The sequence below is a fragment of the Bos indicus genome, chromosome 16 (assembly GCF_029378745.1).
Source record: "Bos indicus isolate NIAB-ARS_2022 breed Sahiwal x Tharparkar chromosome 16, NIAB-ARS_B.indTharparkar_mat_pri_1.0, whole genome shotgun sequence".
NCBI lineage: Eukaryota > Metazoa > Chordata > Mammalia > Artiodactyla > Bovidae > Bos > Bos indicus.
In genome coordinates this window covers 22,410,840-22,482,928 of record NC_091775.1, presented here as the reverse complement: position 1 = coordinate 22,482,928, position 72,089 = coordinate 22,410,840, and positions in this window count along the sequence as shown.

Below are 72,089 nucleotides of genomic sequence, written 5' to 3'. Positions count from 1 at the left end.
GAGTTGGTGATGGACAGGGAGGCCTGGCGTGCTGCAATTTATGGGGTCGCAAAGAGCTGGACATGACTGGAAGACTGAACTGAACTGAAATGCAAATAAAAAAATCAAACAACCAAAATAGGAAAACTACTTATTATAAATATAACTGAGTATAACAGAAGGAAGTAATATCTTTAAAATCTACAAAATTGCTACAAATACATTTTAAAAAACCTATTAATTTCACTTAGAAAATGAGGGAGGGATATAAATTGATAACCTGTAGAAGCAGAAGTACAGCAGTCAATAAGTGTTTTGAAATTCAATTTTATTTGTAATCAAGTACATTCCACTTAAAACAAGAAAATACAATTATTTGTAATAACATTTCATAACTAGATGCTTAACAGAGTGATAATGCTTAAATAAATGATAATACATTGAAGTTGTGAGGCAGGGAAAATGCTATAAATAAAAAACAGGCTTGTAAATTATATATATTATATAATCCAAACATACATAAAATATGTATACATAGATTCTCATTGGAATAAAATTTGAACAATACAAGCAATATTATTGAGTGCAAGTTCTTAGCTGTGAGATTACAAAAGATTTTTATTTATAATCTTCTAGTTTGCATATTTATGACACTGAGTTTGTACTACTTTTGTTATACAAAAATTATTTAAGAATTACATATAAAAAGTTTTCAATCTAATTGACAATTAAAGAAATATAAATCACAAGAGTCAAGTCACCATTTTTTCCCTATCAAATCAGCATTATTTATTCAAAATCCATGAATATGCAGTTAATGAATGTGGGCACGGTGAGACAAATTCTGGCAGAGATGTAGTGACTTTGGCTTAAGAGATATCAATACAATGTGGCTACTTTCAGGAATTCATCTTAAGGACTCAACCTGAAATTGAACTTTTTGTTAGCAAAGATTCATCATACCAAGGCATTCCTTAGATAAAATTATAGTATGAAGCACAAGCTGGAATAAAGATTGTGGGGAGAAATATCAATAACCTCAGATATGCAGATGACACCACCCTTATGGCAGAAAGTGAAGAGGAACTGAAGAGCCTCTTGATGAAGGTGAAAGAGGAGAGTGAAAAAGCTGGTTTAAAGCTCAACATTCAGAAAACTAAGATCATGGCATCCGGTCCCATCACTTCATGACAAATACATGGGGGAACAATGGAAACAGTGACAGACTTTATTTTCTTGGGCTCCCAAATCACTGTGGATGGTGACTGCACCCATGTAATTAAAAGACACTCGATCCTTGGAAGAAAAGCTATGACAAACCTAGACAGTGCATTAAGAAGCAGAAACATTACTTTGCCAACAAAAGTCCATCTAGTCAAAGCTATGGTTTTTCCAGTAGTCATGTGGATGGGAGAGTTGGACCATGAAGGCTGAGCACTAAAGAATTGATGCTTTTGAACTGTTGTGTTGGAGAAGACTCTTGAGAGTCCCTTGGACAGCAAGAGGATCCAAACAGTTGATCCTAAAGGAAATCAGTCCTAAACATTCATTGCAAGGACTGATGCTGACGCTGAAACTCCAGCACTTTGGCTACCTGATGCAAAGAGCCAACTCATTAGAAAAGACCCTGAGGCAGGGAAAGATTGAAGGTGGGAGGAGAAGGGGACGACAGAGGATGAGCTGGTTGGATGGCATCACTGACTCAATGGATATGATTTTGAGCAAGCTTCAGGAGATGGTGAAGGACAGGGAATAGTGGCGTGCTGCAGTCCATTGGGTTGGAAAGAGGCAGACATGACTGAGCAACTGGACAACAATTGAAACACCCAACACAGGTTGTTCTTGTTGTTCGGTTGCTCAGTCGTGTCCAACTCTTTGCGACCCAATGAACTGCAACACAGGTGAAATAGGTAAATAAGATTCATCTATACAATGGTCTATTAAGTCATTATTTAAAAAGTATTTTGAAAATGCCTTTAATGTCACGGAGAACAATCTTGTCATTACATAAAGAACAAAAATTAGAATGTAAAACTGGCCATGTTATATAATCCCATTATACCAAATGCTATATTTTATACTGAGAAAAGACTGGAAGGAATCATGGTAAAAGGCTAACAATATTGCAATAGTATGGTAAATAAAAATGTTTTCCATTGTGGTCACTTTTAATTTTTGTCTTTACTATTTTCTGTGTTATCCAAGTTTTAAAAATCGGGAAAACTATTTTAAAATAGTTAAGACCATAAAAAGCTGCTTTTCATGGTGTGTTCTCTACGATGCTCTGAGATATTGTACTTAGCTGTCCAGAGTCTGAGGAATCCATAAGCTGTTCAAGGCAACAAAACACTTATTTCTGGTAGGAGCTGTGATCAAGTTGATCACAGATGCCAGTGTAGTTCAGTTCAGTTCAGTCGCTCAGTCATGTCTGACTCTTTGCGACCCCTTGAATCACAGCACACCAGGCCTCCCTGTCCATCACCAACTCCTGGAGTTCACTCAGACTCACGTTCATCGAGTCAGTGATGCCATCCAGCCATCTCATCCTCTGGCGTCCCCTTCTCCTCCTGCCCCCAATCCCTCCCAGCATCAGAGTCTTTTCCAATGAGTCAACTCTTCGCATGAGGTGGCCAAAGTACTGGAGTTTCAGCTTTAGCATCATTCCTTCCAAAGAAATCCCAGGGCTGATCTCCTTCAGAATGGACTGGTTGGATCTCCTTATAGTCCAAGGTGTAGTAGAGAAGAACAAATTTGACTCTGTATTAGATTTGTTTCCTTAATCTTTGTTTTCTACTTCTGTTACAAAATAAGAATGTTGCCTTTAGACTGAGATGTACAGGAGACTCCATTCTTAAGGCTCTGACCTTTTAAAGATAAACACTTTCCCGTTCATATATAGAGGAAAAAGTTGCCAAATAGAGAATAACCTGTCTTACTGGAGGTTTACAGGACCAGATCTATTTGGACAGCTGCAATGACAAAGGTTTCCAACACCAAGAAGTTTGCAACAACTAATCACACAGCCTCCCCTTTCAGTATAAAAGAAGCCTGAATTTGAACTTGGGTAAGATGAACTTTGAACTTTGGGACACTGGATAAGATGAATTTGAACTTTGGGACACTAGTCCACCATCTTTGGTCTGCTGGCTTTCTGAATAAAGCTGCTATTCCTTGTCCTAACACCTCATCTTTCTATTTATTGTCCTGTGGTGCAGTGAGCAGTACAAGCTTGGACTCAGTAACCCCAGGAAGAGAAGCATTTGCTGCTAGAAAGGAAGCCTTGGCCAGAGCCACAGCCTCCAGGAGCAGCTTTTGGAAGACTTCCTTATCAGCAAAATGCCTGCTGTGGGATCAATACATGAAGTTTTTATGCAGGAAGACATCGAACGTCGCTGTCCTCGTGAGTAGAATCATTACAATGAAGAGAATCAGCTTTCTTTTTTCTACTCGTCATCTTAGGGCAGAGTGAAGACCAAAGACTTTTCATTATAATCCTCTCTGAGGAGAGAAAAAGTATTTTTCTTCTGGAAATCTAGTAATACTTGAAGTGCACTCTGGGTGGAACCTGACTGACCATAAGTAAAACTAATGCTCAGATTCTCAAACAGAATTGTGTTGCCAGGGGAAAGAGGTTAAACAGGAAAACTTTGCATATTTTAAATGCTTGTTAATTTTAAATTTTATTTCATGAACACTAGATGATATAGACCAGTCAGTGATCCTTAAAATGTTTTTGGCTCAGATGCTGTCAACAAAAAAATATTGGGTACCCTCATTTGTAAAAATTTTTACTCAAAAATTATGTAATACTGTGAAATACTAATAGTATGTTTATTATAAAGACCATACACATGTGCATGCATGTATAACTGACAAAAATAGATTTTAAGAAGGGTTAAGAATGAAATAAAAAATATCAAAAATATTTTAAATTTATTATTTATGATATGAAAAGCATCATGTAATGTGAAATCTGGTTGAACATGCTTCATTAGTTCTGAAAATTTTCAGTTAATGCTTTATAATTTAGTGATTTGAAGGTCTGGTTTTAAGGTCTTAATTTTAGCACAAAATTTTAAGGCATGTCATTGCTTGGAAAGAGGTGTTTTACAAAGAAAGATAGATCCAAATGGAAGAAGTTCATTCTTGGCTCATCTTATTAGATCATGATACTCATTTTTCAATCCCAAGCTCCAGTTATGCAAAGGTATTTATTATTGGCAGTGCTGTTGGGAAACAGACACTCTCAAACATTGCTGGTGGGAGTATAAATTGGTACAACGTTTATGAAGTTAAACTGGAAGTATCTTTCAAAATTACAAAGCACACACTTTTTGATTCAGATATTCAACCTCTTAAAAATGTATCTGACACCCATCCAAGCATGTGTCTAAAGTGACACAGAGGAAGGTTATCCAGCGCTGTGTTGTTTGCAACAACAAAGGGCTGGAAGTGATATAAAGGTCAATTGCTTGGGGACTGTCGCATCAACCATGGTAGAGCTATAAAAAGGGAAAGGAATACTGGGCAGCCATGAAAAAGAGCGTGGAAACTCTTTATGGACTGATGTGAAATTATTTTCATGATATTACAGGTGAAAAAAGCTAAGAGGCAAAGTGTGTATGGATTCCACTATTTCTGTTGTAAAAGAGAGGGGATGGGAAAGCGAACACGGAAATATGCCAGCTTGCTGTATATGCACAATGTGTCTCTGAAAGGATTCATGAGAGCTTCATACTTCTGATCCTGTTCAAAATGAGCAATGATGTTTACAAACAAGAGTGGTTGGATGAATTTTCATACTTTCAAGCATTTTGGATTTTGTACAATATGAAAGTGTTAGCTGTTTTAAAAAAATTTAAGTTACTAAAATGACATTTTTATAAAATAAACCACACTGATAACATCCTATTGTATGTAAGCTGTAACGTACTACAGCTGAAAAATAAAGATGTAAGGGATATACTGGGCTTCCCCGGTGGTTCAGTGGTAAAGAATCTGCCTGCCAGTGCAGGAAACTTAGGTTCAATCCCTGTGTTGGGAAGATCTCTTGAAGAAGGAAATAGTAACCCACTCCAGTTTTCTTGTCTGGGAAATCCCATGGACAGAGAAGCCTGGAGGGCTCCACTCCATGAGGTCGCAAGTGAGTTGGAAATGGATGAGCAACTAAGCAACTACAACAAGGGTTATGCTATCAAATCCTCCACTTTATAGCTCTTATTGTCTCCTTTCAGGATACATTCAGTTCAGTTTAGTTCAGTTCAGTTCAGTCACTCAGTTGTGTCTGACTCTTTGCGACCCCATGAACTGCAGCACACCAGGCCTCCCTGTCCATCACCAACTCCTGGAATTTACCCAAACTCATGTCCATTGAGTTGGTGATGCTATCCAACCATCTCATCCTCTGTAATCTCCTTCTCCTCCCTGTATATGTCACATAAGGACCAAAGGTGTAGACAGTCTAAATCCCTGTATTAAAGATCAATAAAGCTTCATTTCTTTTTTTATACTTTAGACAGAAAGTAAACAAAAATACAAGTTGTACTGTTGTACTACTATTATTTGCTCTGCTTAAAGGATTTTCACAAATCCTCTGGATGTAGGTACCCTGCTTTGGAAGCTGCTAGTCACAGAGATGTCAAAAGTCATGTTACCAAGATAAAACAGCCCCATCATTAGAATAAACTAAGATAAGAATGTATAAATGTGTCCTACATGTTAATAATGGCCATCTTTCCCCAACAACATAAATTCTATACAGCAAAGCTATATACCAAGTCAGTAGAAGGGTAAATTACACTTCAGAAGTCTTTGCCCTGTTCTATTTCTACAATGCATACACTAACCATGAGCTACATTCAGGTCACTTTCAACAGAATAACAACTTCTGATTAATCGTTTGAACATTGGAAATACTTTCCTTTAAAATAAAGAGACATTTATACAAAGGACAACAAAGGAGGTACCCTGAAGCAAGATAAAGAAACGGAAAAATTCAGTTTGTGTTGTTGCTTTTTTCTGTCCAGATTCCAACGTTCCACACTGAGGAATCTTGTGTTATGAATCCAGGGCTGGTTGTCAGTTCTAATTGAGGTAGATGTGGACAGCTTCCCACAGCAGCTTGCTGGCCTGAAGCCGTCTATCTGGCTTCTAGACACCCCTGTGTCATCAGCATGTCCTTGAACATTTCAGGTACAGATCGAGTTAGTGGTTCATACCAGAGAAGAGATTCTGGAGACAGCAACACCAAGCAAGAGAAGCCATGTGATGACAATATAATAGATATTAGAACATCCTGGCAGTCTTTTTATCAGAAGGTCAATTAGTTCAAGGACCCAGATGGAACAGAGACAAATAGTTCTCCCCTGAACATCTAGTAAATAAGGTGCAAGGGTCTATTTTTAAAAAGCCTTAACATTTTCTAAGAGGAAGAAATACCACAAAGCGTGAGAGAGTAAAATGAAGAAAAGTTTTCAAGAAGGCATCACGAGACAGATGCCCTGTTTTCCATATTTTTATTTGCAGACTTTGACCTGAAAACCAGATTAGTTTTCCTTATTTGTCCGTTTAGCCAACACCTAGTCATCCTCCAAGAGTCATCTGGAATATAGCCTTACCCAGATTTGTCAATCCTCACTTCAGTTCCTAGGAACACAGAGTTGATTGCCCCCTCTACGTTTCAATACCAAGTAGTGGGCAATGTCTTTTCCTGCCTTTCCCTCTTGTGTTCTGGGAATGCAGGTCCCAGAACAAGTGTTCTTTGTCCACACATCTGGCTCCCCTACTGGAATGACCTTCTCAGGCAATGATCATGCCTTAAATCACATTTGATGTACTTTTGATCATTCAGCGCCTAGTGTCACGCCTGACACTTTCAGATCTGTCATACAAGTTGATTTCAGATTGAATGAATAAATACAATTTGATTGGATTATGTGCCTATAGAAATTTTTCCTCTCAAAATCTTCTCATTACTTTGATTTCTCTAGTGACCCCTTGAGCAACATTGTTGTGTTAATTTCTGCAGCCTTCTGTAATTATTGTGGTTGTAAGCCTCCTTCATGCAACCATAAAACTTTGGGTATATTTTGGCCTATACTTGAGTTTTAAAAAAGGCTTGTCTATGAAAATCAATGGCAAGAAAAGAGGAGGAATTTTGATTTAAGAACCAGTTTCGCTAGGTTATTAAATAATTTTCATCAAGAAAACTTTCTTCCACTCTCAGGATTCATGGTAAATAAAACTTGCATTTACCAAGAACAACCAGGACAAAAATTAAGTTGGCAGAGTATTTTTCTTCTAGTCTCTCAATTTTCCTTTACCTGCTTCTCATCATCCACTTCCAAACTGTATCCTTTTAATTTCTTTTTTTTTAATTGCCTATCATGTGTTTCATATCCACAAGATATTTTGATTTTTATTTCTGTTTTGTTTTTGTTTGGGTCTGGAAATTATAAATCTCTGGATACAACCTAGTCAGAATTTAAAGTCTATGAGTATTTATATTTGAAAAGGAAAATCTTTGCTTACATATCTTAATGTAATGATTTTTAAAGATGAAGATATCTTTGAGGATACAAAGTGTTTTTATTGAAAGAATGAGATGGTGTGGTAGTGTTAAAAAATTAGACTGGAAATAGGGAGATTTGGATCTATCCCTGATTAGTTAGTTATTTCATAGATTCTAAAATATATATTTGGTCATCTTTTAATATCTATGAAATCAGGATGCACCTGGCTGTCTGTGATATATATATAGTTTAACTGACAGTGTTTTTCTTTATCAGTAGTGAATAAAATAATGGTACATCTTACAATACATGGTATTTTAGTCATTAAAACATGGTGAGTGTGATGCTTGACAATTCATACAGTCACACACTCATTCATTCTGCTCTGCAATAAGTTTTTATCCAGCACCTACTAGGATCCATTGCAGTTGGGCTTGGGAACTGAGGAATGTTCCTCACTTTTTTATAGTCATGTAAAGAGTGAATCTGCACATCTGTCTTCTCACCACTGAAACAAGAAGGTTGAAATAGGTGATTTCTGACAAGGAGCTTAACAATCTATGGTCTTTCACAATGAACTTGTATGAAGAGCTTTTGGAACATTTTTTCTAGGAAGTTTGTTTGCTTGTTTACCACATTGGAAGGGCTTTCCTGGCGGCTCACTGGTAAAGAATTTGCCTGACAATGCAGGAGATGTGGTTTGATCCCTGGGTGGGGAAGATCCCCTGGAGAAGGAAATGTCAACCCACTCCAATATTCTTGCCTGGGAAACTCAATGGACAGGGAAGGCTGGAGGGCTGCAGACCTTGGGGTTGCAAAAGAGAGGATATGACAGCAACGAAACAATAACCACCATATTGGATGGTGGGGAGGAGCATTAGGACAGTAAAATCATATATCAGGCACCGTAATAGCTGCTTTACATACATTTACTTAACTCGTACACTCCTATTGGGTGGATATCATCCCCATTTTGCAGGTTACAAAGTAGATGCTATGAGATTGTGAACTTATTCAAGTTTACACAGCTAGTACATTTTAGAGTTACAATTTCAATCTAGGCCTGTAGCATTCCAAAATTCATTAACTTTGACCCAGCTCACCAAATGAAGAGGCTGCCATTCCTGGCTTGCAAGTTTTAGTTGAGTCCCATTGGAGGTAATATTCAACATGAAGTCTCTTTTTATAGTGTTGTAGGACTTAATCCTAGTTTCAGCATATGAAACTGCAAAATGTTTCATAATTTTAATGTTTAAAATAAAGTTTAGAAGAGTTGTAAATGTCCCAGGTTCATATAATGGTGGGGGTAGCTTTTATTATACTCATTTTCTTACTGATAACAATAATTAATTCTGATACACACACACACACGTGTATGTATACACAGGCACTGAGAGATCAAAAGCAGGCAGAAAGTATTAGATTTGATCCTTGGTGAAGGAATCCCATTTGTCGAGGTTCACATTTATCGGTTTCCTCCTGAGGGTGTTTACAGAGCCATAAATGGACTGTTAAGCTTCTTGAACATGGAAATTAGCATTTATCATCAAATTTGGTGTATTCTCAGCCATTATTTTCTTAATTTTTTATGTCTCCTTTTCTCTCTCTTCTGACACTTCGGTTTATGTATGGGTTTGTGTACTTAATGTGTGCACGCGCCTGTGCTCAGTCACTCAGTCACGTCCGACTCTTTGTGACCCCATGGACTGTAGCCGGCCAGGCTCCTCTGTCCATGGGATTCCCCAGGCATGAATACTGGAATGGGTTGCCATTTTCTTCTCCAAGGGATCTTCCCGACCCAGGAATCAAACCAGCATCTGTGTTATCTCCTGCATTAGCAGGCAGGTTCTTTACCATTAGTGCCAGCTGGGAAGCCTAATGGTGTACTACAGTTCTGTGAAGGTCTGTTCATTTCTCTTCATTCTTTCTTGTTTCTTTTTTTCAGATTGTATAATCTTGATTGATCTACAGACTCACTGATTCTTCGACCAACTCAAATCTACTGTTGAACCCCTCTAGGGAATTTTTCACTTTGATTATTATACTTTTCAAATGTATAATTCCATTTGTTTTGTTTTCTTTCATTCACTTCATTTTAGAACATGTAAGATTTACAGACAAATTGCAAAGACAATGAGTTCCTACACTGTTTCCTCTCTTTTTAACACCTGACATTGGTAAGGTGCATTTGTCACTATCGATAAACCAAAGTTGATATGAAGCATGTTTTCTGTTTCTTTGCATGTCTTTTATTTATTTTTTTGCTGAAACTGAGCATTTTATTTAATATATTGTAACAACTCCATATATTGATTCTATCCTAGGGCCGGTTATTGTTAGTTGGCTGTTTGTTTATTTGCTTAGTGATCGGTTGAACTACTTCTATGAAGTCCATTTTCCCTACACAGTCCAGCCTATGATATTCTTACTCAGACTTTTTCCTTGCTCTATCTTTTAAATTTATAGAGGTCACCTTAGGTCAACAGAAGTCATTTGCTGGTCAAAGTTTATGCTTAAGCTCCCTCAGCCAGTTGTATTTTCACTCTTTGGATGCCTGTGTCATGGACACTGCGTTCATAGTTCAAGGCGTTCATGCCTGTGCCTTTTGTTTATCCATAAGCTCAGAGGGGTTGTCTCTGGTCATTTCTGAGATACTACAGCCTTGGTCATCCATCCAGTCTTCCCGGCTATTAAGAATGAGTGTGATTTATTTTTAAGCCTGGATTTCTAGTGTTCCTGGATCAGAGGAGCCTCTTGTGGCTCCTGAGTTAAAGTTGCTCATTGTCAGCAGTTCTACTGAAGCCTCTTGAACCAGTTCGGCTTCCATCCGTTGCAGATCTGCGTGTGGTTTTGAAAATGCTTTCAAGTCTGTCCGTGTTCTTCTTTGACTGGTCCTACATGGGAACAGCCTAGTGTATGCACATAGCTTCCCGACCAGAATTGACTGTGATCTCAGGAGAGTTCTTTCTGGCTATTTCTCTTCTAAATTTCTGGCTGCACTGTGATTTTTCTTGTTTTACAGAACAAGAAGTCTCCTTTCAGTCACTCTTCATCAAGTTCTCCATTGCCTTAGACATGAAGTTCTCTGCATTGTGTTCCAAATAAAGTCAGTCCCCCCAGGTAGAGCTTACCAACTTTACAGTTTCTCTCTCCTCCCTGGGCAGGACCTTGGGGTCACTGCACCACAGCTGGGACTAGGGACAGTAACCATTTTCTCCTGGAGTGATATCTCTACAGAAACTGGAGAGAGGCATACTAGCTTCTGGTCTTCAAAACTTGTCTAACTGGCATGGACTCTGTGCTACAAGAATGCTGGGATCAGGCATATGGAGCAAGGAGCCACCAGGCCCCAGTAACTTACTGGCATGCTGAATAGAGCATACTCTAAGAATTAGGGAAGTAAAAAGAACGCAGTTCTCTAGGCTATGCCAACCCAGAATGTAATTTCTGCAACACAGAGCTGGGAAGTGGGAGGAAGGGATAAAAAAACTGGTGCCCTGCTTCTCTAAGGGTCAGAGACCTATTCTCCAGAGGTTTTCTTAAACCAGAGATTGAATCCAGGGCTCCTGCATTGCAGGCAGGTTCTTTGCCTCCTTAGCCACCTGGTAAGCTGATGTTTAGTTCTTAGTGAAGCAATTTTGTTATAGTCCCCCCAGCTGGAAAGATTTTTTAAAATATAGAGTATTATTTCTAAAATCATTTAAATATATAACTTTTGTATTCAGAAATATAATAATAAATTGTATTTTTAAAAAATTACAGACAGATTTTATCAATATTATGTCATTTGAAAACCCAAGCAACAATTTGTCATTTTGCTCCATTTCAACAAATGGATTTGAAGGGCGGTTCTAAGAGGCCATGTTCCATGATTGGGCTGTTTTACCACTGCCCTTGAGAATACCTTGAGACCACAACTTTCAGGTCTGCCTAATCCCTCGAATTATTTGTGGGGTACAAGTTTATTTCTCTGTTGTTATAAGGTTTCTAGAAGCCTCCCTAGAGGTGAAGATGCGGAGGGTTGTGTAAAAATGATCCCAGTCTAAGAAAAGATGGAGAGAACATGTGTGCAATTTATTCTAAATTGCTTCTTTTGTAGGCACTTCTATTCAGGAAAAACGAAGAAGAGAATCACTATAAATTTTCATGCAAAATGTGCCTGAAAGTTCCAAATGCTCCTGTCTAAATGATGATGCTAACATGGTATTGAACTTGGATATCTGTAAATTGACTTGGTTACCTAACACACTTTGAGTGAGGAGATACCACCTGAGAAGAATTAACTGAGGAGGGGATCCTATAGATACCTAACAGCTGCTCCTTCCAAGACTGGGAAACGGCATCATTAAGGATGATAAATGACAAAGTTGAAGGACAAGAGGTGAAATTGGCAGGTTATCCTGGAATATGGTAATGAAATGTTGTAATAGCACTTGGACTGGCTTCAGTAATTCCTCGTGCAGAAATGTCTGACGCATCTGGTGTCAAATTATTGAGTTCCATCTCCAAGAAGAGGTGATATTGGAAATTTCCCTGACTATTGGCAGGGTACTTAAGATGAACCAGTAAATAAACTTGTGAAATTTTTCCTAATACCACCATTATTTGGGATCTTTCTAAAACCTTTAATAAAAGCTCTATTTTTCCACAAACAAATTTCTGTCATAGACTTCTTATACATAGTAATTGAATTTTTCTTCCATTATTCCAGTCTACTGAGCTCTGTTGAAAGCCTACCTTTATGATCCAATAGATAACTCCTTATTTCAGCTTTATGTCATTTCGAGATATGATCAGAATGTCATTAGGCACACTGTGACCCAGTTTCTTTATCTATAAAATGGGGATTATAATAATATCTAATCCAAAGGGTTCTTCTGAGTCTTGAGTAAATTAATGCATGAAGAGTTTACAGTAAACTCTCAACATTTCAGGGCTTCCCTGTTTCAAACAGTAAAGAATCTACCCGCAGTGCAGGAGACCTGGGTTCAGTCCCTGGGTTGGGAAGGTCCCCTGGAGAAGGAAATGGCAACCCACTCCAGTATTCTTGCCTGGTGAATTTTGTGAACAGAAGAGCCTGGTGGGCTACAGTCCACGGGGTCACAAAGAAGACTGGTGGACTATAGTCCATGGGGTCACAAAGAGTCAGACACAACTGAGTGACTAAATTTCACTCTTTCTCAACATATAAAATATTATTATTGTTATTATTATTTAATACAAAATTTAAGATAATAGCAAACTCAAAAAAAAGAGCAAGCTCGCACACCACTCCACATGCTACTACAAATCCCTTTCCAGGAAACACTAATCTAATAATCAAAATTATTTGAGCTTGCTTGTTTTGCCAGTGACAAATCCATTTGGGTGAACTAGCTCACAGTTCATCTCCTTCTCAAGAATAAATGAGTTCTTGTCACATGTGTTGCCCAAATAAAGAGAACATGTCTTCTTCTGATATAACTAAACGTTGGAGAAGACTCTTGAGAGTCCCTTGGACTGCAAGGAGATCCAACCAGTCCATTCTGAAGGAGATCAGCCCTGGGATTTCTTTGGAAGGAATGATGCTGAAGCTGAAATTCCAGTACTTTGGCCACCTCATGCAAAGAGTTGACTCATTGGAAAAGACTCTGATGCTGGGAGGGATTGGGGGCAGGAGGAGAAGGGGATGACAGAGGATGAGATGGCTGGATGGCATCACTGACTCGATGGACGTGAGTCTGGGTCAACTCCGGGAGTTGGTGATGGACAGGAGGCCTGGCATGCTGTGATTCATGGGGTCGCAAAGAGTTGGACACGACTGAGCGACTGAACTGAACTGAACTGAAACAACTCCAATCCAAACACAAGACAAATTTCCACCGTATATGACTTCTCCTCTGTGAATGACTGACATGCTAGAGACCATCACTGTCTTTCATACATGTTTTGATACTCTTCAGGAATTGATTCTTTCCTTCTTTTGGTTTAATGAGTACTTTCTATGAGCTGGGTAATGTCCTGTATATTAGAGTTAAAGAAATAGATGCAAGTTATCATTTTGGTTTCTTACAGCCTAAGGAAATATAGGTTATCATCACAGTTTTATGGGGAAATTGTGACAAGGCAATGAATGGACCAAAGGTGGGTTTTATACAGTATCTCTTTAGAGATGTGACACTTGAGATAAGTCTTGAAGACGAAGGAAGGTGAGGTCATTCTAAGAAGAACTGTGTATGAAAGGATAAGAGATGTGTAGAAGAGGCAGCTGTTGTGATGAGGGAAATAAGGTGACCTGTAGGGTTGTAGGTAAATAGTAGGGAATGATGTTGGAGAGGCAGGCATGACTGATGGATATAAATTAATGAGAGAAAAATAGAGTACATTATTTAGTGATGGATTAATTGATGTTAAAAAAGTTACAGGCAAGAGACAGCTCAGGGATGAGAAAGGTTATGTAAGAGGCTGGCTGGGATATGACTGTGCTCCAAGAACTGTGACTCTTAACCTCTAAAGATGCCCCCTCCCTGGAGAAAGGTCATAAAGAGGCCTCCATGGTCCAAAATCAGTGCTGGCCATGAGGACCATGGCAGCCCCAGGGATCAAAAGCTCTCACCCGACACCCTCACAGGCAGTGGGACAGTGACTTCCCTGTCCTTCCGGGAAGCCTTTAGTGAAGACAGTCTGGTGTGAAGATAGCTCACTCCTTTTTCTGCAAAGGAAAAGTCTAGAAGTAGCTTCCGTATTTGAAATGACTTTCTCACACATGTGAGTTCTATTGTTCTCCACACAATGGGAAAGAGGAAAAACTTGTCCAAAGAATAACCGGCACTAGAGTTGTTATCCAATTTCAACCTATTCTTCGTGCCTCTGTTCTGGCTCACAAAAATTTGTTTGAACCTCAGAGTCTTTTGAAGCTATCAGAATAATGGAAATAAAATTTTTGTGATGTCTATAAAAATTTTAGCTCAATAAATTCCCTAGTGCCAAACCATTACAGGATCCTGGAGTGGGCACCTAAGACTTCAGTGGATACCAATATAAGGGTCAAATATTGTCAGCAGTCACTCTGACCAGTTCTTGCTGACTTAATCCCAAACTGATTAAAGAACCTCAGAAAGTGTCTTACTTCATCAGATTGTTGTCACAAAAATCTTAATGGTCCTTTCAAATGAAAATGTACCTCGCAGGCCTAGTAACTGACCTATTTGATTCCAACATAGATCATAATAATTTGACAGTGTCACTTATTTTAGAGTCTGATTGCCTTCTTTGCCTCCGGGTGCTGGAGAAAAAGGGATTTTGTGACTGAAAGGGTTAAGTGGATTTTATTATAATGTGCTCCTATTTCATTCCCTCCCTCCAGCTCCTTCACAAAATGTTAATCTAATTGTGATACTATCACTTTGATGACAATATGACAAGACAGACAAATTTGATTTTATTCTCCACAGAGCAAAGCATATGCTGCTTGGGAGGCTTTGACAGAGAGAAGGACATAAAACAAATGGAGTTCATGAATATACAATTTTTATTGTACACAGTAGTGACATCCAAACTTCAGAGACTAGGTGGGTGAGACTGAGGCCTTCCTATTGAGATTAATGGGTATGTAAAAAGGTACCAATGGAGAGTACTACAGTTTATGTTAAAAATGGCGATGTGGATAAGAATAATTTTCTTCTCAAGATGAATGATACACTTAATGGTTGTGAGACATTCGCGCCCAGTAGCAGTTCCTCCAAAGTAATTTTTTGTTGTTATTGTAAATTATATAATCTTAACTGCAATTATAGTCCTTTTTAGGTAAAGGTCAACTTAGTGCTGGGGATGGTTATAAAGCAAAAAGGAAATTGGTATATGGATTCCCTTGTTGATAGCTTATGAGTGATTTCAAGTGATATGATTTTTTTAGTAACTCTATTTCTCGTTTAATGTAATATAGCGAGTAGAGACAGCACACATTAACAAAACACAAATTAGATTTCTCTAAGTAAACATGTATCTTCTAAAGGAGTTAGGGCTGTTGGAGAAAGGACAGTTTGAAGGTTAAAGACACCAGCCAAACAGGGGAGGCTTATTTTGAAGAAAAGCAGAAGAGTGAGAAGTATGGTGAAATTCTCATTGTTGGGCTTATATCTCTATTTTTAAAATTTGGTTTCCTGAAACATGAAATCCAACATGGTTCCTGGTCTTTGCCTTAAGAATCTTACTAGGATGTTAAATGAGATTCAGTGATTCATTCAGGATGAAAATGACTGTCTGAATACCCTCACTGCAAAGCAGTAGTTTGAATCTTAGGATCCTAAGTTCAGAGTGATCAATACAGATCAACGTCAAATCTCCAAGTTTATTCTTTATAGAGAACAAAAGTGCCCAGATCATAATAGGAAATGCAAAAGCGGTCTGTCAAACTTCAAAGATCTTTTTTTAAGACTATAATACATTTCCTAAAATTAAAGGCCTAAAAAAAAGTACTTGGTATTAACAGAAGGAATTGTGTCTCAGGAAGTACAAACATTTATGGTTCAACTATATGATTTCCTCTCACTGGAGCTTCTATATGATTTTGATCAATAGGAAAACTTTCACAGAAAATAATGTTACATGGAAAAGGTTAAATGAACCTTGACACTGAAGGTCTTTTAAGATCCTGCAGTATAACAATACATACTTATATGCTTAGTTGTGAAGGACTCTCTGTGACCCCATGTACTATAGCCCACCAGGTTCCTTGGTCCATGGGATTTCCCAGGCAAGAACACTGGAGTAGGTAGCTATTTCCTTCTCCAAGGGATCTTCTCAGCCCAGGGACTGAACCCACGTCTCCTACATTGGCAGGCAGATTCTTTACCACTGAGCCACTAGGAAAGTCCTGTAGTATAACCATGGTTTCCCCTTTAATAGACATACCCTATTGGCCAGACTAACATCTTTTTGGGAAAATGCCTCCCCTTGAACCAAGTAGGGCTGATTCTACTCCCAGGTTCTGAAAGTGTCCCATCCATGCTCTCCTGAAATATTTTACTGGCAATCTCAAGAAAGAAGCACTCTTTATTTCTTCCCTGCCAGTCAGTCTGAAAGTAGCTAGTGGGGCTCTATGTCACCATGTGAGGAATCTGCCTGTGAGTAACCCCAACATCAGTTCAGTTCAGTTCAGTTCAGTCGCTCAGTCATGTCTGACTCTTTGCAACCCCATGAATCACAGCACGCCAGGCCTCACTGTCCATCACCAACTCCCAGAGTTCACTCAAACTCACATCCATCGAGTCAGTGATGCCATCCAGCCATCTCATCCTCTGGCGTCCTCTTCTCCTCCTGCCGCCAATCCCTCCCAGCATCAGAGTCTTTTCCAATGAGTCAACTCTTCGCATGAGGTGGCCAAAGTATTGGAGTTTCAGCTTCAGCATCAATCCTTCCAATGAACACCCAGGACTGATCTCCTTTAGAATGGACTGGTTGGATCTCCTTGCAGTCCAAGGGACTCTCAAGAGTCTTCTCCAACACCACAGTTCAAAAGCATCAATTCTTCGGCACTCAGCTTTCTTCACAGTCCAGCTCTCACATCCATACATGACCACCCCAACACAGGAGGCAGCAAATCCAGAGGAAGGAAGTATACTTGCAGGTGCATGTGTCCTAGACTCAGCCATAGCTACAACACCTCGAACATGCTCATGGCAAGAGCCATCACATTTACTTCTTGGTTAAGCAAGATGGACCATTTTTGCTAACTCTCCTGTACTAGCCCTAATGTCTGCTGCTAGTAGGATAGAAATGAGAAGAGCAGAGTCTGTGAATAACTTTGTCATTAACATGTTCTGTCTTTTGTAGAAAATTAATGTATCATTGCCATCTAGTTCTTTTCACAAACAATTCTTTTATTATTTCTTCTGTGTACCCAGTATTGTGAAAGCTTGTTCTACTGAACCAGCCTATAATAACTGGGTCATTTTTCTATTTTCAGATAATTGAATATGCTCACATTTGGTGGACAGTTTTAGGTTAGTGGAGATCCTAGTTTTAGTATTCCAAATTCCAGACAAAAGAAAAGTTGATGTCTTTATTGACCTGTGTTGGCTCAAAATGAAACAGGTTCTTAATGTGATTTGCATTAGGATTTAAAAAATAATGAAAATATTTCATGTTCCCTCTTTACTGTCTTCAAGGACACTTTTAGAAAACAGAGCCTTGGACTGCATCACTTACGGATTTGATTACATTTTCAGAATCTTCAGGTTAGAACATGGAGTTCAGCTGTGTGGTTGCATTATTTCATGTACAAATAAAATACAGAAAGGCAATTATAAATGCAGTTTTATTTAAACTTGAGTCAAGTTCCATTTAAAAAATATTTTTAGCGTTATGTAAAACCTGCCTTGGGGCTATTCCAGGCCACTTAGAGGCAAGGTAGTCTAGACTCATGACTGAGAGGGTAAAGTCTGGACCCAGGCTGGATTTATATCTTGCCTCTTGGTTCAGAACATAAAGAATCTGCCTGCCATACAGGAGACCTGAGTTTGATCCCTGAGTCAGGAAAATCCCCTGGAGAAGGGAATGGCAACCCACTCCAGTATTCTTGCCTGGAAAGTCACATGGGCAGAGGAGCCTGGAGGGCTACAGTCCATGGGGCTGCAGAGTTGGACACGACTGAACAACTAACACAGAGCCCCCAGAACTGATAAAATCAGATCTCTAGGGGGCGAGCCTCAGGCATTAGGATTTTTCTTCTTTTTTACTAAATCAACAGATCAGAATTACTTGCTTATTGTGTGTGTGTAATAAATGTGGTGCCACTCTTTGTTCTCCCCAACCCCTCGTCCACATTTTCACTTCATCACATCTTTAAAGTGCGTGAATTAAGGTCAAAATTAGAGAAAAGCATATCCACTTTTTCAAATATTCTTTAAGAATAAAGAATTTTTCTAAATTTCTTCTCTTTTTAAAAAGCTTATTTTTTTGCCTTGCTATATGGCATGTGGATCTTTTCTGACCAGGGCTGGAACTCTGATCCCCTGTAGTGGAAGCCTGGAGTCTTAAATCACTGGACAACCAGGGAAGTCCAAAACTAAGTTTTTACACAATTTTAAAAGTTTACTTTCCAGCTACAGTTATTATACAATATTGGCAGTTTCCCCTGTTTTGTCTGATATGCCTCCACCTAAGTCAGTATTTGACCTCCTCCTTCCCACCCACTGTGTGTCTCCTCCGCCCTCCTCACTGGTAACCATTCATTTGTTCTATTGCATATATCTGTGAGTCTTTTTGTGTTGTTGTTATATTTACTGGTTTGTTATACTTTTTTTAGATTCCACACAAGGCCTTGGGATGTTATAAAGTTCTTCAGAGCTTCTTCAGATGATAAGTTTTAGAACTTATCATCACTTGGGATGGTTTTTAAGGAGTCATGATACTAGGACTCTGCTTCTGGAAATTCTGACTTAATTCCTCTGGGATGCGGCCAGGGATCGAAATTTTTTAGAGCTTCTAAATGAATAAAATCTGGACCGAGAACCACTAGAGCATGATGTTAATTACCAGAGGGACAAACCCCCTTAAGAACAAACAGTTCTCAGACCTGAAGGAAATGGGGTTCTCAACCGATTTTCAAAGTACGACTCAGGCAAGGGGGGAATATATGAAACTGAGTTAAGTGGAATTAGGGACATCACCAGAGCAGGATTAGGAATAGAAAAAGATGCAAGTGGAAGAATAAACTTTAAAATAGTGGAGACATTTGAATAGGAGAGGAAGAAGAGGTGTATTCAGGGGGAGAGTCAGATGAACGGTACGGCTGGATCAGAGATAGAAAATGAACTGAGATGAAACTAAAAAAGTAGGCAAGGTTAGGGCCGGTGAAAGTGTGTCAGCCACGTTACGTGTTTATGCGCACCATCAAAATACAGAGCGCCATGGACGAGGAGAAAAGTATAACCACCCTTTCTGCCGGGTAACCTCCAGTGCCCTTACCTGGCTTTAATAGTCTCCTCAGCCCTTACCACCATCTTATCTACTATAAGTTTAATAAGTTGAGCCATATGAAATAGCTGACATTAGTCCACTTTTTGACTTAAAAATAGCAATTTTGTGTAACAAAATCTAATACTTGTTTAGTTTTATTTCTCTCCTACTGGAATATAAGTTCCCCAAAGACAGGGATTTTAATCTCTTCTCCTCATTGTTGGGTCCTCAGAGTTTAGAACAGTGACTGGTACACAAAAAGTACTCAATGAATATTTTTTGGATGACTAAATAATTCTATTCAAAGTGCTCACTGAAGATTAGAGAAAACGAAAGAAAAAGATCTATATCTATACCTATCTATATTTAAGCTGGTGGGATGTTTGCATTTAAAAGATAAAGAAAAACACATCTATACATATTTAGGCAAGGAAAATATAGAAGAATATTTAAAACTTATTTCCTGCAAAAGTAAAACAATTCCCCTTGGGATTGGATTTTTGCCTTGCACTAAATTAACCAGAAGTGCTTGGAACAAACTTCCCAGAATTTTGATGGAAGGAGACACCAGGCAAAATTCTATATCCTATTCATTTGGGGGGCAGGAGGAGAAGGGGACGACAGAGGATGAGATGGCTGGATGGTATCACTGACTCGATGAACGTGAGTTTGAGTGAACTCCGGGAGTTGGTGATGGACAGGGAGGCCTGGCGTGCTGCGATTCTTGGGGTCGCAAAGAGTCGGACATGACTGAGAGACTGAACTGAACTGATTCATTTTTCACTTATATGAAAAAGTGATAGAAACATTCTCAAACAGGACAAGAACAAACAAAAATATATTACTCTCAATTTTTTTAAAATGATCTCTCTAAGGAAAACTTTAAAAGACTGTGTAATAAGTTATAACAACGAACCCCAAAATGGGGAAGAGTGAGTTAAAAAAAATAGTCCTAAGCAGTGGAACCACAAAATGTGTAACTAACCAGTGTTAATATAGTGCATATCTGCATGGGGGTTCAGTCATAGGGCACTGCAAATCTCAAAGTAATTCTTGAAGAATGCATAGGCTATATGATTAAAATCCATATCTAAAATTCCAAGTTAACAAAAACTTGACCAGTTAAAGAAAGCAGATTAGACAGCATTGCTTATAATGATAGAGAAATACAGATATATGCCTCTGTTTTTTTACTGGCGTATAACTGCTTTACAATGTTGTGTTAGTTTCTGCCGTAAGTGAAGGGAATCAGCTGTATGTATATATGCATGCATGTGTGCTAAGTCACTTCCGTTGTGTCCAACTCTGCGACCTATGGACTGTAGCCCTCCAGGCTCCTCAGTCCACCAGATTCTCCAAGCAAGAATACTAGTGTGGATTGCCATGCTCTCCTCCAGGGGATGTCTCCAACCCAGGGATTGAACCTGTGTGTCTTGGGTCTCCTGCATTGGCGGGCGGATTCTTTACCACTAGTGCCACCAAGGAAGCCCCCTATATGTATACAAATATGTCTCTTAATTTCTATGCTTGAGTCTACTATTCTAAAACAATTTCAAATTAAAAGGAACAATATTTGAGGATACCCACGTATGTTCATTGACTTAATTTACATTCTTAAAAAAATTTGATTGTATTCCGTCTCACTTGATATACACAAATATGGCTAATAAATTATAGTACCCTGTTACACCTCTACCAATTTAGTGGGATAGTAGTCTTGCTTTTTTTTTTTTTTTTAAAGAAAACTACAGGCTGTCATGAATACAAATGTGTTCATGCTAATTCACCTCATCAGTAGATTTGTATGAAACAAAATTGTTAATTCTCTTTAACTAGAGTCTGTGTATTCTCCTCCAGTTAGCTGGCAGGCAGTGCATGGATCTTTACCCCACAGTTAGTGGAACACCAGCAGAGTGCTCCTGTTGGTCACAACTTCCAAAGAGCAGCAGAGGGAACGTGACTTTCTTCTTCTGAATGCCAAGGGCTGACCTTTCTCCTTTACCTCTCCCTCTGGGACTCAAGTCATTCTCATTAACCAAAACTTTGTGAAAAATGATCTCTCTTACTTATTTGCATGTTTTAGAGTATTCATCAATATCCTGCATGGTGACGGCTTTATAATGCAGATGTGACAGAGCTTGAAAAATACCAGTTCAATCAATCAATATGTATTAGAATTATAAAGTAATGCTTTCTCATGCTGTTTTCATCCCTTTGTTCCTTTCGTGCTCCCTTCCTTTGAAATCGTCATTTTTCCGTGTGCATGTCCTTATTTGCCAAAAATCCAAACAAATCTTCCAGTATGTGCAGATCAGAAGAGAAGGCAACTCACTGTGGATGAACTTCACTAAGCCCCTAAAACAGTATATTTAGCAGCACAGGGTATCAACAATCTGTTCTATGTCCTGTAAGTTGTTATATTTCATTTATAGGATGAATACATTATAATTGCCTATACCAGAATTATATGTTTCTAACTCACTTACTAGTTTTAAACTCCTTTAAGACCATATCTTTTCCCCCTCTGTATCCCTTATCTTTTCTAAGTAATTCCAGGTAGAGAAATTCAAGCAGTTTTAAGGCAGGAAAAAGGTTTCCTCAAATTTCATTTTCATTCCTGAATATCTGTATTCTGTCATAACTGCATTTCTCTAGCACTCACTATATGTAAAGTGAAAGTGAAAGTGAAGTTGCTCAGTCGTGTCCGACTCTCTACAACCCCATGGACTCTAGCGCACCAGGCTCCTCCTTCCATGGGATTCTCCAGGCAAGAATACTGGAGTGGGTTGCTGTTTCCTTCTCCAGGGGATCTTCACAACCCCGGGATCGAACCCAGATCTCCCACATTGCAGGCAGACGCTTTAACCTCTGAGCTACCAGGGAAGCCCACTATATGTAACTGGCCATCAAACCTTGATTGTTTTGTCTTCTAGATAGCTTTTTTAAAAAATTGAGGTCAAATATACATACATAAAAATGCACAAATTTTAAGTGTATGCTATGATGAATTTTTATTCTATCCTTATCTTTATCATCTCTATATGTATATTTATAATCATCACCTCAATCAAGATATAGAATATTTCTAGCATCACAGAGATTATGCCTCTTCTTGGCAAATCTGCATCTCTTTCCTCCACTCTATGAAGGCTTTCCTGGTGGCTCAGATTGTCAAGAGTCTGCCTGCAATGCAGGACAACTGGGTTCAGTCCCTGGATTGGGATTGAGAAGGAGGAGGAAATGGCAACCTAATCATCCTATCCCCTGGAGAAGGAAATGGCAACCCACTCCAGTATTCTTGCCTGGAGAATTCCTTAGGGTCACAGAGTCAGACACAACTGATTGAGTTTCACTCACTCATGTAAGAAATCCACTTTAAATTTCATTTTGCCTTTTTTTGAACTTTTTACAAAAACATTATAGAATATATATTTGTGTCTTGTCTCTCAGTCAACCCAAAGTTTTTCAGCTTTATAGACTTGTAGGTATCATCAGTTCATCCTTTTTTGCATTTATATTCATAAGAAACTTTGATCTGTAATTCATTTTTCTTAAAATAACTTAATTAGGATTTTAGTAATAAGGTTATTTAATCTCATAAAATTAGTTAGGATGTGTTTACTCTTTATAAATATTTTCTAAAGGAATTTGTATAGAGTTGATATAAAGTTCTTCTCAAATATTCGATAGAATTCACCAATAAAATGATATGGACCTTGAATTTTCTTTGTGAAAATGTTTTTTATGATGAATTCAGTGTCATTAATAGATATAGGGCAATTTGAAATTTCTATTTCTTTCTGTGTCAATTTTGATTAGTTGTATTTTTACAAGAATTTGTTCATTTTATCTAAGTTGTAAAATGTATTGATTATTCATAATATTTAAAATTATTCTTCAAGTGTGTATAGTATATTCTTTATTCTGGATATTGGTAATTCATCAATTTACTACTCTTTGCAAAGAACCAGTTTCTTTCTTTGTTAATTTATTCTATATTTATGTCTTACTTCATTGACATCTGCTGTCTTTATTTCCCTGCTTCTTTATGCTTTGAGTTTAATTATTGTTCTTTTTCTAGCATCTTAAGTTGTAGCATTCTTTGTTTTGTTTTTTGGCAGTTTTACTATAATATACCTAAGTAGTTTTCTTTTTTCTTTTCTTTTTTATTTATTTATTTATTTATTTTTATGTCTCCTGCATTAGCAGGTGGGTTCTTCTTTTTTTTTTTTTTAATTTTATTTTATTTTTAAACTTTACATAATTGTATTAGTTTTGCCAAATATCAAAATGAATCCGCCACAGGTATACATGTGTTCCTATTATCCTTAAAATTTTAGAAAATTTCAGCTACTGAAAAGTTTAAAATTTTCTTTGAAGTTTTTCTCCTCTGTCCATGGGATCCTCCAGACAAGAATACTGAAGTGGGTTGCCATGCACTTCTCCGGGGGATCTTTCCAACAGGGATCGAACTAAGGTCTCCTGCATTGGAGGCGATTCTTTACCATCTGAGCCACCAGGGAAGCCCTTGAATACTGGATTGGGTAGCCTATCCCTTCTACAGGGGATCTTCCCAACCCAGGAATTGAACTGGGAGAAGGCAGTGGCAACCCACTCCCATACTCTTGACTGGAAAATCCCATGGATGGAGGAACCTGGTAGACTGCAGTCCATGGGGTCGCTAGGAGTTGGACACGACTGAACGACTTCACTTTCACTTTTCACTTTCATGCATTGGAGAAGGAAATGGCAACCCACTCCAGTGTTCTTGCCTGGAGAATCCCAGGGACGGGGGAGCCTGGTGGGCTGCTATCTATGGGGTCACACAGAGTCAGACACGACCAAAGCGACTTAGCAGCAGCAGCTTATATTTGTTAAGCTCTTTCTTACCTCATGTAGGTATGCCCTAACTGAAAAAAAGCTTGAGTATCAATTCCCAGTGGTTGATGTAAGAAGCTTGAGAGTATTAATTTCTGATCAGTGATTGATGAAAGGAATCACGGGGCAGCTTTCGAGGAAAATGTTCTTAAATGTTTTTAAGACACCTTTGCCAGTCCCTATGGGGCTTCTTTGGTGGCTCACACAGTAAAGAATCCACCTGCAAAGCCGGAGCCCCGGGTTTCATCACTGGATTGGGAAGATCCCCTGGAGAAGGGAATGGCAACCCACTCCAGGCAAGTCTTCTTGCCTGGAGAACCGCATGGACAGCAGAGGCTGGCAGGCTACAGTCCGTGGGATTGCAAAGAGCCAGACACGACTGAGTCACTTTCACATCCTGCATTGCAGGCAGATTCTTTACCAGCTGAACAACCAGGGAAGCATGCAAAATGCACAAGACTTCTACAAACGTCCCACAGGTCACTGAGGCTTTGCTTTTTGTATTTTTTGATAATTCTTTCTCTGTGTTTTCCAGAACATATAATATGTATTTATCTTCTTTAAATCTATTGATTCTTTTGCTGTCTTCATATTGCTGTTAAGCCCTTTAGGTGTTTTGTTTTGTCTTTTTAAATTACATTTCAGATGTTATATTTTTCAACTAGATTTTTCCATTTGATTCCCTTTTTATAATTTCCATGTCTACATTAAGAATTCTTTTTTTCACTCGCAATAACTGTCTTTTACTTTGTCTTAGAACATATCTATAACTCTTTTAAAGTCTTTGTCTACTAATTCCAATACCTGAGACATCTCAGATTTTATTTCTTGATTGAAGGCCATGTTTTCCTGCAAACCTAAAAAAAATTTTTTTCTATGTTGACATTTAATGTAATAGGGGATCACAATAAACTGTGGAAAATTCTGAAAGAGATGGGAATACCAAACCACCTGATCTGCCTCTTGATAAATTTGTATGCAGGTCAGGAAGTTACAGTTAGAACTGGACATGGAACAACAGACTGGTTCCAAATAGGAAAAGGAGTACATCAAGGCTGTATATTGTCACCCTGCTTATTTAACTTCTATGCAGAATACATCATGAGAAACGCTGGACTGGAAGAAACACAAGCTGGAATCAAGATTGCTGGGAGAAATATCAATAACCTCATATATGCAGATGACACCACCCTTATGGCAGAAAGTGAAGAGGAACTCAAAAGCCTCTTGATGAAAGTGAAAGTGGAGAGTGAAAAAGTTGGCTTAAAGCTCAACATTCAGAAAACGAAGATCATGGCATCCGGTCCCACCACTTCATGGGAAATAGTTGGGGAAACAGTGGAAACAGTGTCAGACTTTATTTTTCTGGGCTCCAAAATCACTGCAGATGGTGACTGCAGTCATGAAATTAAAAGACGCTTACTCCTTGGAAGGAAAGTTATGACCAACCTAGATAGCATATTGAAAAGCAGAGACATTACTTTGCCAACAAAGGTTCATCTAGTTAAGGCTATGGTTTTTCCTGTGGTCATGTATGAATGTAAGAGTTGGACTGTGAAGAAGGCTGAGCGCCGAAGGCTGATGCTTTTGAACTGTGGTGTTGGAGAAGACTCTTGAGAGTCCCTTGTACTGCAAGGAGATCCAACCAGTCCATTCTAAAGGAGATCAGCCCTGGGATTTCTTTGGAAGGTGTGATGCTAAAGCTGAAACTCCAGTACTTTGGCCACCTCATGCGAAGAGTTGACTCATTGGAAAAGACTCTGATGCTGGGAGGGATTGGGGGCAGTAGGAGAAGGGGACGCCAGAGGATGAGATGGCTGGATGGCATCATTGACTCAATGGACGTGAGTCTGAGTGAACTCCAGGAGTTGGTGATGGACAGGGAGGCCTGGCGTGCTTCGATTCATGGGGTCGCAAAGAGTCGGACACAACTGAGCGACTGATCTGATCTGATAGTGATTCTGTGTTATGTTAGCTTCTTTTAATTTGTGTCCAGATTTCTTCTGGAGGACAAATTGTTGGCAGTTTTTGATGAACCTATCTATCTTGGTTTTATTTTTTTATTAAGCTAAATTTCTTTTGGTTTTGACTTTAGCCCTTGGGTGTGCCAATGTCCTCATTCCTAAAATGTGGCTCTTTGTGGGCTTCCACCAAATGCATGAGAAGATTAAATGTCCCTTCTCTGGCTAAACTGGACTTCAGGTGTCTCCTGGCATTGTACAACCCTGAAATCTCCATTTGGCTCTCCCCCTTCACCTGTCACTCTTTTAGGCATTACAGAGTTTTCCACATTCATATACAACTTAGCTTGGGCCTAGGGGCTCAGGGTGAGCTCCCAGGGCAGACTTTTAGTGACCTTACCCAACCTTTGCACAATTTCCTTTTTCTTTCTTTCTTTATGAAGCAGTATTTTTTTTGTTGTTGTGATAAAACATGCATAAGAGTTCAGTGGCATTAAGTATATTCCAATGAGCACAACTCCATTTACTCAGGTACCTTGTCCTACAAATTCCAGCCACTTCAACAGCCTCAAGCTCTTATTTCTCTCTCAGTTCAGTGTTTGAGCCCTGCTCTGTTTGAGCCCTGCCTCCTGCACTAGGAAAGTGTCCACATTTAGAGACCTGCATCCTTTCGGAAGCTTGCTTCATCACTTTCCCTTCTCTCTAGTTCTGTCCACTATTTAATACTTGAAAAGAGCTGCATATACATATGCAGCTTTATACTCGCTTTACATAAGTTAGCAGGACAGACATGAAACAGTTACACTAGCATGATCCAAAATAGAAACTTTTTTTTAGTATAGCCACTTTTCTATACCAACAATAAGCATTACATTTCAATTTTTATCATATAGCCAACTAATTGGTCTACTAATATTTACTCTGATCCCTATCCATTTTGCTGCTCACTGAAAAGTCAAAGTGATGTTTGTCAAATGGACCTGATTCTGCCATCCCTTTGCTTAAACCCTTTAATGCTGGACAGAACAAGATGGCAGAGGAGTAGGTGGACGTGGAGTATATCTCTCCCCACGGATGCATCAGGAATACACCTTCAGACACAGAAGTGCATGCAGAACGCCAGCTGAGAGCAGACAGGAATTCCCCACCAGTGGAAAGGAATATTTAGAACCATGCAAAACTCGGTAGGATGAACTAGGGGGGAAAAAGGGAGTGTTAGTAGGACTAGACCTGCCCTCAGTGGGTGGGGGAACTGAAGCAGGGGTCTGATCCCCACATCAGGGCAATTGTCTGAGTCAGAGGAGGGACATTTAAGGCTGAGAGTGAGACAGCTGATCTCGGCAGCCTAAATGGAATGAGAATCAGACAGTCCTTGCCACAGCCATACATTCCCCAGACAGGGACAGTTTCCGTGGAAGGCTCAGCAGCTGGGAGCTGCAGTTTAGAGACTGTGGAGCAATTCCAGGGCAGGGCTGCTGTTGACTGCGGAGAGACAGATTGAGGGGATGTGAGGGAGGAGATTGTGGCGGGAAATGCCTATGGAGGAAAGCCAGGCGATACTGCTGGGTCATGCATAGGGGGTGGAGCCATCACCGTAGCCTCTCTCCCCACACTCCATCAATGACAGCTGAACAATAGAGAGGTTGGCCCATCAAACGCCTGACAGCACTAAACTACAGAGTAGGACCCCACGCAGGGTGCCCTTTTAAGTGCCTGATGCACAAAACTACTGAGTAGGACCCCACACAGGGTGCCCCTTTAAGTGCGTGATGCACTGGTCTACAGAGTAGGACCCCAGCCAGGGGAGCTCCCTCTATGTGCCTGAATGGGCAGAGCTATGGAGAAAGACTGGCCAAAGAGGCCTTCAGATCACCAGTTACAAGAGGCTCAAAAAAAGACTCTGATAGGGCCATAACTCCTGCAGAGGAGGCAGCTCGTGTCCCTGCACACTTGGAGCCAACAGAGTCCCTACAAGTAGGGTCGCTTCAGTCGTGTCCAACTCTTTGTGACCCTGTGGACTGTGGCCTGCCAGGCTTCTCTGTCAGGGGGGTTCTCCAGGCAAGAATACTGGAGCATATTGGCCAATACTGGTTCCCTTACCCTTTTAGAGCACTATATTTCCTGCTGCCCTAGCCACAAACTCTCCTGAGTACCTGGTGATGCCAGAGCCCCTCCCACCAAAGCAACTGCATCACCTCCACACCTGGCCCTCACAGGGGCAAACCCAGGTCCTCAAGGGCAGCCTCAGGAGCAAACCCCCATGGATGACCCACATGCACAGGTGGAAATAAAACCACAGTAGAAACCCAGGGGCAGTGTGGTTAAGGAAGAAGACCCAAAACTTTCCCACCAGCTGTATAAGCTGCAGATTAAAACTGCACTATCAATTAGGCAGACTCTGTGTCTATGGAACATATAAAAGGACTTTGAGAGCTCCCACAAAAGAAAACACACTAGTTCTGATAGTTGTGGATGTTGGAGTCAAGAACACACAGGAGTAGGACCAGATTAGAATCTGAGCTGCCCCCACAGTAGGTCCAGAGACCAGCACAGTGTTGGAGGGCATCCTAAGCAGGTGAGGTGGACTGTAACTCCCAGGGAGGGAAAGGACTCTGACAGCAGTGATGCAAGAAGAACATTTGTTATTCTTATGTTTTGACTTGTTCTGTAGGTTCTTTGGGACTTTTTCCTTTTTTTCTCCCCTCCCACCTCTGTTGTAGCTGTCAGTTTTATTGGCAATATGAAATCTAATTAAGCTTTTGATTTTTTTTTCCTCAGTCACATTTTTTATTATCGTTATAAACCTCTGCCTCTACATTGGGCTTTTGCAGTTCTGTGGAGTTTTCTTTTTCTTTCTTTCTTTCTTCTTCCCTTTTTTTCTTTTCTCTTTTATTTTACTTTTTAAAATTTACCATATTTTTTACCTTTTATTCCTTTGTTTGCCTTTCCTACTGTTCGTTTTCCCTTGCAGTTATCTTTAATGTATATGAATCTTCTTCATCTACCTCTATTAAACTTTGCATATATATTCCTTCTTTCTTTTCTTTTCCCTGAACATATTTGTAAATTTTTATTTCATTGCTTTTTTTCCCAACTTGGCACCTGGATTTAGTTTGGTTTTCCAGTTTGTGCTTTATTTAGTTTTGTTCTTAACTGGTAAATATAATTTTTTATTTCCTTTGTTTGCCAGATCAATCTACTGTACTTTATTTTTGCTGGACTGTTTTGATTTTGATTATGGATATATATGTATATGTGTATATTCCATTATTTTAATTATTATATGCCTGATTTTTTAACTGCCATTTGTCTGGGGTTCATCTTTGGTTTCTCATTTTTAGGTATTTGTTTTAAATTACTTAATGCCATGACAAACCACTTATGGAATTTTCATTCCTGACCAGAGATCAAGCCCTGAGCCTTTGGAGTGGGAGCACTGACTCCAAGACCCTAGACTACCAGAGAACTAACCTTAGGGAGTATCAAATAGAGAGAACTCACACAAAGGAAATCACTTGAATACAAGACCCAGCATCACCCAACCACCAGTAGCACCCTGGGCAGGACACCTCATCTAAACAACAAACAAAGCAAAAATACAAACCCAATCATCAGCAGACAGAATTACCACCTCACTCAGTCTTGCCCTCAGAGGAAAAACAAACAAAAAAACTCAGCACAAATCTCACCCTGTATGAAGCTTACACAAACAACTGGACAACCTTAAGAGAGCAGAAACGAAAAGGAAGAAAGAATTCAACCTTGAAGCCTGTGAAAAGGAGATCTTAAACACAATAAGTTAAAAAAGAAAATAATGAAAAAGCAGAGAAATAATACACAAATGAAGGAACAAACTAGAAACACAGAAGTCCAAATAAATGAAGAGGAAATAGGCAAACTACCTAAAAAAGAATTCAGAATAATGATAGTAACGATGATCAAAAACCTTGAATACAAAATGGAGAAAATGAAAGAATCAATTAACAAAGACCTAGAAGAACAAAAGAATAAACATACAAACAACACAATTACGGAAATTAAAAATACTCTAGAAGGAATCAGTAGCAGAATATCTGACGCAGAAGAATGAATCAGTGAGCTGGAAGATAAAATGGTGGAAATAACTTCTGAAGAGCAGAATAAAGTAAAATGAATGAAAAGAACTGAGGATAGTCTCAGAGACCTCTGGGATAATATCAAACACACCAACATTCGAATTATAGGAGTCCCAGAAGAAGAAGAGAAAAAGAAAGGGCATGAGAAAAATTTTGAAGAGATTACAGTTGAAAATTTCCCCACCATGGTAAAGGAAATAGTCAATCAAGTTCAAGACACATACTAGTATCAAATGAACAAAGACTGAACACAAAGAAAGAATATCAAAAGCAGCAAGGGAGAAGCAGTAAGCAATATACAAGGAGCCCATACATTTAACAGCTGATCTTTCAGCAGAAACTCTGCAGGCCAGAAGGGAATGGCAGGATATATTTAAAGTACTGAAAGGGAAAAAAATCTAAAACCAAGATTACTGAAACTGGCAAGGATCTCATTCAGAATTGATGGAGAAATAAAAAGCTTTTCAGGCAAGTAAAAATTAAGAGAATTCAGTACCACCAAACCAGCTTTACAACAAATGTTAAAGGAACTTATTTGCCAACAAAGGTTCGTCTGGTCAAGGCTATGGTTTTTCCTGTGGTCATGTATGGATGTGAGAGTTGGACTGTGAAGAAGTCTGAGCACTGAAGAATTGATGTTTTTGAAATGTGGTGCTGGAGAAGACTCTTGAGAGTCCCTCGGACTGCAAGGAGATCCAACCAGTCCATTCTGAAGGAGATCAGCCCTGGGATTTCTTTGGAAGGACTGATGCTAAAGCTGAAACTCCAGTACTTTGGCCACCTCATGTGAAGAGTTGACTCATTGGAAAAGACTCTGATGCTGGGAGGGATTGGGGGCAGGAGGAGAAGGGGATGACAGAGGATGAGATGGCTGGATGGCATCATTGACTTGATGGACGTGAGTCTGGGTGAACTCCGGGAGTTGGTGATGGACAGGGAGGCCTGGCGTGCTGCGATTCATGGGATCACAAAGAGTCAGACACTACTGAGCGACTGAACTGAACTGAACTGATAGTCAAGAAATACAAGAGAAGAAAAATATCTACAAAATCAACCCCCCAAAATTAAGAAAATGGCAATAGGAACATGTATCAATAATCACTTTAAATGTAAATGGATTAAATGCTCCAACCAAAAGACACAGACTGGCTGAATGGGTACAAAAACAAGACCCATATATATGCTGTCTCCAAGAAATCCACTTCATACCTAAAGACACATACAGACTGAAAGCGAGAGGATGGAGAAATATATTCCATACAAATGGGAAGCAAAAGAAAGCTGAAGTAGCAATCTTCACATCAGACAAAATAGACCTTAAAATAAAGTACATTACAAGAAATAAGGAAGGACACTACATAATGATCAAGGAATCAATCCAAGAGGAAAGTATAATAATTGTAAATATCTATGCACCCAACATAGGAACACCTCAATACATAAGACAAACACTAACAGACATAAAAGGAGAAATTGACAGTAACACAGTAATAGTAGGAGACTTTAACACCCCACTCACACTAATGGAAAAATCATCAAAACAGAAAATTAATAAGGACACACAAGTTTTAAATGATACTTTAGATGAGCTGGATCTCATTGATAGCTTCAGAACATTCCATCCAAATGCAGAAGAATACACTTTCTTCTCAAGTGCACATGGAACATTCTCCAGGATAGACCGTATCTTGCATCACAAATGGAATCTCAGTAAATTTAAGAAAATTGAAATCATATCAAACATCTTTTCTGATCACAAATGCTATGAGACTAGATATCAATTACAAGAAAAAAAAACTGTAAAAAACACAAACACATGCAGATTAAACAATACATTCCTAAATAACCAACCGGTTACTGAAGAAATCAAAAGGGAAATCAAAATAATTCTAGAAACAAATAACAATGAAAACATGACAACTTAAAGCCTATGGGATGCAACAAAAGTAGTTCTAAGAGGGAAGTTTATAGCAATACAATCCTACCTCAAGAAATAAGAAAAACTCCGAATAGACAACATAATTTTACACCTAAAACAACTGGAAAAAGAAGAACCAAAAATCCCAAAATTAGTAGAAGGAAAGACATCATAAAGATCTGAGCAGAAATAAATGAAAAAGAAATGAAAGAAACAATAGCAAAGATCAATAAAACTAAAAGCTGGTTCTTTGAGAAGATAAACAAAATTGACAAACCTTTAGCCAGACTCATCAAGAAAAAAAGAGAGAAGAATCAAGTCAACAAAATTAGAAATGAAAAAGGAGAGGTTGCAACAGACAATGCAGAAATACAAAGGATTATAAGAGACTATTATGTACAACTATATGGCAGTAAAATGGATAACGTGGAAGAAATGGACAGATTCTTAGAAAAGTTCAATCTTCCAAGACTGAACCAGGAAGAAATAGAAATTATAAACAACCCAATTACAAGCACTGAAATTGAAGCTGTGATCAAAAATCTCCCAAAACACAAAAGCCCAGGATCAGATGGCTTCATAGGAGAATTCTATCAAACATTTAGAGAAGAGCTAATGCCTATCCTTCTAAAACTGTTTCAAAAAATTGTAGAGGAAGAAATACTTCCAAACTCATTCTACGTGGCCACTGTCACCCTGATCCCCCAAACCAAAGACAATATAAAAAAAGAAAATTACAGGCCAATATCACTGATAAACATAGATGCAAAAATCCTCAACAAAACTTAAGCAAACAGAATTCAGCAATACATCAGAAAGCTCATATACCATGATCAAGTTGGGTTTATTCCAGGGGTGCAAAGATTCTTCAATATAGACAAATCAATCAATGTGATATACTATATTAACAAATTGAGAGATAAAAATCATATGATCATCTCAATAGGTACAGAAAAAGCCCTTGATGAAATTCAGCACACATTTATGATTAAAACTCTTCGAAAATGGACACAGAAGGAACCTACCTCAACATAGTAAAGGCCATATAGGATAAGCCTACAGCAAACATTATTCTCAATGGTGAAAAACTGAAAACATTCCCCCTAAGATCAGGAAGAAGACAAGGGTGTCCACTTTCACCACCATTATTCAACATGGTTCTGGAAGTCCTAGCTACAGCAATCAGAGAAGAAAAAGAAATAAAAGGAATCCAGATCGGAAAAGAAGTAGAGCTCTCACTTTTTGCAGATGACCTGATACTGTACATAGAATTCCCTAAAGATAGTATTAGAAAATTACTAGAGCTAATCAGTGAATTTAGTAAAGTTGCAGGATACAAAATTAATACACAGAAATCACTTGCATTTCTATATACTAATGATGAAAAATCAGAAGGAGAAATTAAAGAATCAATCACATTCACCATTACAGCAAAAAGAATTAAATATCTAGGAATAAACTTACCTAAGGAGAAAAAAGAACTGTACACAGAAAACTATAAGACACTAACAAAAGAAATCAAACATGACATAAATAGATGGAAAGATATTCCATGTTCCTGGGTAGGAAAATCAATATTGTGAAAATAACTATACTACCAAATGCAATCTACAGATTCAATGTGAACCCTACCAAATTACCAATGGAATTTTTCACAGAACTAGAACAAAAAGTTTCACAGTTCATATGGAAACACAAAAGACCCTGAATAGACAAAGCAGTCTTGAGAAAGAAGAATGGAGCTGGAGGAATCAACCTTCCTGACTTCAGATTATACAACAAAGCTACAGTCATCAAGACAGTATGGTACTGGCACAAAAACAGAAATATTGACCAATGGAACAAGATAGAAAACCCAGAATTAAACCCATGCACCTATGGGTACCTTATTTTTGACAAAGGAGGCAAGAATATACAATAGGGCAAAGATAGCCTCTTCAATAAATGGTGCTGGGAAAGCTGGACAACTACATGTAAAAGAATGAAATTAGAACACTTCCTAACATCATACACAAAGATAAACTCAAAATGACGCAAAGATCTAAACGTAAGACCAGAACCTATAGAACTCTTAGAGGAAAGCATAGACAGAACACTTGATGACATAAATCAAAGCAAGATCCTCTATGACCCACCTCCTAGAGTAATGGAAATAAAAACAAAAGTAAACAAGTGGGACCTGATTAAACTTAAAATCTTTTGCACAGCAAAGGAACCTATAAGCAAGGTGAAGACAACCCTCAGAATGGGAGAAAATAATAGCAAATGAAACAACTGACAAAGGATAAATTTCCAAAATATACAAGCAGCTCATAAAACTCAATACCAGAAAAATAAACAACCCAATCAAAAAGTTGAAAAAAGACCTGAACAGACATTTCTTCAAAGAAGACATACAGATGGCTAACAAACACATGAAAAGATGCTCAACATCGCTCATGATTCAGTTCAGTTCAGTTCAGTCGCTCAGACATGTCCGACTCTTTGCGACCCCATGAATCGCAGCACGCCAGGCCTCCCTGTCCATCACCAACTCCCGGAGTTCACTCAGATTCACATCCATCGAGTCAGTGATTCCATCCAGCCATCTCATCCTCTGGCGTCCCCTTCTCCTCCTGCCCCCAATCCCTCCCAGCATCAGAGTCTTTTCCAATGAGTCAACTCTTCGCATGAGGTGGCCAAAGTACTGGAGTTTCAGCTTTAGCAGCATTCCTTCCAAAGAACACCCAGGGCTGATCTCCTTCAGAATGGACTGGTTGGATCTCCTTGCAGTCCGAGGGACTCTCAAGAGTCTTCTCCAACACCACAGTTCAAAAGCATCAATTCTTCAGTGCTCAGCCTTCTTCACAGTCCAACTCTCACATCCATACATGACCACTGGAAAAATAATAGCCTTGACTAGATGGACCTTTGTTGGCAAAGTAATGTCTCTGCTCTTCAATATGCTATCTAGGTTGGTCATAACTTTCCTTCCAAGGAGTAAGCATCTTTTAATTTCATGGCTGCAGTCACCATCTGCAATGATTTTGGAGCCCCAAAAAATAAAGTCTGCCACTGTTTTCACTGTTTCCCCATCTATTTCCCATGAAGTGATGGGACCAGATGCCATGATCTTTGTTTTCTGAATGTTGATTTTAAGCCAACTTTTTCACTCTCCTCTTTCACCTTCATCAAGAGGCTTTTTAGTTCCTCTTCATTTTCTGCCACAAGGGTGGTGTCATCTGCATATCTGAGGTTATTGATATTTCTCCTGGCACTCTTGATTCCTGCTTGTGCTTCTTCCAGTCCAGCGTTTCTCATGATGTACTCTGCATAGAAGTTAAATAAGCAGGGTGACAATATACAACCTTGACGTACTCCTTTTCCTATTTGGAACCAGTCTGTTGTTCCATGCCAGTGGATGAAAGGAGTCAAAAGCATAATTTGTCTAACATAGTCATTGATCAAGAAATATTTTTGAATTTGTGTATGTGTGTGTATGTGTGAGGCAATAGTTCCCAGATTTTGAGATCATGTGAAAATATAAAACATAGGCTGACACATATTTGCATATTTTTTAAATGTTAATTGAAGGATACCTTTCCCCTTTCATTTACATAATTTTAACTTTAGAAAGAAAGAAGAGTTTAAATGAATTGAATGGAATGTTGGAACCAGTATCACATGGAATAAAAAGCAAGTCTTTGCCCACTTGGAGTTTCTATTCTAGTTTAGTATAGACATTGTAGAAGAGTTCCCTTTTCTTTAAACCCTCTTACACTGGGGGAAAGTAAAGTGATATGGAGAACATTATGGAGGGTCCTTAAAAATCTAAACATAGACCTACCATATGACTCAGCAATACTACTGGGCAGACAGCCAGAGAAAATATTAATTTGAAAAGATAGGACTTCCTTGGTCCAGAAGTTAGACATCTACCTGCCAATGCAGAGGACATGGATATGATCCCTGATACGAGGAGATGCCACATGCCACAACTACTGAGCCTGTGTGCTGCGACTACTGATGGCTGGACACGCTATAGCCTGTGCTCTGCAACAAGAGAAGCCACTGTAGTGAGAAGCACATGCACCGCAGCTAGAGTGTAGCCTCCACTCACTGCCACTAGAGAAAGCCTATGTGTGGCAATGAAGACCTAATGCTAATGCTAATGCTAAGTCACTTCAGTCGTGTCCAACTCTGTGCAATCCCATAGACGGCAGCCCACCAGGCTCCCCCGTCCCTGGGATTCTCCAAGCAAGAACACTGGAGTGGGTTGCCACTTCCTTCTCCAATGCATGAAAATGAAAAGTAAAGTGAAGTCGCTCAGTCGTGCCCGACTCTTAGCGACCCCATGGACTGCAGCCTACCAGGCTCCTCCATCCATAGGATTTTCCAGGCAAGAGTACTGGAGTGGGGTGCCACTGCCTTCCTAGTATAGCCAAAAATAAAGAAAGAAAAATTTAAAAAGAAAAATATGCACCCACAATGTTCATTGCAGCACTTTTTACAATAGCCAGGGCATGGAAGCAACCTAAAAGTCCATCAAACAGAGAAATGGATAAAGATGTGGTGCATACATACAGTGGAATATTACTCAGCTATACAAAAGAACAAAATAATGCCATTTGCTGTGATATGGATGGGCCTAGAGATTGTCATATTGAGTAAGTCAGACAGAAAGATAAATATCACATCACTTACATGTGGAAATCTAATTTAAAAAGGGTACAAATAAACTTATTTACAAAAGAGAAGTAGAGTCGCAGATGTGGAAGACAAACATGGTTACCAGGCAATAAGGAGGTGAGGGATAAATTGGAGATTGGGATTGACATATAAACACTACCATATATAAAATGATAATAAGAACTTGCTCTATAGGGAACTCTACTCAATACTCTATAATGGCCTATCGGGGAAAAGAATATTTTAAAAAGTGAATATATGTATATGTATAACAAATTCACTTTGCTGTATACCTGAAAGTAACACAACATTGTAAATCGACAATATGCCAATAAAATTTTTTTTAAAAAAAGAGATAATTGACTTCAATGGGAGAATTTAACTGGAAATGAAAGTTCATACTAAAAAAATTCCAAGTAAATCAACTGAAAAACTATCAGAACTAATTGGAAAGGTTAGTAGATAATAAAACTAAACCTCAAAATTTTCATAGGCATTGAAAAAGTCCACAGCAGGTTAAATGCATTTTCCAGGCACATACTTTGTATTAATAAGTGGGAAGGCTACTGACTGCAATTTTTTCTGATTGGAAACTCAGCACTCACCCAGACTCAAAATTCCTTATCATGCATGCCTCTAAGGATTGACTTATTTCAAGTAATATTTTATTTCAGTTTAGAAGTGACTTCTTTAGACAAACCAAATGTAAGTAAATCTGTAAACCAAAAAGCAGCTATTAACTTGAAATAAGTTTCTAATATTTTAAAATGTTTTTAAATCACAAGAGCCCAGGTTTACAGAGAATATTATATACACTTATAAAATGCAATGGATCAATGAATGATATTGTCCCAGTTATCTCCTGCTAAGTAACAAATTGCCACCAAAACAACCATTTTACTATACTTCATGATATTGGGGTCAGGAATTTGAGAGGAATTCAGCTGGGTGAGTCTCAGTTCCATGCAGCATTGACTGAGGTCATTAGGTGATATTCAGTGGATAGCTGGGCTGCTTTGGAGAGTCCAAAATGACTTGTGCATGGGTCTGACCCTTTGGGGAAGATGGCTGAAGGCTGAGCTCAGTTGAAACAATTACCTGAAATAATTCTCTATGGTCTCTCCAGCCAATAGTTGTCAGGGTACTCATGAATCAAGCTCTAGGGCTCCTGTAGAGAAAGTTCTCTGAGAGAGGAAGTAGAGGTTGTCAGTCTTTTGCTTGCTCTGAAAATGCCCCAGCGTCACTTCCACTATATGGAAGCAATCTCAGAATCCTCCCAAATTCAAGGTCAGGTGCTGTGGACCTCGTCTTTCAATAGGTAAAGTCAAAGAGTTCATGGCCTTCTGAAATCCACCATAGATATGCTGCTTCTTGTTCAGATGTGATGCAAGTTTTAGTAATTTATTTTGCTTTTAATTCTCTTTTCTATGTAATTCCTATCTGTTTTTTTAATGCCTAGATAATTCTTTTCCACTCTTACTCAGGTAAGAATTTATGTATATTTTCCTCTAGATTTTATTGATTTCCTTAAAAACAAAACTATAAAAATCTAGATAAATTGTATATTGGTATATGAGACATGATACAATTAGAAACTGATTTTTACCTGCAATACTACCTTTTGAATAACTAATCTCTTTCCACCAAAATAGCAAGAGTTCAAAGTTAAACATAAAAGTCAAAATTATATTCAACTTCTGGAAGAAATGAGAAAATCTTTGCAAACTTGGAATAGGTTAATTTATTAGAATATAAGCACAAAACATTTTAAATTTTAATAGATTAGACTTTATGAAAATTAAAAGCTTTTGCCCTTAGAAAATCACCATTTAGATTAAAAACAAAGAAAGAAAGCCACAGAGTGGAAGGAAATATTCTCAATACATATGTCTGACAAAGGATTTGTATCAGTCACATAAAGAATTCTTCAAATAATAAAACTGATCATATCAACTGTTGGCAAGGATGTAGAACAACTAAATTCTCATAAATTACTTATGGGAAAATAAAATGGTACAGCTACTTTAGAAAATTGTTGGCAATTTCCTAGTGAGTTAAACACACATCTACCATGCAAACTGGCCTTCCCTGATGGTTCCAGCGATAAAGAATCCATCTGCAATACAGGAGATGCAAGTTCAATCCCTGGGCTGGGAAGATCCCCTAGAGAAGGAAATGACAACCCACTCCAATATTCTTGCATGGGAAATCCCATGGACAGAGGAGCCTGGTCGGCTATAGTTCATGGGGTCACAAAATAGCCAGACATTACTTAATGAATAAACAACAATAAACAGCCATGCAAACCAGATATTTCATACCTAGGTATTTACTGAAGACAAATGAAAATATATGTCCATATAAAGATTTCTCTATCAACACATATAAGCTTTGTTCACAACAGCCAAAATAGTGAACACCCAAATTACCCACGACATGGGTTGAACACCACCTTCTCCTCCCCCAGAAAATTCACCTCAAACTGAAACCTGTAAATGTGATCTTCCTTAGGAATATAGTTTCTGCAGATGTTATCAAGTTAGTATGAGGTCATACTAGATTAGGGTGAACCCTAAATCCAATATAATTGGTGTCTTTACTAAAAGTGGGGTGTGGGGAGGGGAATTGAACAAACAGACACACAGGGAAGAAAGCCTTGTGAAGATGGAGGCAAAAATTGGGATGGTGAATTTACAATATCAAGGATTGCCTGCAATGGCCCGAAGCTGGAAGAAAGGCATGGAGCAGATTTTTCCTGGAAGTCTGTCAAACACTTGATTTTGAACTTCTAACCTCTAGAACTATGAGAGAATAAAATTCTGTTCTTTTAAGCCACCCAGTTTGTTATCTTTGTATACTAACACACCCACCCATGGGTGAACAGAGAAACAAAATGTGGTTATCCATATAATGAACCAAAGCTCAGCAATAAAAAGGAATAAATTACTGATGGATGCAGCAACATGGATGAATCTTAAAATCACTGTGTTGACTGAAAGAAGCAAGGCTCAGTGGTGTCTATAGAGAGAGTCAATTTCTAGGCAGGTTTGATAAGAAGTCGGGGTCTGCAAGGAGGAGAGAGGGGTCTGGGGCTCTTGAGGAGGAGATAGGGGTATGGAGTTCTCAAGGAGGAGAAAGGACAAACTTTTTTTTTCTACATTCCTTAGTCTTAGTCACATAAAACATTTTTTTTTTTTTTCTTTAAGCCCTGGAGCTGATGATTACACAATAACTCAGCTTAAACTCTGTACTAAGGATTATATAACAACAGTGTATCCTGCTTGAGGACAGTTTCTCCTTCATGAAAACCTTCTGACTAATCCTGTTATCTTAAAGTGTAAATTATGAGAGTGGGCCTGGTAAGATCTTTCTACTGTTAGTTCAAATCTTGTTATCTTAAAATGTATATTGTGGGAGTGGGTCTGGTAAGACCTTTACAACCTTGAGACATTCTTTTGATTTATTGTTAATAACCAATTGAAAAGTATATAGCTCCCTTGCTAAGACTAGCAAGGGGGGCACTCTCCGTCCCCCTTCTGATGTCTATGTCAGAAGCTTGCTCTGTCCCTTTTCACTGTAATAAAACTTCTGCCATCCAAGAGCCCTGAGTGGTCAAGCCTGGTCTCTGGTCCTAAAGGTAAATCTTCTTCAGAGATCATGAGTTCAACATCATTCATCATAAGCTATCACTTTGCTGTATGATTCCACTTATATAAGATTCTTCAAAACTGCAAACTAACCTATAGTAACACTAATATAGAGTGACGCACATCCCAAGACTGAGAGTAGAAGGAAAGAGGAACTGTGAAGTAACGTGGGGAATATTTGGAGGGTAAAGGAAATAATCATTTTTTAAACTGTATTGCTTTAACGGGTATATGGGCTTCCCAGGTGGTGAAATGGTTAAGAGTCCACCTGCCAATGCAGGAGATGTGGATTTGATCCCTGGGTCAGGAAGATCTCCTGGAGTAGGAAATGGCAGCCCACTCCAGTATTCTTGCCTGAAAACTTCCATGAAGAGCAGCCTGGAGGAATACGGTCCATGGGATCATAAAGAGTTGGACACAATTGAGCACGCACGCACACGCGCGCGCACGCACACACAGAGGGTATTTGTCAAATACCAAAACTTATTGAATTGTACGCTTTAAGTGTATACTTTAAGTGAATTGTACACATGAAGTATACTTAAAACACAGTTTATACTGCCTAAATTATACCTCCATAAAGTTGATAAAATTGCTGTGGGTTTATCAGTTCAGTTCAGTCACTCAGTCATGTCGGACTCTTTGCGACCCCATGAATCGCAGCACGCCAGGCCTCCCTGTCCATCACCAACTCCCGGAGTTCACTCAGACTCATGTCCATCGAGTCGGTGATGCCATCCAGCCATCTCATCCTCTCTCGTCCCCTTCTCCTCCTGCCCCCAATCCCTCCCAGCATCAGTCTTTTCCAATGAGTCAACTCTTCGCATGAGGTGGCCAAAGTACTGGAGTTTCAGCTTTAGCAGCATTCCTTCCAAAGAACACCCGGGGCTGATCTCCTTCAGAATGGACTGGTTGGATCTCCTTGCAGTCCAAGGGACTCTCAAGAGTCTTCTCCAACACCACAGTTCAAAAGCATCAATTCTTCGGCACTCAGCCTTCTTCACAGTCCAACTTTCACATCCATACATGACCACAGGAAAAACCATAGCCTTGACTAGATGGACCTTTGTTGGCAAAGTAATGTCTCTGCTTTTGAATATACTATCTAGGTTGGTCATAACTTTCCTTCCAAGGAGTAAGCATCTTTTAATTTCATGGCTGCAGTCAGCATCTGCAATGATTTTGGAGCCCCCAAAAATAAAGTCTGCCACTGTTTCCACTGTTTCCCCATCTATTTCCCATGAAGTGATGGGACCGGATGCCATGATCTTCATGTGGGTTTATAATTAACCCTAACTATAGACAATTCAACAAAACCAAAACAAAGCAATTCACTTAGGTGTCCCTCATTTTCCAAAGTTAGGGAAAAAACTTATCACTACTTCATTCATCAATATGCTTTAAAGTAGACGTTTATAGGCACATTGGCTGGTGTCAAGTATATTGCTAGCACCTTCAGGTGTCATCAAGCCGTAATGCATTTAAGCCTTTTTCTGATTCTTGCCAAGGTGACAGATTGCTATGAAAGAATATGAGGGATTTCCCTGGTGGTCCAAAGGCCAAGACTCCATGCTCCCAATGCAAGAGGCCCAGGTTCGATCCCACGAACCAGTCCATTCTGAGGTCAGGGAACTAGATCCCACGTCAGGGAACTAGATCCCACATGCCCCAACTATGAGTTTGCATGCCGCAACTAAAAGGTCCTGCATGCAGCAACTGAGACCCAGCACAGCCAAAATAAACAAACAAATATTAAAAGAAGAAAGACTATGAGCTGAGAAGAGGCTTGAATGATGGCTCTTAACCTTGCTATGCGGCCAGACCACTCATGCTCTCAGGAGATGTAGCAATATAACTTTTTCAATATTTTCCATTATGATTGCAAGAATAGCTATTCATTTAAAAACTCTGAAGTTAGACCATGAGGAATTCCAGTGTTCTCCAGAAGCTTGTTGATGAAGCCCCAGCATAAAAGAGCAATCAATGACCTTCCTCTTTTCCTCAGTTTCCTGCCTGCCACATCTGCCTGTTTGTAAAACCACACAGTAATTTCAAGAAACATGTGTGAACTACAGGATACATTGTTTAAAGGTCCCTGGCCAGTGTCCTTAGGTGACGGAAGTCCATCAGAGTGCTTCAGTGGCAGATGGCACCTTCTTTGAAATCTAGTGACATATGGTCTCCATTCTCAGTGGTGGGGCATGCTAGGCACCCGTGGCCAAATTGCCATGCCAGCCACATTTCTTGTTGTTTGGGTTCATCTTGCACAGACTGCTATTCCTGAAGCATCAAGTTGTTATGTTTTGCCTTCATTCAGGAATAGCACCACAACCTACTAACACTGATAATGCATTTCCTGCCAGGAACCCATACGGGCTTCCCTGGTGGCTCAGAGGTTAAAGCATCTGCCTGCAGTGCAGGAAACCTGGGTTCAATCCCTGGGTTGGGAAGATCTCCTGGAGAAGGAAATGGCAACCCACTCCAGTACTCTTGCCTGGAGAATCCCATAGACGGAGGAGCCCGGTGGGCTACAGTCCACGGGGTCGCAAAGAGTCGGACACGACTGAGCGACTTCACTCACTCATACCCATATTAGTTACTTTCCTATATGTTATCTCATGTAGTTGTCTCTGTACACCCAAGGAGAGGTTCAGGGATCTATGGGACTTCTTAGCACTGCTCAGGTCACATTCAAACTCTTTAGATGAGTAAGGTATTCATGCAATATATACCTTAGACAATGAACCCATCTCCTATTATTCCTCATAATATTGTGCCTTTGGGGTACTTCCTCCATATTCTCGTTCCCTGTTCTTTTCCTTTGCAAGAGCACCTTTGCTCTTCTCTCCCTATTCAGGTTTGTACCTTCTTCACCGTCCACTCCCAGATCACCTCCTCTAGGAAGCCATTTGGGTTTTTTTTTTTAATTATTAAAAAAAAATTTTAACTGGAGGATGATTGCTTTACACTGTTGTGTTGGTTTCTGCCATACAACAACATGAATCAGCCGTAAGTCTACATATGTCCCCTCCCTTTTGAACCTCCCTCCCACATCCCACACCCCGACCCCATCCCAGCCCTCTAGGCTGTCATAGAGCAACAGGTGGAGCTTCCCGTGTTATCCAGCAACTTCCCGCTAGCCACCTACTTTACATATGGTAATGCATATGTTCCAGTGCTGCTCTCTTAATTCACCCCACCCTCTCCTTCTCACTGTGTCTATAGTCTGTCCTCTTTGTGCGTTTATTCCACCTCTGCAATAGATTCATCATTACCATTTTTCTAGATTCCATATATATGCATCAATATATGATATTTGTTTTTCTCATTCTGACTTACTTAACTCTGTATAATAGGCTCTAGGTTCATCCACCTCACTAGAACTGACTCAAACCCATTCCTTTTTATGACTGAGCCGTATTCCACTGTATATACGTATCACAGCTTCTTTATCCGTTCTTCTGTCGATGGACGTCTAGGTTTCAGGAAGCCATTCTTAATCAAAGGCCTCTCCTTTACAAGGTGGTCTTTTCCTTTCATATTTGTCCATTTAGAGACTATGTGCCTTGTTGATAAAGGTGTATTGACATATTATTTTGAAATAAATATGTGTCTAGATTTTTCTTAATTATCTAATTTTGCTTTTAAGTAGATTATAAACCCTTTAAAGGCTTTATTTTCTATACATACTTTAAAATTTCCTACAGTGAACATTGCAGTCTTAGATACTGCAGTGAGTCATTTTATTGAGTTGAATGAAATGAAAGAAAATTTGAGCGAATTTGCCTTCAAGGTGAAATTTCCATGACTCTGAATATGATACCACCTGAAAAGGAGTCACAAGTGCAATTCAGTTAGGTCTTTGTTTTATTCAGTGGGCTTTCTGTGTGATAGTGTCTGATGCATGGGAGACTTCTGGAGTGTTGCTATCATTTTCCCAGAACTCCTTCTCCACCCATAATGAGAAGAACATCATCTCCAAGAATGATGCCTTTTTTCCTCCAAAACATGAGGCCATGGTGATACAGAAGTGCTTCAGACACATAAGTCTGTCAACACATAATGATACCAAGAATTTCAAGCCACCATCCACAGGGGAATGGATAAAGGAGATGTGGTACATATATACAATGGAGTATTAGCCATAAGAAAGAATGAAAGAATGCCATTTGTAGCAACAGGGATGGATCTACTTCACGGACTTGCTTCACCATGCCAAGTGAAATAAATCAGACAGAGAAAGACAAGCACCATCTGATACCACTTAAACGTGGAATCTAATACAAATGACACAATTGAGCTTATTTACAAAACAGAAACAGACTCACAGATCTTGAAATCAAGTTTATGGTCACCAAGAGGGAAAGATCGGGGGAAGGGATAAGTTAGGAGACTGGGATTAGTATGTATACACTACCATATATAAAATAATTAATAAGGACCTACTGTATAGCACAGGGACTATACTCAGTGTTCTGTAATAACTTACATGGGAAAAGGATATATATATATATATATATATATATATATATATATATATATGTATGAAGTGAAGTGAAGTCACTCAGTCGTGTCTGACTCTTTGTGACCTCATGGACTGTAGCCCATCAGGCTCCTCTGGCCATGGGATTCTCCAGGCAAGAATACTGGAGTGGGTTGCCATTTCCTTCTCCAGGGGATCTTCCTGACCCAGGGATAGAACCCGGGTCTCCTGCATTGCAGGCAGACGCCTTACCTGCTGAGCCACCAGGGAAACCCCTATATATATGTATATATATCCTTATATGTATATATATAATGTGAATAAATATTTGTAGTCCCTTCTATAAAATGAATCAGAGCCTCATGTCCTTTTGGTCGCAAGATCAGAAAAGACTTTCCTGTTAAATGGGACATAATCTTTTGAAATAAAACATTCTATATCCCTAACGGAGAATGACTTGGTACAAGAGTAGGATGCTCAGCCAGAAAGAGCATCTTAAACTTACACTACTGCCCCCCCACCCCAAACTCCCAACTGCTTTGAACCAATACTCACCAATTATTTTCACCTGTCTTTTTATGGCCACTTAAATTATAGTTTCCCACTTTCAGTTCTGCTAAATATGAATGAAGCAGGCGAAGTGTGGCCCCAGAGCAGGGCAGTGTGTGGGGCTGGTTTCTATCTTTAGCAGTGTGTGCGCTGCTTTAGCAGAGATGCTGGAATTCATTCTCATCTCATCTGCTGAGCGCCCTATCATTAAAGTGTCATTGAGAACTGACACCACTTAATTTTAGCAGCTTTCAATTCTCGTTTGCGGCAAGAATAGCTTTAAATGGAGAGGAGTGCAAATTACAGAGAGAGGGATATTTTTACACCACACTCAGCATTTTATCAAACAAAGCAGCCTCCCGGGGAAAAGAGGACAATACATTATAAAACCAAACTCTCTTCTGATCCTGGTAAATGGGTATTTAATCTTCCGATTGCAGGCATCCACTCTGATGAGCCTGTAATGAATATACTGGCAGGGACATTATCTGAGCTGTTGTGCTTTCCGACTCCTTAAAATATCCTTGGTTTTTATTTCGGGTGTGGTCAAAATTTTATAAAAAGAGAGAGAGAGAAAGGAAAAGAAAGAAAGCTTCAGAGCTCAGCTGTCCCCTGCAGGCCAAAGCAGAACCTTTACCTCTCTGCAAATTACAGAGCTCTGGAGAATATTCCCCTATTAATTGCATAATTGCTTTTCCTGCCAAAGTAATTTGAACCCTTGGGGGTTAAGAAAATCACTTACTGTGAAATAGTGGCAATTTTTAACCCATTCAGCTGGAGTTTCTTTGTCTAATTAAATGTAAAGGGACTGTTTGCTGCCCATGGTGGATAGGTTTCTGATGCTGCTCAAATAGCTTTTCACTGGAAGCTTATGAGCATTTAAACCTTGATAGAATTATTACACTTAGCTTTTGTGTACTCCTGTACTCTGGCTACTTGCATCTTTGTTTAATTCAGGAGAAAACTTTATTTAATCATTGTCTGATCTCTAATATTTGTATCTATCTTTCTGTGCATGAAGAAACAAAGCCATCATCTATTACAGAGAACATTTTGTTGCTGGGAAAATATCTTTGCACATGCTCGCTTTGAAAACAGCTCAACAGGTTTTTACAGAAATCCCAGTTATTATTGTATGTTCTAAAAACTTGGGTCCAGAGGTTTAATGACTATTCCAAGGTCACACCTGATGTCAACTTTTATATTCCCAAATTGTCTTTGGATTGTTGCCTCTTTATCTCTTACTTTAGCTGAAGTCACATTCTTATATCATGGACCATTCATAAGAAGCAATTTAACCCAGAGCTTTAGGGTTCTAACCATTAGAAGCAATTTTGGGTTTTGAAAGCTATGAACTTTGCCTGAAACCTGAAGTCAAGACTTCAAGTACTCAGGAAAACATGTGTCCTTGACTTGCAATGTTTGGTCCTAAACAGAGCAGGAAGAGGATGCACTAGCTGGGCTAGTCTGTGGGAGACAAACCAATACAAGAAAAAACCTGTTTGCCTTTTTTCCTGCCAAGTATCAGCTTTATACATGATTTAAGCTAGAATTTCCACTAGTCATTCTTTCCTTCAAATTTGTTCCCTATCTATTCTGTCTTCATTTCCCCCCATTTTCATTTCTAGCCCAATTGCTGTACCTATTAAGCCACTTAAATACTTACACGACATTCAATTGGCAGAGTTTAAAAGTTCTTATTAAAGTAAAACTAACCCCTCTGAAAGAGATACAGCTCACATGTCAACTGATACAGAAAAGCATTGCCTAGTCAGTATATACATCTATGCCCTCAAAGAAAACAGGTTATTGGAAATAAATTTCTGGAGGGTATCACTTGTAGAGGGTGAAGCTGTGCGAGAGGAGAGATAGGAAAAGCTGAATTTGGGGGAAAGCTTCTTCTTGAGCTGTTTGATCATCTCTGTGTAGAGAAGAGCAGGATCCGAGAGAAGATATGACATGCCAGGGAGTCCAGCATAGTAGGGAGGGAGCTGAAATAGGACATAGCTTGGGAGCTTCCCTGGTCGTCCAGTGGCTAAGATCCACGCTCCCAATGCAGGGGGTCCAGGTTCAATCCCTGGTCAGGGAACTAGATCCCACAAGCTACAGTGAAGGTGGAAGACTTCGCATGCTGTAACTAAGACCTGGCTCAGCCAAATAAACAAGTAAATAAAAATAAATATTAAAAAAAAACATGGCTTAGATATTCCATTGCTGTAATTTTGTCTATCCCAATAATACAATATTACCCATTTGAAATACAGTCCAAATATTCTTAAATGTCTCTGTGCTATTTTAAAGTACTAAATCAGAGCATTAGCAATTATAAGTGTTTAGTGCTGTGTGTGCGGGTATGTAAGCGTGTGCAAACTTTTCAGCTACCCATATCCTATTAATGTTACTTTAGGCTAATTAGAGTGTTTCTGATACAGATAAATTCTCAGGATCTACAGTTATTATTCACTCTTGCAATTTCTTGACCTTTTTCAAGGCACAGATCAAATCATTAATCCAGGCTGAGTGACCCTCTAGACCACCGTGCTCTTGTCATCATGGAGATCTAAGGGAAATAGGTCTACCTTTCTGTCTACTGTTGATCTATGTCCTCCTGATCTATGGAGGACAAACCTCTGGACTTTTTCTAAATTCCATTCACGGTTTCCATACTGAAAAACAAGTAGAATTTGAGAGTAGCTGGATAAACTGAGTTTTGGTAAAGGTTAGAGAGATGAAAACACAGAGGTAGGTACTTTGTATATGGGCAGGGAATAGTGAGTCATTGGGATGACTCCAGCTTGGGGTACTAGAGTAGGTCAAGACTAGATCATGGAAAACTTCAAATGTTGGACTAAGGAATTAATTCTTTACTTTTTAGGCAATAGGGAGACTTTGGAGTTTTTTTGAATGTGATGTTAACAGAGTATCGTTCAGGGAAGCCCAGAGGTGGAGCCAAAGACATTAAAGTAGTTCTTCTGAGAAGTGGGAAAGCCTCAGTGTAGGGTTTTGGCTGTGGGAATGGAAATAAGAAAGTGGATGTCAAAGATGTTGCAGAGATAGAACCGATAGATTTCAATCTGGGCTTCAGGGGGAGGAAAAGTGGTGAAGGAGAAATTATGCTAGTTAGCAATGACGTTTCAAGTCTGTTTAACTAGCAGGAGATGATACATTTAATAAAATTAAGAAACCCCAGAAGCTCAGGGAGGGAAAGGGGTTATTTGAATTTTATTCATTATGAGTCTGAGATATCTTTGTGATAGGGAGATGTCCAGTGAAAATAGAGGCTGCAATGGAGAGAGAGAATTCCATTTCATCTACATAGAGAAATTAAGAAATTGAGTAAGATTATTAACAGGTAAATAATAAATGGAAGGGATGAGAGCTCGGTTTAGATCTTTAGGAAACATTGGAGAGAGAGCCAAAGAAGAAGTATCAGCAAAGACGATGGAGCAGGAGCAGAGAGGTAAAGAAGAAGTGGAGGTGGGAACTCCATGAAAGTCAAGGAAGGGGGAACTTATTGATAAGAAGAAGTGGTTGATGTGTTAAATACTGCAAAGGAGAAGCATCATCACTGAAGGGAAAAAGACCATTAAATCAAGTGAATTCTTGAACAGAAGTGGTAGATGTATGAAGATCCACTGATCTTTCAAAGGTTTAAAGTTTTTGAGTTTAGAAAAGTTGTTCAGGAAATACTTGTCAGCAAGAGAGAAAACAAAAAGAATCCTGATGGAAAAAAGAAGAGAAACGACAACTTGAGGAGCAGACAAAGTGAAATAAAGGCTTTATTTGAGAGAGAACTGAGCATATTTAAACTGAGATTAGCAGCAATCCAATCACAAAAAGGGAGGGGGAGACAGATGTTGGAGAAAGGCCTTCGAGTTTGGGTAGTGGGGAATGGAAGCCAAGACGTGGCTGAGGGGAGTTAACTTGAAAAACAAACAAAGATATGTCTTTTTTAGGGATTGGTAGGAAGGAGAAAAAGAATGAATGGAATTACAGAGAAGTGTTTAAATGAAAGGTAGAGAAAACCAAATAGCTCATGTCAAATGTTATCAATAAAATATGAGACCAAAATGAAGATAGGAAGGAAACTGAGAATAAGGATTGCAGACTGTCCTGGAGTAGGTCCTATAAAAGATTCAATTTGTTAGTACTATTTTAACAAGCATATTTATTATGCGTACTGTGTACCAGGCACTGTTAAAAAAGTATTTTACCAGTATTAGCTTCTTTAACCTTTTATACCATCCTGAGTGTAATCATCACCTTCATTTTACAGATGGGGAAACTGAGGCACATGATCATTAAGAAACTTGCCCAAGATCACATAAGAAACTTGCCCAAGATCCAGAATCTATGTCCTTAACCTTTTCAGTCTGCAGACTTTCTTCTGATAGCCACCATTGATTATAAGCAAAGAGAATAGCTGGTAACCATTAAGACACAAGTGAATCATATTATTTCATGAGGGGTGGAATAACTGGTTCATTATGGAATTTTTTAGCATTGTCCTACAGCCCTAAGGCAGAAGCAGAGGAAATGAATAGTGAATTTCCCAAGGTTTGGGATTAGCCTGGCCTTTGGATTTTCCAAAGAAGCTTTTACATATTACCTTTATCCTGGGACCTATTCAAGAGCAATAACATAAAAAGACTAAAGGTGAGGACCAGAAATTTGTTTAAAAGGATCCGCCAGTGATTGTAATAGGCATACAGGTTTGAAAGCCACCAAACTTGTCAAATGCAGGAAGAGGATAAAAAAGGAAGGCAATCAAAGGTCTGTATGAGGGACTTCCCTGGTGGTCCAGAGTTTAAGAATCCGCCTTACAATGCAGGGGACTCAGGTTCAATCCCTGGTCAGGGATCTTAGTTACCACATTCCACAGAGCGACTAAGCCCTCACACTCTGGAGTCCATAAGCCACAGGTAACAGGTCTGTCCATCAAAATGGAAAGTCTTACATGACACAAAAAAGATCCTGCATGCGGCAGTGAAGACCTGACACAGCCAGATAAATAAATAAGATTTAAAAAAAAAAAAAAAAGGTCTATGTGAATGTTTCTCAAGCATAAATGAGAACAGATGAAGATGGATAGGCAAACTGAGAGGACAGAAAATGATGGAGGGTCTAGAGAACCAGATTTAGGGGGAGGGGACAAGTAGAGGAGGAAAAGATATCAGGAGAGGAAGATGTGATCATAGGGGGACATTCTTAATTTTTATGGGACAGTTCCTCCCAGAAGTAGCTGTGCAATAATATTAACCCCATGTCATTGTTCCTAGAAATGATAAAATATCTGTCCTGGAAATAATCGTGTGTCTGCAAAGACAAAATAACATGTCCACAACAAAAACATATCATAGGCAAAACACATACAATCTGTAGCAAAGGATGAATCGTTGCAATCTGGCTCCTCAAAGTACCTGAGGAGAAAGAGCAGGTTTTTATTGGTTTATTTGTTTTCATTTTCAACCTGTTGTGATTTGATATTTTTGTAAAATAGAATAAAAGCACATTGCTAGAAAATAAACTTAAAAATCCAGTGCATACAAAATACAAACTCAAATATTTTATTATTAGATTTGACAGACATAAAATTATCATCAAATTGCTATAATCTTTCTAAACACTCTCAATTACTATATCCTAATATCTCTTTATGGAACAAACACTTCAGAAACCAGCTTCAGTCCATGGGCCACACTTTCAATACCCACAGTTACTCTTCCTTTCCTTGAAAATGTTCACATGTGTTATGTAGCATCTCTGTGAATCTCTCTGTGCATTAAGCGCCAGGACCTGCTACATAATTTGCAGGGCCCAGGGTAAAAGGAAAACACAACACCCTTTACTAAAAAAAAAAGAAAAGAGGAAAACAGTGACACAGAACGGAACATACTAAAATAGAAAATGTTTTCCTTTCTTCCATGGTCTCTTGACTTGTCATATTGTTATTTGTGAATGAATGTCTGAATTTGGCAATAAGGAGTTCGTGATCTGAGCCACAATCAGCTCCCAGTCTTGTTTTTGCTGACTATATAGAGCTTCTCCATCTTTGGCTGCAAAGAATATAGTCAATCTGATTTCGGTGTTGACCATCTGGTGATGTCCATGTGTTGAGTCTTCTCTTGTGTTGTTGGAAGAGGGTGTTTGCTATGACCAGTGCATTCTCTTGGCAGAACTCTATTAGCTTTTGCCCTGCTTCGTTCCATATTCCAAGGCCAAATTTGCCTGTTACTCCAGGTGTTTCTTGACTTCCTACTTTTGCATTCCAGTCCCCTGTAATGAAAAGGACATCTTTTTTGGGTGTTAGTTCCAAAAGGTCTTGTAGGTCTTCATAGATCCGTTCAACTTCAGCTTCTTCAGCATTACTGGTTGGGGCATAGACTTGGATTACTGTGATATTGAATGGTTTGCCTTGGAAACGAACAGAGATCATTCTGTCATTTTTGAGATTGCATCCAAGTACTGCATTTCAGACTCTTTTGTTGACCATGATGGCTACTCCATTTCTTCTGAGGGATTCCTGCCCGCAGTAGTAGATATAGTGGTCATCTGAGTTAAATTCACCCATTCCAGTCCATTTCAGTTCGCTGATTCCTAGAATGTCGACGTTCACTCTTGCCATCTCCTGTTTGACCACTTCCAATTTGCCTTGATTCATGGACCTGACATTCCAGGTTCCTATGCAATATTCTTTACAGCTTCGGATCTTGCTTCTATCATCAGTCACATCCACAACTGTGTATTATATTTGCTTTGGCTCCATTCCTTCATTCTTTCTGGAGTTATTTCTCCACTGATCTCCAGTAGCATAATGGGCACCTACCGACCTGGGGAGTTCCTCTTTCAGTATCCTATCATTTTGCCTTTTCATACTGTTCATGGGGTTCTCAAGGCAAGAATATTGAAGTGGTTTGCCATTCCCTTCTCCAGTGGACCACATGACCAACCTAGATAGCATATTCAAAAGCAGAGACATTACTTTGCCAACAAAGGTCCATCTAGTCAGTTCAGTTCAGTCGCTCAGTCATGTCTGACTCTTCGCAACCCCATGAATCGCAGCACGCCAGGCCTCCCTGTCCATCACCAACTCCCGTAGTTTACCCAAACTCATGTCCATTGAGTCAGTGATGCCATCCAGCCATCTCATCCTCTCTCGTCCCCTTCTCCTCCTGCCCCCAATCTCTCCCAGCATCAGAGTCTTTTCCAATGAGTCAACTCTTCACATGAGGTGGCCAAAGTACTGGAGTTTCAGCTTTAGCATCATTCCTTCCAAAGAACACCCAGGGCTGATCTCCTTCAGAATGGACTGGTTGGATCTCCTTGCAGTCCAAGGGACTCTCAAGAGTCTTCTCCAACACCACAGTTCAAAAGCATCAATTCTTCAGTGCTCATCCTTCTTCACCGTCCAACTCTCACATCCATACATGACCAAAGGAAAAACCATAGCCCTGACTAGATGAACCTTTGTTGGCAAAGTAATGTCTCTGCTTTTGAATATGCTATCTAGGTTGGTCATAACTTTCTTTCCAAGGAGTAAGCATCTTTTAATTTCATGGCTGCAGTCACCATCCACAGTGATTTTGGAGCCCAGAAAAATAAAGTCTGCCACTGTTTCCACTGTTTCCCCATCTATTTCCCATGAAGTGATGGGACCAGATGCCATGATCTTTGCTTTCTGAATGTTGATTTTAAGCCAACTTTTTCACTCTCCACTTTCACTTTCATCAAGAGGCTTTTGAGTTCCTCTTCACTTTCTGCCATAAGGGTGGTGTCATCTGCATATCTGAGGTTATTGATATTTCTCCTGGCAATCTTGATTCCAGCTTGTGCTTCTTCCAGTCCAGCGTTTTTCATGATGTACTCTGCATACAAGTTAAATAAGCAGGGTGACAGTATACAGTCTTGACGTACTCCTTTTCCTATTTGGAACTAGTCTGTTGTTCCATGTCCAGTTCTAACTGTGGCTTCCTGACCTGCATATAGGTTTCTCAAGAGGCAGGTCAGGTGCTCTGGTATTCCCATCTCTTTCAGAATTTCCCACAGTTTATTGTGATCCACACAGTCAAAGGCTTTGGCATAGTCAATAAAGCAGAAATAGATGTTTTTCTGGAACTCTCTTGCTTTTTCCATGATCCAGCAGATGTTGGCAATTTGGTCTCTGGTTCCTCTGCCTTTTCTAAAACCAGCTTGAACATCTGGAAGTTCACGGTTCATGTATTGCTGAAGCCTGGCTTGGAGAATTTTGAGCATTACTTTACTAGCATGTGAGATGAGTGATTGTGTGGTAGTTTGAGCATTCTTTGGCATGGCCTTTCTTTGCGATTGGAATGAAAACTGACATTTTCCAGTCCTGTGGTCACTGCTGAGTTTTCCAAATTTGCTGGCATATTGAGTGCAGCACTTTCACAGCACTATGGTTTTTCCCATGGTCATGTATGGATGTGAGAGTTGGACTGTGAAGAAGGCTGAGCACCGAAGAATTGATGCTTTTGAACTGTGGTGTTGGAGAAGACTCTTGAGAGTCTCTTGGACTGCAAGGAGATCCAACCAGTTCATTCTAAAGATCAGTCCTGGGTGTTCTTTGGAAGGACTGATGCTAAAGCTGAAACTCCAGTACTTTGGCCACCTCATGTGAAGAGTTGACTCATTGGAAAAGACTCTGATGCTGGGAGGGATTGGGGGCAGGAGGAGAAGGGGACGAGAGAGGATGAGATGGCTGGATGGCATCACTGACTCGATGGACAGGAGTTTGAATGAACTCCGGGAGCTGGTGATGGACAGGGAGGCCTGGCGTGCTGCAATTCATGGGGTCGCAAGGAGTCGGACATAACTGAGTGACTGAACTGAACTGAACTGAATGAATGTCTTCTAAGAAAATTAAAATTTCAAATTAACACAATTTTTATTGTTCATCTTTATTTTGTGCAATGTTAGTTTTAAGCTCAAATAAAAGAGCATTTCATTTTATGCTGAATCAGCAAAATTATATAGTTCATATTTTATTGTTCAAATATGCATATGTTTCATTTTTACCAGAACAGTGAAAATGTTGCACACAAGGAACTCAACTATTTGTATTCCCTTTCTTGACATGCACACATTCTATTAATACTCTCTACCATTTGCTTACTGATGACAAGAAAGGAAGGACTGAATTGAAAAGAAAAGGCAGTATGGGTTTGCTCCATATGGATTGCTCTTTCTTTTTCTTTTCTTCTTTGTTATCATCTTCAGCTTAAGTGAATATGCATATTTGGGGCTCAGTGTTAGTCACTGATTTGTGTCCAACTCTTTGCAACCCCATGGACCTGCCAGGGTCCTCTGTCTGTGGAATTCTCCAGGAAAAAATACTGGAATGGGTTGACATTCCCCTCTCCAAGGGATCTTCCTGACCCAGGACTCAAATTTGGGTCTCCTGCATTGCAGGCAGATATTTTTTTACCGTTTGAGCTACCAGGGAAGTCCTTATTTGGGGCTCAGGGCTACTCCAGAAAATGCCACAGAGGCATATGGATTATTCTGAATTAAAGTTACTAGAAAAACAGTTAGTACAAGAAGAGGACTCTGACCCCTCTTTTTGTCCCCCTGAAATCAGGAAATGAATCTCTCATGTGAAAGGCACTCTCCCTGTACTAGGACACAAAGAGACATCCCCATCACCAGAGGTAGGGTATTCAGGGCCAAGAAGCCCATACAAACAAACATTGTTATTTCTTTGCTAATTTAGGTAGTACCCAAAGCCCTAGACTTCCAGCCTTCTCTGGTAGCTCAGAGGGTAAAGTATCTGCCTGCAATGCAGGAGACCCAGGTTCAATCCCTGGGTTGGGTAGATCCCCTGGAGAAGGAAATGGCAACTCTCTTCAGTATGCTTGCCTGGACGGAGGAGCCTAGTAGGCTACAGTCCATGAGGTCACAAAGAGTCGGACACGACTGAGCAACTTCACTTTCATAACTAACTTTTATAACCAAGCCCTAACTCTGTTTATATTTTTCATTAACGAAGCACCCAGGCCCACGTTTGTCTTGTCAATTTCTCAAAATTTTATTGTTTCTTTTTCTAAAAAGTATAAAGACTGTTTGCTTTGCTCACTTCTTAATTTTTATTTCCATGAGAGCTCTGTACATTCAAATTAAATTTGTTTTTTTTTTCCCTTCAGCTACTCTGTCATGTGTCAATTTAATTATTAGACTGGCCAAAAGAACTCAAGAAGGGTAGGGGGAGAAATTTTCCTCCCTTCGATAAGGAAGTAACTCATGGAAGGATATGATGGAGCTCCGAATTTGCTCTTGTTTCTTAGTACGGCATTGCCTTCTATCTGTGTTGAAATGTTTCTGATTCAAATAGAAAGTAAAGCCTTTTGTGGCCATCAATGTCCCTTCTTAATCAGAGACAAAACATACCAATCCTGTATTTGTTTTGAATCTTGCTGAACTCGTGCATATCATGAGTCCACTGGAATTCTGTGCTTTGGGGTCATCGCAAACATTCAGGCAAGTGGAATGTCAAGGAACAGCAGACACATGTGCTGTGTGTATCTCCTTTGTCCATACTTCTGCTCCATTGTCACATCTGACTATGCCTACAAGACGCGGGATGACAATGGCAGAGCATTAAACCAAGCTCAGGGCCCTTCTCTCCATGAGGAGGTGTTTGACTGCAAAGGTCACGCTTCTATAGCACCTTGTCAACAGCTATAGCACATGCCATTCCTGGGTTCTGTATGGTCAACTCTACAAAGCTCTCCTGAGGGTTTCAATTATGTTCCCTTCATTCCTGGTCTAGTACTGTGTCTTATTTTAGTAGGTCTTTCACACTGTTGTCATGCTCAGCTTTCTACACAAAATATCTTATCATACAACTTTCCATTTTAAAATTATTTAATAGTTCTGGTGCCTTCAGGACAAAGTCAAATCTGTGTACCAAGACTCTGCAGACTTTCATGATCAGGCCATTGCCTCCTCTCTAGCCTCATCTTCAGGCTTCCCTGGTAGCTCAGATGGTAAAGCGTCTGCCTACAATGTGGGAGACCCGGGTTCGATCCCTGGGTTGGAAAGATCCCCTGGAGAAGGAAATGGCAACCCACTCCAGTATTCTTGCCTGGAAAATCCCACGGACTGAGGATCCTGGTAAGCTACAGTCTTTGGGGTTGCAAAGAGTTGAACACAACTGAGTGACTTCACTTTCTTTCACTTTCAGCCTCATCTTCAACCATGCTCCTTAGGAGCAAGCTATAACCAAGCAGAGTCCCTTCCACAGACTCTCCTGCCATTGTGAACACGTGGTTTCCCTAACCTGAGTCACCTTCTCACATCCCTCTGTTGTTCCCTACAATCCCTTGGCCACATCCTCTGTATGGCTTGTGCTGAGTCCTGAAGGTACAATTTTTGCATTATACTTTATTGAGAGTCTTTCTTAATGTAGAAGTTGGATTAAAAATTCTTATCCTGTGTGCTTTGCACCCTCCCCCTCCCCCATCACGTCACATGGTCCAGAGTCAGCTTGCTATGCTCAAGATTTCTCCAAGGGCAGAGGCCGTATATACCCAGCATCCCTCATCAAACCTAATACTTAGTAGATGCTCAAGAAAATGTTTGCTAAACCAAGTAAATGTTGGTTTAGCATAGGGGTTATATTTAAATTCCACACTGGGGAATATTTCAGTGTTTGAAGGAAAAATCCTCTCTTGACAAGCTAACTTAAGAGGATTTCCAGAGTTATGTGTGCAAAGCGTGTGTGTAAAATCCGTGTGTTAAATTTTTACCTTTATTGTTCAGGATGTGTTTTCATCTTCAACTTTTTGATCCCTGAAAAAATGCCCCTGCTGCTGCTACTGCTACTGCTACTTCTAAGTCGCTTCAGTTGTGTCCGACTCTGTGCGACCCCATAGACTGCAGCCTACCAGGCTCCTCTGCCCATGGGATTTTCCAGGCAAGAGTACTGGAGTGGGGTGCCAGTGCCCCTGGTGGATACTAAAAGAGATCTCTTATTTGAGGTCCTGGAGGAGAAGGCAGTGTAGTATAATGCAAGAAGTGTAGATGTTGGAATTTTTTTTTTTTTAATCTGATTATCAATTCCAGTTCAGCTTCTCACAACTATGTGGCTTTGGGAAAATTCCTTAATATCTTTGAAGGTTAGTTTTTTCATCTGCAAAAGGAGATTGAGAATCATTGGAAAGAGTAGAAATAAATATAAATAACATTGTACCCCAGTGCTCATGTATAATAAGCACTCAGTGAACAGTTTTAATAATTATGCTGTGAAATTTCCCATTCCTAAGTATAAGCTCAGAGGCTGAGATAAGAACTGAAATCAATTCAAAATAATGAATAGAATCCTAGGAATGTTAGATCTGGAAGGAATTTAGGCTTACAAACTTGATGATTTATAGATGAGGAGACTGACTCAAAGAGACAAACGTGACTTATTACCTGAGGTTTCAGAGCTAATAAGGACTTGCACTGGGACTCAAGTCTTGGTCTTTTGGTTCCAAGAATATTGCTCATTTTCTAATGGCATTTATTTAAACTCCCAGTGACAGCCAACTCTGTGTGGAAAGCTAATGACTGAAAATCCTGGTCAGTCTGTGAACCTGGCTTCCATCCATTGCGTTCTGGTGGCCAAGGCTCTTTTCCCTGACTTCTTATTTAGGCATATTGTGTGTGGAGATCTAGCCAAACATGTGTAGCAATGAGAGTGGAAATACAAAACGGAGAGAAAAAGAAGTATGGGTAGCTCAGAGAATAAAGAACAAACGGTTCCCTTTCTCTGTATTTTGACGGTGGTCACACAGGAGATCCTTTGAGACAGGGATGCCCTCGTGGTAAAAGGGCTGTGTTTTCAGTCCTTTCGCCTTTTTACACTTTCAGCACAGAGATTCCAGGCCCTTCAAACTTGATTTGTTTGTTTTCTTGGATGCCTTCTGCTACCTTGCCACTGGCCAATGGCACAGTGGACCTCTTTCACTTGGCATCCCAGCACGAAATGATGTAGAGAAAGCTGATGCTCATCAGGTCTGGACTGTCTTTATATGCAGAAGTGATCATCTGACTTGCTATTACCACAGACTATTGAGAGAATATATAACACAGTCTAGAACTTAGAGCACTATCATGGGTGTTTTTGGAATATTGGATACAAATACACAAACTTCAAATTATTTTCTATTCTAGCTGTTGAGATCTAACAGTATTTTCCAAGAATTTCTATAGACTTTTTTTTCATTCTAATAATTTAACCAGATTTCTACTCGGACAATATATGTTGCTTCCTAAATTTAGTGTTCTGGTTTGCATCACAAGGGAGCATGTATTATGCCTTTTGTTTTTTCCTTCTGCCTTGTGGTTTTTCCCCCAGAACATGTATCTAAAATCTCACAGTATGTTATCTATACTTTTATGTCTATTATCATGCATGTCATGGATTAATCTGCTGATGCCAAAGGTTTATATAACAGTTATCTGTCACTCACATGGACTCAGAATCCTTTGGAATTACTTTTACTGTAATGGACATGAATTTGTACTGATCCATAAACCTGACTCATGCAACCTCCTTCTCAAAAGTTTTTTTCCAAGGAGCCACGTGGGATTACAGATAGAGTCTAGGGAGAGAATGAGGGAGCTTCTAAACATAGCCTGAAGCCCACTGTTTTCAGCAACTGAATTATTCGGTCAAAAAAGGTTACAAAGGTACCACTAAAACGGGATTAGGCCGCACAACCTTGTGTCATTGGTGTCTTTCATTTAGTGCATAGAACAGGATGTATTCTTTTTGCTTTTTTTTAAAACCTGGCTTCTGTGACTCCTCCTTTACAAACCTACTGAAAAAAATCCACCTCCACTATCTCTTTCCCTTCCTCCACCTGAAACTCCACCTTCTTTGTATTTTAGTGTATTTTTGTTCAATTTATTATCCTTAAGAAATCTTGCTGTTTACCTGACTGACCTTTGACTCTTGGTATTCTTCAATTACTTCATCTCATTTTGTAAATTCAATCTTTTATTCATACCTATAATTTTCATGTCAGTTGCTTCAAGATTTTCTTTATTCATAACAATTTAGGCAAATACCTACTGTATTATGTAAGAAGAACTAACAGTGTATTCTCTTAATAATTTTATTTGGGGATATTCTAAGGATAGATATGCAACTTTAAGCTTTATCGCCTGTGTTTTTTTTTTTTTTTACTTTAAGGTGAAGAAGCAGATGCTGAACGTGGCCTGTGACATTATTACTTTCATGCCATCACTGTTAGTCTACTAGTATGACAAAAGGGGACAGAGCTAACTATATGCCAGTTTCTTGGCTATCTAGAGCTCTGTGTGACTGTCCCCTACCATTTTAGCTAATAAAAGTGAAAGCTAAAGTCATTCAGTCATGTCCAACCCTTTGCAACCCCATGGACAGTAGCCCACCAGGCTCCTCTGCCCATGGGATTTCCCAGGCAAGAATACTGGAGTAGGTAGCCATTCCCTTCTCCAGGGGATCTTCCCAACCCAGGGATTGAACATGGATCTCCTGCACTGCAAGCAGATTCCTTACTTTTTGAGCCACCGGGGAAGACCATTTTAGCTAATAAGCTAGAACTAATTCATCCAAATGAATGATGACCCTCAAAGTTCTCACCTTGGGAATATACACACATAAATTCTATTAATACAGCAACACTTTGTAACTCCCATTTGAAATAACCTCAAGAACCTGAGACTGTCCTAATTAAGATCAAATTGATTTTTTTTTTTTTTTTTGGAAATAGCCAAATATCTTATAGGCATAAAATTGGATGGATAATTTGATCATGAGAGGTACAGTATCACCCATGGTCTTAAAAGAAACCTGACTCTAAATGACACTAATGACTTGAGGCATTTCATAAAGAGTGACTATTTTTGAGCAATGCTGTTTCATTAGAACAAGTGAGTAGGCAACGAAGGTGACTACTTGAATGGGCAGCTACTTATTTGATAGAAAGACTGGTATGTTTATGAAATTAAAAATATGATTTAGATTCACAATTTATAACTTCTTTCACCTCTGTATAAAGTTCTATATTATCTGGCATTGGGCCAAAGGATTCTTCATTTGGGGGAACAGAGGCCCCTGGTCTTTGCAGGACCAGGAGCTAGCCTGCAGCCTCCATCTTTAGACTTCATAGTATTCTCTTGGTTTTCTTTGAGTCTTCAGTTTGCACGAGCCTCTTTTGTGTCTTTCACTGCGCTGTTTTCACATGTGGTTTTCTTTGCTTCTTGTATTTTGATTGCTCAGGAGAAAGGATTGAAATTGAAGATGAAGAGTCTAATAGAGTTAGCTGAGACAAGGGTGGTTTGGATGAAGGGAGAAGGATGTTTCAACAGCAATGGAGCTGCTTCTTTTCAGTATATATAAAATTATTTTTCTTTGTATTTGGAAAATTTGTGGATCTGCTTACATTTTTGGTAAAAATAAATTGTATCTTGAAATATTTGTGCGTGCTAAGTCACTTCAGTCATGTCTGACTCTCTGTGACCGCATGGACAATAGCCTTCCAGGCTCCTCTGTCCATTGGCTTCTCCAGGCAAGAATACTGAGCAGGTTGCTATTTCCTTCCCCAGGGGATCTTCCCGACTCAGGGATCGAACCCACATCTCCTGGGTCTCCTGTACTGGCAGGCAGGTTCTTTAAAACTAGGGCCACCTGAGAAATATTTGTGGACATAAATAAAAACAAGCTACACTACAAAAAAGATGAATTGTACCATCTTATCAATCATCCTATCAGGCCTTTTTAGGTAACATAGATAATTTTCCTAAGTAGGTTACCATTATCCTTCCCTCTTCGTGGCATCTCATTCCCTTAACAAGCACTATGTGACCTGCTGTGTAAATGTAGCACTGACAGTTCCTGAATTATCACAAATCTTTAGCTAAAGGTGTATACATGTTGAGGATTTTACTGAAGCTTACTTACTGAATAGAGTTAATCCAAGAACTTGATGTTCATTTAAAAACTTATCTATGTCTGGAATCAACTTCATTTCATCTTGATTTTAGTCCACCAGATAGTATTATAATCTGGTCCCTGAAATGATAAAAATGAATTAACATTTTGCTTAAAGTTTGTCACCATTTTTCATTCATTTTCCTATATTTTCTCGAAAGCTTCATAATTTCATAATCCTGATGCTGGGAGGGATTGGGGGCAGGAGGAGAAGGGGACGACAGAGGATGAGATGGCTGGATGGCATCACCGACTCGGTGGACAAGAGTTTGGGTGAACTCCGGGAGTTGGTGATGGACAGGGAGGCCTGGCGTGCTGCAATTCTTGGGGTCACAAAGAGTCGGACACAACTGAACGACTGAACTAGAAGTGAACCATGAAGTGGACTAACAGAGACACTTAATACCAGGTGGTGCATCTTCACCAAAATCCTTACAATGGAAATGGATAGTTGGATCAATCGGTAAAAATATATTAGTCTCATTCCTTAACAAAGCCTTGTTAGCTTTGTATTTATTAAGTATTTCCTCTTACTGTGGCCTAGATTCAAGATGTAGCATGTTTTAAATGTGTATATATATATATATGCTTAATGGCACACAATTGCTTGGGAAATGGTATTTGAATTATTGAAACCAGGTAGATTTGACTAATAAGACTCACACCTAAAACTAACATTCCATAAATAGAAATAGAATTCAGCTTCTCATGTAAGCATATTTTATTGTATAACTGGTTATCTTTTTCACATTAACCAAAATTTTATTTTCAATGTGTGTCTATTTCTAAAGAAAACCAAGAGTCCTGCTTTCCCTCTAAAAGCATTTGTCTTCTTTCACTTTGAATTGCTTTGTGATTTGGTGTAATTCATGCCTGGCTTGAAATTCTAACATCTTTGCTTTCCTCTAGCAAATAATTTTGGACATTCAGATCAGGATATCAAAATTTCCTTTGCTCTGTTCCCAAGTCCTAGTTTTAATTCTTTTATCATGCTGCAGTTCATGGTTATTGGATTTCCCTTGGACCTTTATTCAAAAGGCAATACATCAAATATACAATGTGCCAAGCTTCTCTGCATACTGAAAAAAAAAAAAAAATACGTGCTGCAGTGTTGGGAACAAGACATGATACCCACATATATAAATATATTTGAAATCTAAGTGTCTCCTTCAGACTTTCCTTTAAAAGAAGCCAGGAGGTAGATTGTGGTGGGGGCAGGGTGGAGACTGGATGGTGGGTGGGGGGAGAAAATTGAACTTTCCAAGATCAGTACTTAACATAAAAATTTCATCACAATCTTTATCATCTTGCAGTGGTTGCAGAAAAGGCCTAGGCTCCCTCCACCTTTAACTTCCTAAAGTCGCCTGTTTTACCTTCAAATCTGATGAAGTGTCAAAGTCATTTACCAGTAATGAGTTCTGCTGCAAATTTTATTTTGCTTGGAATTTAATTAATGGGCCAAAGACTTTCCATTGTGATTTGAGCAAATGAATAATAAATCAAGAAAGGAGATTTGTCAGGGAAGGAACATCTGTTTCTTACAAGCGTTACAACATGACTACAGCTTGGCTGGGCATTACCAGCACAAAGACAGTAGGAGTCCTCTCCGGTGAACCTCTCTTCATTTATTGCTCCACTGAAGGTGAACAGAGAGCAGTCTAATGGGCCTCTGGTGTTAATAAAAGCTTTGCGCTTCTCCAGTTCGCCTGGAGCCTCTTCCTTTAGGGTGCTACTGTCCTTAGTCCATGGTTTGTTGAGCCACGTCAGGATTCTGCAGTGTCAGTACTTTATTGGATGATTAATAAGGGAAAGACAAATTCATAAGCAGAAACAATATGAAATTACCATCATATTAGTGTTCACTGTCATGCTTTTTATTTTGAGGGGAGGGGTTGGCAAATGAGATCGTGATTGAAGTTAAGTACTTTGACTTGCACTGTCAAAAAGCAAAAATAGGTCACCCGACCTGTTGGGTTTTGTCTAGTTAACCAATAACAGACTAGAGTAGTGTGACTTTTGTGCTAGTGCCAAAGCACCCTGTCCATGGTTCAAGAGAGGGATGAATTCGTCTGATCCACCAAGGTCTGCACTTGAGGTGGGAGGAAACAGCCGCAGTAGTGCTTTCTCTGCTATTTATTGCTGGAACACATTTGGCTCCTATACACAAAGGAGATTTCAGCGCCCACCAGGTAGGAATAAATTGCCTTAGGAAACTTCGCACTGTCGGGCTCCTGATGACCCTGTGGAACGTTTATATTGTATGTGCAACAGTAACGGGCATTGATGTCACACAGAAACAACACTGGGTCCTACATGTAACCCCGCTTTTTTTTTTTTAAACATTTTGGAAGGCTGGAAAGATAATAAGAAGAATCTGGAATTTTATGATGTTTTTATATATCCTAGAATACACCTCAGAGGAATGTTTCTCTGATGCACTGAGCATTTGCTATCATTAGAATAATGGGCAGCACCCCATCCAATTCTTTCTGGCATCCTGCACAGCATCACTTTGTTTGATATGGCTTCCTTCATGCAATTTGTGTCTAAAACAGATCCAGAGTGAAAGCAAAAGATACATATGTCAGTCCCAGCCTTCCAGTTATCCCTCCCCAACCACCCCCGCTAGTAACCATAAGTTTGTTTTCTACAATCTGTGACTCCACTTCTGGTTTGTGAATAAGTTTTAGACCCTTTATTTATTTTATATTCCACATATAAGCAATTTTATATGACATTTGTATATCTGTGTCTGACTCGCATAGCAATACAACTCTACTCAATACTCTGTAATGACCTGTATGGAAAAGAATCTAAAAGAAGAAGAGTGGACATATGTGACCTGTATAACTGATTCACTTTGCTGTATACCTGAAGCAAACACAACATTGTAAATCAACTGTACTCCAATAAAAATAAAATTTTTTTAAAGATACATATATGAGCTGTGGACAGGAAGACACCAGAAAGACATAGAAAGGGGTTATTTTGGACTGAATATTGTAGGTACTGAGCCAGTCAGGCAGGCTGAATTTATGCCTATTTGTCAGTGTTTGAGAATCAGGAAAATAAATCTACCTTAACATGAACATACTGAAAATCCCACTCACACTTTCCCCCACACATTCCTTATAACAAAAGTCAATTCTTAATTCACTCTAGGAAGGGTTGCCAGATAAAATACAAGACACTCAGTTATTAATACATCAGGTAAACAGCTGATTTTTAAAGTGCATGTGTATCTCAAATATTTCATGGGACAAATTATACTAAAAAATGATTCATTGTTTATCTGAGGTTGAAATTTAATCAGCCATCTTATATTTTATTTGCTAAATCTGATCATGTTGCACCAGAGAAAATTTCATATTATAACTATTATTTCTGATTACAATGACTTAACATATCGGCAAAGTTTAAGAAAAAGAAAAAGGAAAAAATAGATATAGGCTGCTATTATCATGAACATGAAATAATGATTATGAAAAGTAATAATGCTTGGTGTTTAAATTGAATAAATGACTTATTCGAGTCAGGCACAGGTTAACACACTTAACATTGAAATCTAAAGATATAAACATAATACCATATATACCCACTTATAATGTGAGCTCAGCTATAAGGCAGGATTCATTTATCCCATTGTTAAGATTTTTTTAATAATTTTTGAACTTAAAAATAAATAATTTTGTGATACATTTAGAATAGTCAAAATCTACTTATATAATTTCCTTTAGAGATTTATATGTTCACAGCATAATATACCAATTTTAAAAGTAAATGCTTTGTCTAATCTCACATTTCATGTAACAGTTTTACTCAAACTCTTCCCTTGCATCTTTGACACCAGTGTCTTTACCACCACTGAGCCTCATTTGTCATCAGAGTTGCAGTGGTTTTCCTGTTGCACTTTATTCTAGACTGTTTGAGATATAGCACCTTTAAAACTCCATATGAAGAGTGTCACTAAAAAGATCATCCGGTGTCATAGTGACATGCATATCACATTCAGATAACTTTTGATTTTCTATTCATCCTGTAAGTGTATGCTTGTAGTTTCACAGCATGGTATTGTTTTAAAGTGGTGTTTAAAAGTCTTGAATATATGCCAAAGCAACGTGGGTGGACCTGGAGATTATCATACTAAGTGAAATAAGTCAAAGACAAATATCATATGATATCGTTTATATGAGAATCTAAAGAAAATGATAGAAAGAACTTATTTATGAAATGGAAACAGACTCACAGACTTACCAGAGAACAAACCTAAGGTTACCAGAGGGAAGGGCAAGTGGTGAGGGATACACTGGGAGCCTGGGACACGTGATGACGTACACAGTGACATGTACACATTGCTGTGTATAAAATGGATAATTAACAGGACCTACTGAATGGCACAGAGAACACTGTTCAGTACTCTGTAATAACCTAAATGGGAAAAGAATTTGAAAAGAAATAGATACATGAATATGTATAATGGAATCACTTCTCTGTATACCTGAAACGAACACAACATTGTTAATCAACTATGCTCCAATATAAAATAAAAACATTTTTTTAGAAATCTTGAATATAATGGCAGACAATACCTGAAATTGTAGTATAATTACCATCCTGTTATATTTCTTAGACACCTTTTCTTATTACGCTGTTTCCACAAGCAATATTAATTGAGGTCATTTAGAGCTGTTTTTTTTATTTTTTTCATAAACAGTGTGTTACTTTTCAAAATGAAGTAACTGAGAGTGCCACTTGGACATGAGAAAGCTCTTAAGCCTTCAAGCACAAGGTGACTCGCTTTTCTGAGAAATAATTTTTGGAAAATACCTTGTTTTGTAATTGGGTTTACAGCTGGACCATGCCTAGTACAAAAGCTTGCAGATAGATTTTGCAGTGGGAAAGTGTCAAGGTTATTTCTGGAACTAACTGACAGTCCTGTTAAGCTTCACTGATACAGCTATGCCCATTTTTCTTCTGAGTCATAGGTAACAAGAAAGAGTTTCACATTTGGATATACATACGGTGGGACCTCAGAAATTGGGAATCCACCCAGGCATGGTCAGGAACAAAACAATTAATCAAGATAAAGGGAACAGAGCTATAAGCATATTATACTTCTGTGATTCCATCTTTCTTAATTGTCTAGGTAAATTATATGTTAAAGCGAGGGTAAGAGTTCTTATATTTTATTTTATGTTTGAACATTTGATATTAATTAAATGGTCAAGTTCATGTGGAATATTAGTCACCTAATTCTGGACATTAATCTTTGGTTTAATATAGTTAAATTGTGTGTGTCTGTGTACCATGGGCATATAGATATATGTGCATAACATGTAGTTATACAAATATACAGAACATGGAACTGGAAAACTGCATATGGCATAAAGCTTTAAAAAGAGCATAAGGAAGATTCACTTTTTAAATTTAAAACTGGCCTTTATTTCATTTTACACTCCTAAAGCTGAAATGCATCTATTGGACTGGTTTTTGAAAGCAATTCAAGATTTTTTTAATACCCAAGAAACTGGCAACTTACCAGGCTATATAATATTAAATTGTAGAACCCAGTGGGATACCCTATAGATGTGCCAGAATGCATGTTGAGTGAGTGAATAGATAAAGAAAATATAGATGAAAAAGAGTTCTTGCTTAACTAAGTCCTATTCCCCTCCCCTATCCCCAAAATGATTATGTAGAAAGAAGCAGCGGGTAGCAGTGTGGTCTCAACATCCTCACACAGTTGTCAAAGTTGATCAATTCCCCTCGGTCGTTCTTAACTAGTTTTCTCTCTCTGGTTGCTCCTGTAAGCCTAGTCTTACAATCAGTCTAGAGTTTGCATCTTTGAAAATGGAAGACTTAAATACCATAATTGATGATGTCATTTTTCAGTGTAATGCCACTGAGACAGTTCACTCATAAAATGCCTCATTTCTACTTAGTCTTTACCACATGATGGTCCCCTAGGGGCACATTTCAGAGTCACCTGCGGGACTTTCTCCACCCCTCTCCCTCCATCCGGAGCTTAACTGGCCCCCATTCCCTTTGAGACATACTCTAACTGATGGGGTGTGTTGCAACCCTCACGAATGTTGGGGTAGAAACTAATTTGAAAATAACCAATCTAGTGAAAAGCCCAACATCTGGCCAATTACGTGGTCTTTTTACATTACGCTGATGTAGATGTTGTATGATTCAACATTCAGATAACAGAATTTTCTTCTTCATCCAGTATTTGACATCATGTAAATGCTACTTTAGATTCAATGGATTTCATGTAAGAACTATTTGTTTCTAGAGATATACAGAAATATTGACATCCTAGCAGTCTTTCCCACAACCTCTCCCCTCAAGAGTTCAAAACATGATACATAGATACATAGGCAAATTACTACCTCTGTCCTGATAGCCTTTTAATGAAGGTCTAACAATTATGAAGCATTGCCTATTTAAAAACAAAAATTTAAAATAAGAGGAAATAATTTGCAGTGCAATTCACCAATCAAGATCACACTGCTTAACTCTGTCTAGTTATCTGAGCAGAATTACAGCCATTTCACACACCTAACATTGGTGAGAAATGACAATTTCCTGGGCCTTGACCCTAAGAGTTCTAAGAATTAGCAGGTTCAAAAACACCTATTTACTGAACATTCAACTTTGTCCACATAGGAATCGCCAAGTGTTGGCCCCATTCTAAAGTGGGGAAATACTGCCCTTGGCTAGAAGGTGAAGTGGCATTCAGTGTTTTTCTCTAAAATGAGCATGGTTAAACTGGTTAGATGACTAGTCTTGTTTATTTCATCTGGACTCAAATATTTGTCCGAATTCAATATAAAGCCTGTACAAAATTGTTCTGCTTGAATTCAACAAAACACATTTATTTATGGAGAAAGGCTGAGAATGGGGACTGTGAGAGAAGCCCTCTAAATATGTTGGCCTCATGGAATAATTTAGCTGTTGATCAAGTCATCTTTCCAAGACTCATATTTAGTGGCACATATACTATTTGGACAGAGAAGCAGCCATCTCTTGCCTGACAGGAGACTCTAAGCAGAGTGCTGTGTTAATAGTCTACTAGATTTTTCCAACCAGTCAAGTCTCTTATTCACAAACACACCTTCTGTGGGAGGGGCCAGTACACAAGCCTTCAGCCTGCATGCTCTCACATCATGGCTAGGACATTTTTGTTTAAAGAGATAGGCGGGTAGCTCTACCTTTGTGGATGGATTAAGAAATTCTATCCCCACTATCCCAAAGTATTAAATAGCAAGAGATACAAAATTCCAGCCAAAAAAGGCCTTCTTTCTCTTATCAGAGAAGTAAACAAACTTCCGTGCATGCTCAGTCACTTCAGTCGTGTCTGACTCTTTGCGACTCCGTGGGCTGTAACCCAGCAGACTCCTGGTCCATGGGGATTCTCCAGGCAAGAATACTGGAGTGGGCTGCCATGCCCCCCTCACGGGGATCTTCCCAACCCATGTCTCTATGTCTCCTGCACTGGCAGGTGGACTCTTCACCATTAGGACCACCTGGGAAGCCCAAGCAAACATCATAGCAATACAGTGCACATTTTACTGCTAATTAAGTTGTGAAAACACTTGTGTTCAGAGAAAGTGCTTTCTTCTCCTTGTATTGGGTTGGCTAAAAAGTGTGTTTAGATTTTTTTTAATGTTATTAAAAAAAACCTGAATGAACATTTTGGCCAACCCAATGGCACCCCGCTCCAGTACTCTTGCCTGGAAAGTCCCATGGACGGAGGAGCCTGGAAGGCTGCAGTCCATGGGGTCGCTGAGGGTCGGACACGACTTTGCGACCCTTTCACTTTTCACTTTCATGCATTGGAGAAGGAAATGGCAACCCACTCCAGTGTTCTTGCCTGGAGAATCCCAGGGACGGGGGAGCCTGGTGGGCTGCCGTCTATGGGGTCACATGAGTCGGACACGACTGGAGCGACCTAGCAGCAGCAGCAGCAACTTGTGGCTTTGTATATGTTTGTTTGCTTATTCATGGTCTCTCACCACACTAGCCTATAGCCTCCATCAGGCAAGTTCCAGGACTATTTTCATCTCTATATCCCAAGCACCTGGCACCTCATAATAACAGACTTTCAAACAATATTTATTAAATAAATTAATGCATAAATAAAACATGATTTTTGTGTGTGTGTAAATGGGTCTTTGCTTGTCCTTTGTTCTCCCAGAATTCACTGTAACCATAATGAAGAGGCATCTCTGAGTTTCCACAAAAGGCTTCCCATCTATTGATTTTTTTCCCACTCCAGGATGCGTGGCACTTGGAATATGTTGACAGTAGAAACCAATTTATCTGCATTTTGACAGTCGGAGGCATTGTTAACCATCCTGTTTCATGCCCAAACAGTTACAATCAGTATTCAAAATGGTAACATTCAGGTAGGAGAAGTATCAGAAAGACCCAGCAGCATCTTTTTGATGTTTCTTTTAAAAATTAGAGGTTCTCAAATGATATAAGTACCATTCAAAATGTTCATTTGTAAGTCAGTTTTGTGAAATTTCAAAGTATTTTTCCAAGGAGGGAAAAGAGAGTGGGAAAGAGGGAAGAAGGAAGAGAGAAAATAATAATAAAAAGCAAACATGTCAAAATGGTAACATTGGTGAATCCAAGTAAAGATAAATGGACTCTATTGTATTAGATATTATTTTAACAGTTCTGTAAGTTTGAAATATTCCAAAATAAAGGTCAAGACCCTTCATAATAGAAGCAAAAAGAACAAAATAATTAGAAATAAATTTAACCAAAGAAGTGTAAGAGTTGTAAACTGAAAACTACAGAATATTGTTGAAAGAAATTAAAGAAGATCCAAATGGACAGCATAGTTTCCTGTGTCATGAATTGGAAGACTTAATATTACTGAGATTATGACACTTTCCAAACAGATTTATATATTTAATGTGATAACTATCAAAATTGTGTATTTATTGCAGAAATGAATAAATGCATCCTAAATTTCATATGATATGAAAGGGTCCCTGAACAGCCAAAACAATCATGAAAAAGAACAAAGTTATAGATGTCACACTTCCCTATTTCAAAACTCGCCACAACACAACAGTGATCAAGAGTGTAATACTGGTATAAGGATCTGCATATAGACCAGGGGAATAAACCATACATTGATGGGGAACTGATTTTCAACAAATGTACCAAGACAGTTCAATAGGAAAAGAACAGCTTTCCAACAAATAAGGAGGGAACAACTGGATAGCTACTTGGGAAACAATGAACCAGAACCCATATTTTATACAATATAAAAAATCAACTCAAAATGAAACAAAGACCTAAATGAAAGAGCTAAAATCACAAAACTCAAAGGAAATCATAAGCATACATCTTTGTGAGCTTGCTTTAGGCAACAGTTTCTTGGTTATGACACCAAAAGCGTAAGCAACCAAAGAAGGGATTTAAAAATCTGATGCCATTAAAATTTAAAGTATTTTTCAATAAAAGGTAATGCCAAGAAAGTGAGAAGACAATCCACATAATGGGAGAGAGTATATGTAAATCATATATCTGATAAAGTTCTGATGTCCAGAATATATGAAGAAGTCTTATAACTCAACAACAAAAAGACAAATATCCAGTTAAAAGTGCATCTGAATATAGATTTCTCCAAAGAATAAACACAAATGGCCAATAAATATATGAAAAGATGCTCACATTATTAGTCATTAAGTAAGTAAATGCCTGGGCTGGAAGAAGCACAAGCTGGAATCAAGATTGCAGGGAGAAATATCAATAACCTCATATATGCAGATGACACCACCCTTATGGCAGAAAGTGAAGAGGAACTACAAAACCTCTTGATGAAAGTGAAAGAGGAGAGTGAAAAAGTTGGCTTAAAGTTCAACAGTCAGAAAACTAAGATCATGCCATCTGGTCCCATCACTTCATGGGAAATAGATGGGGAAACAGTGGAAACAGTGGCAGACTTTATTTTTTTGAGCTCCAAAATCACTGCAGATGGTAACTGCAGCCATGAAATTAAAAGACGCTTACTCCTTGGAAGGAAAGTTATGACCAACCTAGATAGCATATTCAAAAGCAGAGACATTACTTTGCCAACAAAGGTCCATCTAGTCAAGGCTATGGTTTTTCCAGTGGTCATGCATGGATGTGAGAGTTGGACTGTGAAGAAAGCCGAGCGCCAAAGAATTGATGCTTTTGAACTGTGGTGTTGGAGAAGACTCTTGAGAGTCCCTTGGACTGCAAGGAGATCCAACCAGTCCATTCTGAAGGAGATCAGCCCTGGGATTTCTTTGGAAGGAATGATGCTAAAGCTGAAACTCCAGTACTCTGGCTACCTCATGCAAAGAGTTGACTTATTGGAAAAGACTCTGATGCTGGGAGGGATTGGGGGCAGGAGGAGAAGGGGACGACAGAAGATGAGATGGCTGGATGGCATCACTGACTCGATGGATG